This window comes from Cebidichthys violaceus, unplaced genomic scaffold (assembly GCF_023349555.1).
Source record: "Cebidichthys violaceus isolate CVI_PGR_0920_01 unplaced genomic scaffold, fCebVio1.0.p SCAF_149, whole genome shotgun sequence".
Classification (NCBI taxonomy): Eukaryota; Metazoa; Chordata; class Actinopteri; order Perciformes; family Stichaeidae; genus Cebidichthys; species Cebidichthys violaceus.
In genome coordinates this window covers 36,079-106,729 of record NW_027176317.1, presented here as the reverse complement: position 1 = coordinate 106,729, position 70,651 = coordinate 36,079, and the positions used below count along the sequence as shown (strand labels likewise).

Below are 70,651 nucleotides of genomic sequence, written 5' to 3'. Positions count from 1 at the left end.
ATTGTAAGTCATAAAAGTATAGTTTGTCATAAAATAGTCTAAAACAATTCATAGTATAGTATGCTATTAAAAAAGCCATAAAAATATCATACTATAGAATATCCCAATTTTGTCTTGGCAGCTACAATCTATAAACTATAAAAACTATAGAGCAGTACCTCGTAATGATGGGATACTCATGAAAATCTTCAGTTTTTATTTCCAGACACTTGATGTCCACAAACTAATTTCAAGTTAGGTGGACAAAAAATAAAATTCTTACAGTATTCAACAAGTGCCAGTAAAAAAAATGTAAACGCAACAGCAACCAGATTAAACCACTTAAGGGCTTTTTATAATAAAAACAATCAAAGGTTATTTATTTATTTAACAAGGTGGTCTAAGGTATTAATCTCAAGACTTATTGTTTTACACAGGCTAAATGATTTTATTATCACATCGTGTATTTTCCGATGGAATCGTGTTAAAACAGCACAGGAACACAACACAACATCAACTTTCTGAGGATTATTTTGTGATATTTTCCAAAAATAGCAGCAGACAATGCGACAGACAGAACTATATGTTTGATAATAAACCTATGGAAGCTCATTCCTGCATCCAAAACAAATCAAAACACAAATCGTTGAATTTCACTGTAACAATACATTTGATTTCAGGCATATTTCATGTAACCTAAGGACAGTTAACATACAGAAAATAGCAATACAAATAATTTAATATGTTTGGCTAAAATTTTAGATTGCACATAAATCATTCATGTGAGATACTAATGAAAATGTTACATTTTTAATCATATACAACCTTTTATAATGGGCTGCCATACATAATAAGCCCCAGACAACACAAATTGTTTTTGAGAATCATTTTTCAAAATTTTGTTCCTTTAGGCCACAATGTGAATGGAAACAATAACTATTGTTTTACTTGTTATAAAGCTTGGTTTTGAAAAAAAAAAAATACAAAATAAAATTGGTAAAGAACATGCTGATATTTTGGGAATTCTTCTTTTCTAATTTTATTTTATTCATTCAGTTAATTATACATATTTTTAGTCTCTTGTTTATCTTATTGGTTCGTTTTACAGAATTTTAGATGTTTGCTTCAGATATTTATACAACTTCTGTCACTCTTGAGACTTCATAAAGTACACACCAGGCTGTATGTAATGGCATTAAATGTCACCAAAATATCAGCGTGTCCCTCCACAGTAAAAGCACAGGTTAAGTTACAGTAGCACTGAGGTTACATGGTAGGTGGGCTATTGGGCACTGCTGATTGGCCGTTGCCAGGCAGTGATGGGATGGAGGGCGGGGCCATGTGTGGGTGTTCAGGCGGTGGTGGGGCTCTCCTTTTTGCCAATCTGGCAATAGAGAATCATGGAGAAGACCATACCAAAAATCTGCAGAGAGAGGAAACATATTAAAGACCACTGAAATGTAATATAGTTGCGTTTTGTCTTTAGTGAAAACACTCTCTATTTGTAATATAATTACAAATAGAGTATTTATATACAAATAGAGTAAAAGTCTGTCTATTACAAATAGACAGACTTTAAATGATCGCCTATCGTTGCTTGGCACGGTTCTATACAGGTTCAGGTCTTAGTTTGTTTCTTCTGGCGAGTTCTGTTCATTAAGAGTAATAAGAGTAAATATTAAATATGGAGTACCCCAGGGGTCGACCCTGGGCCCCCTGGTTTTCCGTAATTAGATTCTATTACCTTAAAATAAAAAGGATGTTTTACCTAAGTACAAACAGCAATAATACAATGTAAAAATACTATGCTGCAAGCATTACAAATGTCACTTCAGAAAAAGTATTAGCATCAAAAGTACTTGGCCCATTTCCGAAGACTATAACTTATATTGGATTAAAATTTTCTAAATGTTGCAGCCTTGTAAAGGTGGAGTTAATCTATAATAACACATCATACTTTATATTTATATTTATGTTTTTATTAATAATTTGAATCTGAAAATTAACTACAACTGTCAGATAAATACAATGAAGTAAAAAGCACAATATTCACATCCTGAGATGAAGTGGAGTAGAAGTATAAAATAGCACGAAAAGGAAATACTTATGTAAAGTACCTCAAAATTGTACATTACTTGAGCTAATGTTCTTTTCAAAGTGTTTCTTTACACAGAAAGTTTTAATATATTTCACCTCATCCACAAATGTAGTTATTTACTCGTTAAACGTGTATTTCTAATCTTTTGTGGAGTACTTTGTATTGCATCCTTTTATGTTATGGGTGTGGCTCCAGGAAATATTTGTACAATACTTTGAGCAGCAGTTTCTGGTGGCGAATTCAAGTAAGTGTGTGTGTGTGTGTGTGTGTGTATGTGTGTGTGTGTGTGTGCGTGTGTGCGTGCGTGCGTGCGTGCGTGCGTGCGTGCGTATGTGCTCACCAGCAGAATGGCGATGGCAAAGGCGATTCCCAGCACCACCTCCATGTTTTTCTCCATCAACTCGATGATTTTGGTGGCGCAGGGCTGCAGGAACGAAGCAGGAAATCATCATCACATGTTTCTATGTAACTGATGTACTCACACCAAAACTGTACCTATACATATGTTTTACTGTACTTTTAATTACACTTTGATTTTAAATATCTAAATCCTAAAAACTCTTTAGTGATGATGTCAAAAATTCAAAGAACACATGTACAGTTCCCAGTAGGTATAAATAAAGTTCTGGTCTCACCGTTTGGTAAATGGCGTTGGACTTGCAGTCCGGCTCGGTGGCGTTGCAGCGGCAGGAGTCGGGAACTTTAGTCCAGTCTGACGGTCCGTTCGCGAGACCACAACACTTCAGCTGGAGGGAAAACACAACGTGAGACTCACTGATCATCAGCAGCTCTTCTACATTTCCTCTGAACATGGAGCAGTTTATCCACAGCCAGATGGTTTTACTGAGTTTTCTCAACATGGAATAACAAGCAGAACAATCTAAAGCTTACCTCACTTTTATCTTTTGGGCAATTACATTTTTTGAATTTCATCCTATTTGTACTTTTAGGTGAATCATTTGCCTTAAAAAACAATTGCTTTATTTATTACAATAATTATTGTAATAAATAAATAATAATTACTTATTTGTGTTTCTTGGTTCCTATATTTGGTTGTTAATTTTTATTTTTATATTTGTATTATTATTATTATTATATAATTATAATAATATTATTATGATATTATTATTATATTACATTATTATTATATTATTATTATTATATTATTATTATTTTATCTATTATTATTATTATTATATTATTATTATTATTGATTCATTTATTAGTATTATTATTAAAATTGTGACATGCAGCGCCCTCTAGTGGGTCTCCATCAACAAAGCAGGCATCAAAACCAACCAAAATTGAATCATTCCTGCGTCAAGATTTGTATTTTCTACCTGCTCAGTTATTTATTAACTTAAGCCAGAAGCAACAAAGTATGATTTTGAGGAAATGTTTTAAAGTGTCCTCTGACATTAACTCTGTGTGTGTGTGTGTGTGTGTGTGTGTGTGTGTGTGTGTGTGTTACCTCCGTCTGTAGTTTCTCCAGGTCGGCCTTTACATCCTCAGGTTGTGTTGACAGCGGGGTGAACTTTTCCAGACGCTCCTTCACCCAGTCCTTCACCTGCACACAGACAAAACATTAATAAACAATAACCATAAAGTCTGATCCTCCTGACAAACCTACAGGAAACAGGAAACACAAGGAGCGCATCACTTCCTGTTTTACCTTCTTCTCCTCCACGGCTCCCAGGATGCCCAACGCCAGCAGGAGGATGAAGATGACGAGGAGGCTGATGAAGAACTGAGGATAAAGAAAAGCAGCGTTGATTCTCAAAGCGTGTTGTTACATGAAGATGATAATTACTTCTGCAAAAATGATTCCTAAAACTGAGCCGCATTTTAAAACATCATCAATTAAAGCAAAACTCTTGGCATTAATTTGAAAAAGTGGCTTTATTTACATCTTAACTCCATATCATGATAATCATGATACTTTACCAGGATTCTTTTGATTACATACTGTAACATTATTGTTGTAAATCACACTGTAGTATGTCAAAAAAATCATGAAATGTTCATAAATCTTTCATCAAATAATAGCAAAAAAAGTCATTAAAATAATATCAGGTCATAAAAAGCCATAATAGAGTTTGTTAAAAAAGTCATAAAAAAGTAATAATATATTTTGTCATAAAAGTCATAAAAAAGTCAGAAGTCATAGTATAGTATGTTAAAAAAAAATCATAAAAAAGGTAATACATTTTTCATAAAATAGTATGTCAAAAAAGTTATAAAAAAGCCAAAATATAGTATGTTAAAAATATATAGAAGCCATAAGAAGTCATAGTAAAGTATGTCAAAAATTATAGAGACGTTATAATAAAGTAATTAAAAGTCACAGTATAGTTTGTAAAAAAAAACACACAAAAGGGTCATAAAACTTTCATAAAATAATATGTTAAAAACATCATTAAAATTAATATTATAGTATTTCCAAAAGTTATAAAATGGTCATAAAAACTCAGAATATAGTTTGTCATAAAAAAGTCATAAAAGTCGTATGTAAACAAAATACATCAATCATAAGAAGTCATATTATAATATGTAAAAACAGTCATTAAAAAGTCATAGTATATAGTACGTCATACAAATAGAATATTTATCTATATCTATATCTATATCTATATCTATATATATATGGTTGAATAGATGAATAGACATAATTGTTACCATCAGCAGCATGCAGCGGTTCTCTCTGATGGCTCCACAGCAGCCCAGGAAGCCGAGCACCATGATGATCACCCCGATGGCGATCATGAAGTCGATGCCGGGAATCGCTTCATCGGTGATCTAGAGAGACACGATCAGCAATCAATCAGTAAATAATCAGTAAATAATCAGTGTTTTATCATCTAATTAATAACATTTGGAATGTGCGGTGGTGATGCTAATGCCAATAATGTCAGGAAGTTACAGTTACTGTATTTCTGTTTATTAGATGTATTTTCTATGTATTGTATTTCATCCTCATGTTTAAGCTTTAAGCTTCTGGACTGTCTCAGTGGTGACGTCAGAGTCTCACCAGGTTTCCATCTTTGTGGACTTTCAGGTAGATGGCGACGCCGAGGATGATGCAACCACTCAGCTGTAGAGAGAAAGAGATGAAACGTAAAAACAAAACGCTTATTGTGGAGAAAACCTTCAGCAACTCAAACTCCACGATGTCGACTTTACATATTCAACATGTATTTGTCTAGGAAGTACAACATGTAAAGCATCATTTTTAATCTTTCATTAAACTTTTATTCATTTTACAAAATGAACCAAAACACTGACAATGAGGTCTTTGGTCGACAATAATACAAAATAAATATGAAACAAAACTTGAGCTTCTCTTGTCACGTTGTATTTGATAGAAGGAGACACTGCTACGGAAGCCTTGAGAGACAAATAACTAATTGTGATGAAGCGTTTTCTAAGTCTGATCAAAACAGTTTTGTCTCCGGTGTTTACGAGGTTAAAACGTTTAGCCTGGATAATCTTAGATCATAAAACTTTTATTTTGTGAAGGTAAACAAAAAAAACATTTATTTTTTATTTAAAAATAATAATAAAAAAATAATATATATATATATTTATTATTATACAACAAACACTGGTAAAAAAAGACACATATGTATTTATTTTTTATTTTATATATATAAATGAAAAATTATATAAAAAGTATATATTTGATTTTGTTGATTTATATATATATATATAAAATTATATTATTATTATTTATTTTCATATATAAAATATAAAATAAATGTGTGTGTGTTTTCTTTCTACCAGTCTTTGTTGTTGTAATACTCATTGTGGCCACAAGAGGCTGCACCACTACCTCCTATTCTGGGACTAAAAGAATTCATGTTTTCTTCTGGGTGAGTTTTTATTCCTCCATGCACTCTAAAAACACCAGATACATATATTTATTTATTTATCTTTTGCAAGTTCTGCAAGTGAAGAACTCACCTGGAAGAAAACATGAATGTTTTTAATCAGAACATTAAGCTATCTCGTGTATTATATGTCCGTACTCGTCTCTGATCTGTTCTGTTGATCAATAAATCAAACCGGACCAGAGGCAGAACAAGCAGCTGACGCTCGGTATCGGGGATCTGGATCAGGACTCCCTGGGGACTACATGGTGGAGGCTTCGGTCCGGGTTCAGGACTGACGAGTACGACATGAATTATTCAACAACGACTCAACCGTCAATTAGCCGACACAAACACGCTGAGTGAATGAACAGCAGAGAAAAGACAGAGCCGGAACCACAGACCAGAGCAGACCGTCAGCAGAGACCAACACACATTAATGTTCATTAAATGTTCAGTAAACAAAGAGAAACGGTGACGTACAAAACCTCACAATGAATGTACACAGAATTCATTTGAAGTCTTTAGTGTCCTAAAGTTAAGCAAAACTTTATATTTAAATTAAGTAAAATCTATAAAATAATATTAGATTTTACAGTTTTTTAAACATTAACTTTACTCTGTTTACTCATTTAATTGTGTATTATTTCAATGTATTAACTTATTTTATGATGCTATAAAATAACAATTTATTATTAATATAATTACTTAAATAACTCTTGCCAAATGCTTTACAAAAGCCAACAATTTAACAAGAATTAAATCAAGTAAAAATGTATTAAAATTAGGAGAAACAACAACTAAAATACCAATATACATATACATATGTGTTTACGCGTATGTGTGAGAATATATATATATATATATATATATATAAACTGTGCATATACATGTACAAATATTTCCGATACTTTCTGTGAAGTTTAGAGCTGAAACAATTATTTGATTGACAGAAAATAGAACAGGAACTGTTTCCTTTATATATTATTTTAGTGAATAAAGATTCCACTTCTTGTAATTTGAATAAACATCTTGTTTAAATTCAACACTCTTCACAGTTTGTTGTAAAAAAATAGAAATATTTTTAACATATTTGGGAGTGTGATGTAGACAAAACAATTAATCAAGAAAATAATTTCCAGATAAAACATTAATGAAAACAAACAATTAGTTCATTAGCTTCTCTATTTGATTTAATTTAATGTCTATATTTTCTATTAACTTTACAATGTTAATGACCCTTTGTTTCATATTTCTGAATGATATTTATTTTAATGCTATAAATAAACACTAAAGTCTACAGTAAAGGAAACGTATGATGGATGATTCATTCAACTTCTCAATGAACGGAAACACACAAGAGTAGGTGACCTCTGTGCTCACAATAGTGGCGCGCGCAAACACACACACACACACACACACACACACACACACACACACACACACACACACACACTCACAAACACACCACACCCTAAGTTGTACTCAGGGTTGTACTGAAGGCTGAATAAATAACAGCGGGTGTGTCACACCCACACAGCACACACCTGACCAGTGAAACCAGTGAAACCGCTGTGATTTCTGCTCGTTTGACCAGCAACACTTCAGCAGTGAAGGAAGAAGGACTCTGGTGTTCAACTTAAAGGGGTTAGTCTAGTCTAAAATGACTCTACTTCTCTCTTGATTTATTCCCTCAGTAAACATTGTAAACATGAGTTTATGGTCTCAATCTCTAGTTTACAGTCTTCTTCAATACAGCATGATGTTCATTTAGTACATTATGCTCCATTTAGAGTCAAACAGACCATAAAGCAGGGGATGCTTTAGGGGCGGGGCTACATGCTGATTGACAGGTCTCTAATACAGCGTTGTGGTACTTTAACCCTTTTTAATGTGTTTTCACTTCATGACAAATTAATTGTAGCATTTTGATCACCTAAAAATGTCTTATTCACATTTTGTTGTACTTGGCTCCACCCTCACAAAAAAAAAACAAGATGGCGACGGCCAAAAATGCCAAATTTGAGGCTGTTAAACCGTAGTCGACAAACCGATGGGCGACGTCACGGTGACTACGCTCACGTCTTATAAAGAGTCTTCCACAAGCTGCTAGCTTGACATTTATCAACAGCAGCCGTGTTGGTCGTCAACCCGGTGTCACCAAATGGCAAATAAATGACACGACAGTCTGTCTGTCATTTAGTGTGCAATAACAACGTCATTCTGCTCAAAACTCATCTCCAGACACAACCAAACAGAGTTAGTAGTTGGTGTTCGTTGGACAGTTTCATGGCTGAAGTTCAGAGTGTTTGAATAACAAACACTGAGCCTGAGGGAAAACCCTCCATCATTCTGCCGACTCTGCAGGTTTGTTGTTGACACATCGGCCCTCATGAAATAAACCAAAACTGTTTAGGATCATACAACAGATCCTCTATATTCTTTGGTTGATTTGTCTTTCTTTCTTTTTCTTCTGTTCTTCCAGCCGTATATTGTTGTACACGGTGTTACTTTGAGTAATTATGACGACATTTCTCACTATTTTCACTGCTTTTACAAACAATCAATCGATTAATAGAGAAAATAATGAGCAGATTAATCCATGATGAAAATAATAATTAGTTCTCCAACTCAACCGTCTACAACAGTCAAATCCTGTTGTGATTAATGATAATCATACAACGACACACTTTAACTGAAGGAACATTTGACAGTAACAGAGTATTTCTACTGTGTGGTATTAGTACATTTAACTAAGTACAGGATCTAAATACTTCCTCCACCCTTGCCTCAATTACTGGATATGAGATTGTCCTGTTCAGGAGTGGTTCACCACTCTTCTGTTTCATCACCAGAACAAAACACCACCCAAGCAAAGCTGGTGTTTTCATGTAGAGGTGGTTGCCAACAGTCACAGGCCAAACAAACACTGGATGAAAAGCCTCCGTACATAGTCGTGGATCTGTGTTATCCCCTAAACATCTGCATAGTCAAAGCTGTGGGATTCAAACGTGCGTCACTGTAACAGCAACAGAGAGCGTGAACCTGCAGAGCAACATAGCAGCACAGCCCTCAGCAGGTCTGACAAACAAACACACCCTCTGAGCTCACATCAGAGGGATCCTCTGGACTAAAACATGATCAATATTACAGTCATTGAAACGTGAATCAGGATTACACTGACCAGGATTGACGTTAATTCAAACTACAGTTGATCATGATAACAGTTGATTAGGATTACATCTGATTGGGATTACAGTTGACGGGAATTACTGTAAAATGAGATTATAGTTGATGATTTTAGTTAATTGTGGATACAGCTGACAGGATTGAGATTAATTACAGTATCAGTTAATAAGGATTACATCCAATCAAGACTGTAGTAGGTTTGGATTACAGTTGATCAGGAATGTAGATAGTTGGGATTTTACTTGATTTGGAAACAGTCATTCAGGGTTTCAGCTAATTAGGAATCTGCAGGAGCAGGATTACAACTGCTGAGTCAACTGATTCAGGATACAAGATATTTAGGAATACAATTAATCCGGAATACCGTTGATCAGAATTACAGTTTGTCAGGACTCAATTAGATTTCGATTACCGTTCATTGGATTTGCAGATGATCTGGATTAAATTTAAATTTGATCAAGATAACGGTTGATAAGCATTAAAGTTAATTTGGATATTTATGAATCTCGATTACAGTTAATTACTTTAACAGTTCAGAAGGATTACCGCTCCCGTATCTTATTCCTGTCTCTTTAATTTGTCTCTTATTCTTTGTTTTTCTATAAATACATTTTACATGTTTGTGTCTCAATGTACAGATGTTCCCTGAGCCTTTATGTCCCTGCTGGGTTCCTGTAGATGCACTGTTGAGATCAGTGTTGTTCACCGCACACCAAGTGTTTCCCCTTCTTGGGTAATAACTAATAAACTTTGTGACAATAATAGTAATTACAAGGTGCTCGTTCTGTCCGTTGAGATAGACAGGGGGCGGCTCATTCCTCAGCAGTGACTCAGAGGCAGCGGGTAACGCGGTAGTAACGAGTCATTGTGTAACTGAGACGCAAACTGATCTGCTGGATTGGTTGTAAATCCATCGGACCAGCGAGCAGACGAGACGGTGTCATTACACAAAAACCACACACACAAAATTACAAAAGTGATGCAACCAATAACAGGCAGCTGTGTACAGTCATGAGCCCAGTGAGCCTGTGAAAGATAACCCTCTGGGTTTGGGCCCTTGTTGAGGTCTCTCTGGCTCAACAAGCATTACATTGAATTCAGACACTACTTTTAGAAGGTTGTACAACTGATGGTTGACATTTGGACATCAATGTGAACCAGACTGGAAACATAGACCGTATATAAGTGGACATAGCCACCATGGCGTCACCCATTAGTTTGTGGACTGACGTTTTGAAGCCACGAGTTCGGCATTTTGGCCATCGCCATCTTGGTTTTTGGGCCTTCACCATCTTGGTTTTTGGCTCTTACCATCTTGGTTTTTGGCTCCCACCATCTTGGTTTTTGGCCTTCATCATCTTGGTTTTTGGCCTTCACCATCTTGGTTTTTGGCCTTCACCATCTTGGTTTTTGGCTCTCACCATCTTGGTTTTTGGCTCCCACCATCTTGGTTTTTGGCCTTCATCATCTTGGTTTTTGGCCTTCACCATCTTGGTTTTTGGCTCTCGCCATCTTGGTTTTTGGCTCTTACCATCTTGGTTTTTGGCCGTCACCATCTTGGTTTTTGGCTCTTACCATCTTGGTTTTTGGCCGTCACCATCTTGGTTTTTGGCTCTTACCATCTTGGTTTTTGGCCTTCACCATCTTGGTTTTTGGCTCTTACCATTTTGGTTTTTGGCTCTTACCATCTTGGTTTTTGGCTCTTACCATCTTGGTTTTTGGCCGTCACTATCTTGGTTTTTGGGCACCTAATTACCACATTCAAAAAGGTATTTATTAGTGATAAGGCATCATTCTTTAGCAACTTTAAGGGGAATCTTGTCATGACAATACAAATATTTTGCTATATATATTTCAGCGAGAAGCATGCAACAGGCCTTATCAATACCATAATATTGATTTCAAACATGCACCCTGTATATTTAATGTTGTAGCTGGTTGTGTAGTTTATCCTTGTGTGTAAAATCAGAAGTTAAAGTGTAGTATTACCTTTGCAATATTGATTAGTAGAAGTACAAAATAGCATAAAGTGGAAATGCTGAAGTAAATTACCTGAGAATTGTACTTCTAATCGTCAATGTACATGTTGTCCTATCTGCTGATTGTTTTCATTTTTGAAAATCAATTTGCTTAATTGGTCATTTCTGCTCACATATTTTGCCTTTTTCACCTCTTGTAATTAAATCAAATAACCAGTTTAAATGTGTTTCTGAGAGTAAAATAAGCAGACCACAGCAGTACTTTGACTGAATACATTTAGTTTGTATGTATTTAGTCACGGTCCAGCTGTGTTTTGCTGCAGTTCTTAAGCATGTTTTCTCTCGGTTAAGATCATCTATTTCCTGCGCGGGAATGGTCCCTGAACGCAGCATCTATTATTCATGGAGTATATGAGCACTCTGCTGCAAGGCGTTAATGTGCAGAGACAGAGCTGCAGATAATTGGTCATTTCTTGACCATTAAAGGCCATAAAAGCACTGCTGTGTGACAAGATGTCCGCACGGTTAGAGCACTTTATCTGTGGAGAGTTCAGTCACAGAAACAACAGTGGATAAAGACTTAAAGATGCCAAGAGGAACAAGAAAAAGTCAACAGTTATGTTATATACCAGTTGATAGTCAGATGTCTGAGGACTACTCTTTATGTCCGAATGGTCTCTGCTGCTTTTATAGTGTAGAACGTCTCTACTAATAGATGGACAACAAAACGCTGCTCAATGGTTCAACTGAAAGAGACAAAGATCCTCTGAGCAACAGTTGAATGAATAGAGAAGAAATCAGCAGTCTTTGGTGAAATAAGCTGTAAGTGTAGATTTAAACAGGAACAGCTTCCTGTTTCACAATAAAAGCAGCCTAGAACAAGCTGGAATTAACTTTAGCAAAGCTCTTCTTCACAGTAGAAATAGGTTAGTCTAGAGTTGTTGGAATATCAACGTAAATAAACCATCTGGTGTTTGAATTATACTTATTTTAGAAGAGAAACAGAAGAGAAACATCAATATAACATCAACCAACAGCACCCATGTTTGTTCCTCTTTTTTGTTTCCTCAGGAAGCATCACTTAGCATCTAAAAGCTACAGCAGAGCCACTAGTTAAACACTTTAATAAGAGCCCTGCCCCACCCTCACCATCATCACCATCATCATTAGGTAAACACATCATGTCCACCATGTCCGCTGAGTGGGTAGAATCAAGTTAACATTGATTGAACATCATTTCTGGGAACACGGACTGAAATAAACTCAGCAGGCAGCCGGACTGACGCTCAAACAGCAGGAGGTTTATTTTAAACAGAGCTAAAGGCTAGATATTATTTCTGACCATTGACAGAAAAACGAGAATGATAAGATGATATTCGTTCCAAATAGTTTGATCGGTGGTCTCTATAAAAGCCGATCAGAAGAGTCGTTCAAATGGCGCAAAACAAAAACGTGCAAGACGAATTATTTATGCGCCGCTAAAATCTGTGTCTCTAAAGAGAGAGAGTGGAATATGTCGTAAATCTGTGATCCTCATCTCTTAAATCCAAAAGTTATCACACAATGTTGTTAAGAACAGTCGAATACATAATGCTACACACTAAAGAAGGCTTTAAATAGACACAGTGATCGGTGATCTATCGAAGATCAATGGTCAGCGATCAGCCCCACAAATCCTCATCGTAGCACCCGCACCGTTATTGTTCGTTATTAATCATAATTTAAGCATAAAGAGAGAGAGAGAGAGAGAGAGAGAGCTGGTCAAGTGGACCAACAACAAGGGATGTGATTGGCTGAGAGACTCAAGAAAACACATGTCCCCAAATATGCCTCTAAATCAAGACAACTAGCAGTAAAGACAAAAATAATGAAACATATGTCTTGAAAACGAAGAGGGTTTATGAGACGACGGAGGAAGCCGAAATTGTTCAAATGCTACTTTTAAATAGCATTGCTAGCTTGTCTTCTTGTAAGGTAATCATTGAGGAAGCGGGAAACAGAACTGTGCTTGAAAAAAGGAGTCTTTATATTTTATCAATTTAAACATTTTCAACTATTAAAGTGAAGACTATGTGTTAAAACGTGGAGCAAGCCAACCTCCCACCAAAATATGATAGGATACCTTTCATATTCATGCAAAACAAAGCTAGTTATTGCTGTTTTGGAAGCTTACTCTTTTTAACCTTGTAGCTTAGCATTTGGACTTGAAGTAAGGGGAAGCTGCTCGTCTACACTCACAAATATCATGCAACTAAATTCAAATCCAAAGTTGTCTGATTGATAATCTTTGTCTCTCTTACTGCCCCCCCCCCCCCCCACCACCTATAATAATGTGAATGATAACATGTGCATTTCTACAGCACTGTTACAACAAACCTTCAACAACAAGCGTTGTCAGGTTTGTGTTGAGCAAGAACTTCATCCAGCAGGAGTTTTTAGATTAACCGGCCGTTTGGTGTGGCAATGTTCGTGGGTTTGTAACGTGGGCCGAGGAGTAACATGAGGCTGCAGATGTCAGACGTGATGTGAGGCCGAGCGGCGAGTTCACGCCCTGAAACTGAGCAACCTGTATGTTCATGGGGGGGGGGGGGGGGGGGGGGCGCAGAGACATAATGGAGAGCCCACACAACCTGTTTGACTCTACTGAACGGTTGAATGGAGGAACAAAAAGAAGACAGAGGAACTGCTCTGAACAGAAACAACTGAAACATTTAAAGTTAATGAACAAAACTAAACACATAGATTGAAAATAGATGAAAACAGAGCGACAGACAGAGAGAGAGACAGACAGAGAGAGAGACAGACAGAGAGAGAGAGAGACAGAGAGACAGACAGACAGAGAGACAGAGAGACAGACAGATACTTAACATATAAAAGAAGAAGTAAAACCTCAAATATCTGCTCAACCTGAGTTGAGTAAAACATATAATATAAGTCTAACAGTACAACACATCCATGAAATGAATCCTGCGTCACAAAATCCAAACAATTTAAGTGAGAAAACTCCTCCAATGACGAGCCAAACAAACCCACAACTGACAAAGACTTAGAAAACTCTCGGAAACAATAATAATATGATTTAACCGTCTCCCAAAAAATATAAAAAAGACATTATTAAGATGTAATGATGTTAAAAACATTTCTTAAATGACTATGTTTTGTTTTCCAGACTCACCCAGAAAAGGAGGTTGAAGAAGAAGAGGAGGAACTTAATGCATTTATTCACAGCCATGGCTTTTTCGTTCTTTTCGTCCTCAGCTGCTTCTTATGTGACTCTCGACTCGCTGCCTTCAAACAAACACTAGCTTCCTTCAGAACGGAGAGACTCCCTTAGGCTGGTAAACAGAGCAGCCTGCTCTACCTGTTTACTCTTCACTGAGGGAGCGTCCCTTTTTTTGCCCTTCCTCCTTCCCTTTCCTGATCCCTCCTCTTCTTTCCTACACCTCATTCTCTCCTTTCCCCTTCCTGCTCCTTTCCTTCTTTCCTACCAAATAAAGCCTGTTGGGCTCGAAACCGACAGATTGCTAATCTGTCGTCAGGTGAAAATACAGAATATTTCTGTAATCTAATCCACCCCAAAATCATACAAGAACATGTTGGTGTTCTTATCCTCAGTGGTGGAGGAAGAGTTCAGATCCTTTACTCAAGTAGAAGTACTAACACCACGCTGTGAAAATACTTTGCTACAAGTGAAAGTCCACCACTGAAAATATTTCTTACCTAATGTAAGAATATTCAGAATTGATTTTGTTAAATACTAGAATGACTTGAGCATATTTTTAATAAATTACACACTGATAAAATAATCAGCTCGATCTACTTAAAATAAATGCATATTATCTCGTAGATCAAACTAGTTCATTTTTATGTCAAGTCAACTTAACTTTTTAATTTACATCAAGCCAAAGTATTTGACAGTGATTTTAAGCGATTGTTGCTTGAGAAGAGATATTTGTTTTAAACCTATTAGAAGTGTTCAACACTGAGACAAGGCTTAGAGTTCATAGTCTGTCAGTGGAAGAGGGGTTTTCCACAAACTGAACAATGATTATTATTCATCACATTCGCCTAAAGCCACATTCAACATCAGCCCTCAACCATTAACTTCAATGACTGTTGAATGAGGCTCCTCCCACTTTATGATGTCACAGGAACAGAGTAAATAGAACAGGATCATTGTTTGTTGTGTAGAAAACTATATATTTTCATGTAAAGATACCAACTTATTTGTATTTGTATTATTAATATCACAAATTAAATGTATTATTTACATGAGATATTTTTTTTCATGTCTTGGTTTGAACACTAGATGTCGCTGACATTAATACTTCCATCATTGATTACTACTCAATGAAAACATTTACCTCAGTTGATAAGTTAAACACGATGGAACAGAAACAGACTCAAAATTTTAAGAAATTTTATAAAAATATTTTTTTTTTCTAAACAACACTTCACTCTGTTTTGCTCCTTCAATAAATAAAATGTGCACATCATCATTATACTCCCTCGCTAAATAATTTACTTTAATTTAAAACAAAGAACTGCAACACATTTGCAGTAATGTCTAACGTGTACAGTATGTTATCTGATGTCTATATTTTAGGTGTTGTAGTTTTGTGTATCTATAGTGTATTCTAACATATTCTTTATATTGTGTAGTCTAGTATTGATATGTATATTTCTATCGTGTATTTACTGTCGCTGTGGATAACCTGTTTCTGTAAAACAATAATATCCCAATTTAGGATTAATACAAGTATCTATTCATCCATCACTGCAGTATAACTTGTTGAAAAGCTGCGACTCCGTATATTTTTATATATTTGACCTACAAACAAAAACAAATTGGCCACCCCTGACTTAAAGTTTCAAAAGTATAGAAAGTATAAAAATGTCCGACTGTTCTACTATTACATATTCTATCATTAGATTATCAATATTCATACATTGATGTTAAAGCAGGATTTTACTGTTGCAGTTGGTTGAGCTGGAGTTCATTTTTAACAATAAATAACGATTATTTTCATTATTGATTAATATGCTCATTATTTTCTCCATTAATCGATTGTTTGGTTTGTAAAAATAGTGAAAATAGTGAGAAATGTCGTCACAATTACTCAGAGCCCAAAGTGACACCTTCACAATGTCTGTTTAGTCCAAACCTCGACATTATTACTGATACTTTAATATTATTCTAAAGTTAATCTTGATTAATTGATGAAATTCACACATTGTTGTATAAACTGGTGGGAAGTTTAAATCATAAGAAATCATAATTTATAAACGTTAATGTTTTGTGTTATCACAGTATAAAGTAATAAACCATAAACTGGCTGGATGGTGTTTCCTCAGTAAAAAGATCTCATGTTGGAAAATCAGCTCGAATGAATAGTAACAAAAAGTAAAGAACAGAGAATTCTTCACATAAAAACAACAGCAGTGACACAACCACATGGTCCTCAAAGGTACAGTCAGTGAAATATGACTGTACTACCATCTAGTAGCAGCTGTATGAAACTACAACCAGCAAACACTTTTTTACAAACTTACAAATGTTCCTGCTCACCAGTCAGCTCACAGACGGCTGCAGTGAGATTAGACCTGAGACTAAATGAGTCCAGCTGGTTAATAATTAACTTAAAAATTCAAATAATTGTTTGTCAAGCTGGTGATTGTAAAAAGTGGTCTGACAGGCAGTTCTTTGTGTGCTTGTCTCTGCTGGTGTGTTGATTTAGAAACAGCAGGTGTTTAACTGCTTCATAGAAAAGAAGAATACATAGGGTGGGACTAGATGGTGAAGTCTGGATGTAGAATATGTTCTGAGGAGATCAGAGGTGTGGATTGGTCATGCAGAGCTTTACAAACTAATAAAAGAATCTTAAAATACATTCTATATTTTACTGGAAACCAGTGGAGCTGTACATAAAGAGTGGTATAAAGGTAATAAAAGCCAATTTAAGACAAATTACAAATATCCAAAAGAAAGAAAATGTTATATTTTTTTATTTTAAAAAAGATACTGGTAATGAGAGTATTAATTTGTTTGTCCAATTTCAAAGCAGAATGAAGAATGACATTTATGAGATGTGTACAGAGATTTGAAGGCTAAATAGGACAAAGAAAATTAAACCGATAATAAAAAGGCTCCGTCTTACTCTCAGTTAGCTGTAGAACATATTTTCCCGTCCAGTATTTCATTACGTCTTCTGAACAGAGACCCGAGTGCAATTTCTGTTTAATGAAAATCAAACGGGACCTAAGATAGATCTTTGAGGTAGACCACGGGAAACGTTAGCAGAAGAAGATGGAAAATTAACAATCTTAATGCCAACCAGTCACATGGTTTCCATCACTTCGTTTTTATCCTGTTAGATATTGGTGTGAAATTGTCATGATTAGCATGTGAGTTCTTGAGTTATGGATAAAAGAAAAAAGTGTTTTGTGAGAAACTTTTAACAAATTCCTTCTGGGCGTTCCCGTTATTGTATTTACAAGAATGTACTGTAACTTTAAGAGAGAAAGAGAGAAAGAGAGAAAGAGGAGGGATAAAGAGCATGCATGTGTCTACGTGGCAGAGAGTGAAGCCAGGGTTTGAGTGTTTCTTTAAAGCAGATGGGGGATGTGGAGGTCTAGAAGAACCAGCTAAGGGTTAACGTCCTTATCTGCTGAACAACAGCCTGTATATGTATATATATATATCGGCTTTTTTTTCCTTCCTCCGTCAGCTGTTTTTCAGAGTTGTACCTCTTTGTAGGATACTGGTAATTGAGCGGTGCCTTTGTCTAGTTCTCTGTGTTTGTAGAGCTCAAATTTCACCGCGGTTCTGTCGTTGTGAACATGTGACAACATCACTCTGCAGGTAGAGTGAGCTCTTTCCTTGGCTGATTTTTTGAGTTTGTCTGGGTTTTGTTTGGGGAAAAAACCTATTCGTCTCTCATGTCGGCTGCTTGCAAGTCCAGAATTGTGTCTTTCGCGGGGTTGTTTTAGAGAGCTAACAGAGTGGGATTTGTTGAACCTCAGTGAGAGTCTCTATGTGGTTCTGACTGAATTCAAGACTTTGGCTCAGTGCCTGGAATTCCATGTGCTGTGCGATGGTAAGTTTATTGTTTATGGAAACGAGTGAGTGGCTCACCTCCTGTGCAGCATGGTGGCTTCTGAGATGTGGATGGTGTTGTATCCGTGTTTGAGCTTTGCCATTCTTTGTTGGTTGTTTCTTTGAACGTCTGTTTTGTCTTTGTTCGTGACGGGAAGCTTGTTGAAGCGCTCGCTGATGTCTTGTTTTCCGAGTGGTCCAGGTCGTGTGAGGTCACAATCTGGTTTTGAAATGGAGAAAATAAAAAAATAATATTTTTTTCTTGGATTAGCAGTCTAACTGGAGGCCACCACTTCTGCAGTTGCTCTCAGCTCTACAGAACATTTTAGCGTCTTTAAGTGTCTTTAAGCTCCCTGTTGTTGTTTTTTTGTTTTTTTTACGGCCCACTACGGTTTTGGTTGAGTCTCATCCTCTCTCATCAGCGTCATCGGTTTTAGCCAAAAATCTCTGATAAACAAACTGTACACTTCCTGCAAAGTAAGAAACTCCATAAAATAGAATTTGTTTAGATATATGGAGTTACCAAAAGATATTAAGGTTGTGTTCAAAGGCTTTTAAGTTTGTTTCATTGTTACATTACTTTGAATAATGTTTTCTTTCTTCTGGAACAGAACCTCGAAGTTTCAGTTTCACTTTGAATCTCTAATTAAAGTTTTTTTAAAACAATACTCATACACCTATATGTACAGAAAATGATTGAAATCCCATCTTAAAGAGCTTTCAATGTAAAAAATATGTTTATTTGAAGATAATTACTTTTTTATTTTACCCTAGTCTCTATATTTCAACCTGCTCTGCCTACACATGTCTGAGCTGTGGTTCTGTTGTCTTTTCTACTTGAATTGTGACAAATGAATTTAATATAATTATCTGACTATTCACTCTGTCAATAATGTTATGAACCTCAAAAGCCCAACAACAGTTGACTCAAAACCAAGCATTTCTATCCATGTTGTATTCAAACTTGAATGTCTCTTTGTAGCATTGAAGCACAGCTGATTCGTTGATAAGATGTGATGTCACACTAACATTGTTTTATTAGGTTGGGAAGGTTTGAGGATTTGGCTGCAGTCAGACAACGAACCAACGACTATCAGAAGAAGAAAGAAAGTCGCTGTAATCTCATCTGGAGGAGTTTAACAGGTAAGATCACCTTCTGGAAACACGTGTGATTAATGAATTATTGTCCGTCATAAATTATCATCGTGTAACAGTGTAGAACGTACTCGTATAGTAAAACTATGAATTTTGTATATTCATTTATTAAAAAAGTATTTGAAGTAAAGATATGATCTGAAATGTTCCTCGATTTCATCACTACTATTTATCCTGGGTGAGGTTCGACATGTCACAACTGGCCTCACATAGCTTCAAAAGAAGAGACTTTTTTCTTTTCCTTTTTACAAAACTTCATCCAGTTTTTTTTTCAGTAGAAAATTGCCTGAACATTGGAGATTCAAAACAACTAATGCAGTTGTTATTCCTCTAGAGGTGTATTTTTAACAAAATTACCATTTGTCATTTATAGATGTCGGACCTGAGGCTGTGTAGTACTGGGTAACTAACGTCAGAACGGGAGATAAGTTTCTACTAAACACATACAGTTTGCAGTTTGCCCATGGACTGTGTATAAGAAATTAACGTATAGACACCATGACATCACCCATTAGTTTGTGGACTGACATTTTGGGCGTCGGCATTTTGTTTTTTTGCAACCAGAAGTGACACGAGAGGGAGGAGCTAAGTACAACCAAACGCTGAATCATTTTTAGACGACCAAAACATTTATGGTGACTCTAAATGGAGCATAATGTACTAAATGAACATCATGCTGTATTGAAGAAGACTGTAAACTAGAGATTGAGACCATAAACTCATGTTTACAATGTTTACTGAGGGAATAAATCAAGAGAGAAGTAGAGTCATTTTAGACTAGACTCCTATACACCCAGACTTCTTTTTTCAACCAGAGGAGTCTCCTCCTGCTGACAGAAAAAGTTCCTCAGGTCCAAAAACGCCTAGCTTGTCGAACTATTTGGTCAAAGAGGGGCTTTTGATCATCCAATTAGAAAACCTGCAAATATTAGCATTCTTTGATTTACTAGGGAACCACGATGACAGCACACGATCTTTTGAAAACTCTGGCGAACCTGTCAAAAGAACAGTTCAAGGAGTTCAAGTGGTTCCTGAAGCAGGAAGACATCCCTAAGGGCTTCTCGGCCATCTCAGCGGCCCGGCTGGAGAACGCGGACAGGCAAGACACGGTCGATCTGATGGTGGAAAAATATGGCTGCCCTAGAGCTATGGAGATAACCATGAGCATTTTAGAGGAGATCAGCAGGAATGATCTGAAGCAGTGTTTGTTGAACACTGTTAGCTCCAGACAAAAAGGTAAGTTCAGGGAAGGTGAAAATCTAATGATGAAAAACTAAGAACTTTCTCATGCATCGCATAAATTATTATACCATTATGGAATATGTATAGTCTTCAAACAGTAATAACATTTTATTTAAATCATAGTCGTCCCGAGTTGGTCCTAAGCACCTCTGGTTCTTTTTCTCACAGCTATAATTTAAATGTTTTAGATACATATTTAATACACATTTAGGTAAATAGAAGTATTGGATCAGACTCAGTATCGTCAGATACCCAATATTAAAGGACTTGGATCCGGATCAGGAAAAAAAACAACTTGAGATTTATGATTGACCAGATGTGTTTGTGTTCTGCTTTGTTTTAGACCTGAAGAATCATGACTCTCCTCCTCTCAATTGTGATTATGGAAGAATTAAGTCCAAGCTTGTGGAGACAACGGCTGAAATTAAGCTGATGATCCAGAAGAGAGAGATGAAGATCTTGGAAATCAACCGCTCAGCAGAGATCAGCAGTAAATCTGCAGACACACATATCGCAGACAGTGAGCAGGTCTTTACTGTTTTGCAGCAGTCTGTCAAGAGAATTCTGGGTAATCTCATTGAGGCAATCAAAGAAAAGCGGGAAACGACAAAGAAACAGGCCAAAGGATTCATCCAAGAGCTGGAGCAGGAAATCTCTGAGCTGAGAAAGAAAGGCGTTGAGGTGGAGCAGCTCTTGCACAGCGCAGACCACCCTGACTTTCTGCAAAGATTCTCGTCCCTTAATGCTATTCCACCCACCAAGAACTGGACAGAAGTCAGCGTCCCTCCGCCGTCATATGGGGCAAGTGTGGGGGCTGCCGTGAATCAGCTGGAGGGAACAGTCAATAAAGAGAAGGAGAAATTGATTGCTAAAACCAAGCTGAAAAGGGTCCAGCAGTTTGCAAAGGATGTGACTTTGGATCCCGATACAGCAAATGCCTATCTCGTTTTGTCTGACGATGGGAAAAAAGTTTACTGTGGTGACGCAACACAAAACCTCCCAGACAACCCAGAAAGATTTAATCCTGCTTTAAATGTCTTAGGAAAGCAGCGTTTCTCTTCGGGGAGGTTTTACTACGAGGTTCAGGTTAAAGGGAAGACTTCCTGGGATTTAGGTGTCGTCAAAGAGTCCATCAACAGGAAGGGGTCGATCACAGCAAGCCCCGAGAATGGCTTCTGGACGATCTGTTTAAGGAAAGGAGATAAGCACAAAGCTTCTGCTGTCAATCTCAGTGTAAAAACTCGGCCGGAGAAGGTGGGCGTGTTTGTGGATTATGAGAAGGGTTCAGTGTCCTTTTATGATGTAGACTCTGCAGACCTTATCCACAGCTTTACTGACTGCTCCTTCACTGAGAAACTCTACCCATTCTTCAGTACCGGTTGTCATTACGACGGTAAAAACATCACCCCTCTGATCATCTCTGCTGTCAATTACAACAATTAGATTTGATAAATCCTCTACTTCTGCAACTGATTCTGCAATTTAAGAAACATTGCAAATTATAGCAACTGTGAAGTTTGTGATTAAACAACTCAATGATCTACAACAGTGTAGGAGATGAGTGAAATGCTTTGAAACTGTCTCAAAGTGTATCAGGATTTGGTTTTAGTACCCGGATGTAGCACTAGATGGTGCCACGTCCTCTTTGTTGAAATGGAGTTGAAGATGTGTGTCTTTGAATAAATGTCTTTGATGTAATCGTGTGGAAATCCCTTCCTTGTATTTGTCTGTTGGCTTTCCCAGTTAGCTAGTGTTGAAGAACTCATGCAAAGTCCTGTTCACCTGTTTACTGTAGTACAATGTTTTAATGGTATACTGGTACACGGTGAGCTTTCAGATACAGAGCGTTGGTCTGAGAAACTAAGCCAACCAGCAAGGGACTCAGAACTGATCTACAGTGTATAATACTCTGTTACAATAAAAGCTGGTGAAGGTGGATCTCATTTTATTGCTTTATATACTACTGGGTAGTTTAATCTATAATAATACATTATCATTTATTAGTTGATTTGTTTTAATATTATTCTGAATCTGCAAAGTAACCAAAGATATTAAATAAATGTAGAGCAGCAAAAAAGTACAACTTTAACATGAGATGATGTGGGGTAGAGGAAATAACTAGTTCAAGTACTTCAAAATTGCACTTTAGTACATTACTTGAGTAAATTTACTTTGTTACATTACAACATATTTAATAACTAATAACTAATGCTAATTACTAACAACTACTAATATGTTTAACATCACAATTCATAATAAATCTGGAAAGTAAACAACAGTTTTTGAGGTACAAAATTAAAAATGTTTAAGTATTAAGACGACTTCCTTTAAGTTTGAGCAACACGTCCCTGCAGTGGAGGAAGTAAGGAAACTGTGACGAAGTCTACACTCTGAATCATAAAAGGGAGGAAAAGTCATAAAGACTTTATTGCCAGGTATTATGTTGATAAATGGAATTTGCCCCAGCACAAAGTAAAACAAAAAAACATCTGAGTATTCACGACTGCATTATGATCTCTTTCCATAGAGGCGGGTAGTTGGAGAGAGAGGTTGTTACATTAAGAGCGCAATGTGTTGAGGAGGTTACTCGGTCCAAAAAGTGACCGTTAATAAGCCCAGTTAGCAGTAAACAGAAGTTTTCGGATTGAAAAATGTTTTGCTTGTACAGTGAAAATAAATTCCTGACGAGTGAAACACAAAACAACTCCTGAAGCCGAAATCTGCAGAAACTGACCGAGGACAATAATTACTGGCGTCATAAAATATTATGTTAGGAAATGGCTAGCCGTAGCGCCTCAACGTATCCTCATACATCTTACGAAAACTTACTCCTCTTTTTTGGGGTCAATTTCCATTTGTTACCGGCATACATAGTCTTTTCACAATAAAAGTCTGTCTTCTCAGGAAAACAACTTATTTAGGTTTGGGCAACAAAACTACTTCATTAAGTTTAGGAAAAGATCGACATTTGGGTTAGAATAACTACGGAAATGCCGTTACTGAAGTACGCAAGGTATGTGACAAATAAATCACACGAGGAATTATTTTAAGGGGCACTCGTTGGCTTCATACCAGGGTATTATGGGAGTTGTGCCCGTTGTTATAGCATCACAGTTAATAGATAACAGCATTACAGTTTCATTTTAAATTTTTTGACAAACACAATCAAATATTTTATTGCCAGATATGGTGGTTTATAGACAGGTTTGTATGTCCAGGCAATGTAGTTTGATGTCAAATATTAACATGTTCTTGCAGGTTATACAACAAACTATTGAAGATAAGCAGAAGGGAAGTGAAGACAGACGAGTGATTCTGCATCACAGCTCTCAGATTTTACCCAAAGCTGAAGCTACGGTCCAGACGTTTGGGTTTCTGTCTGAAGACAATTTAAACTAAATTTCTTGTCTCTTTCTAAATAACACGCAGGCGAGTACTTTTGGTTACACTTCTGATTACACCCAAGGCAAGTTAAGGATAATATATGTCAAGATGTGGAAACAGCAGACGTTTATACCTTAATTTACATTTGTAGTAAACGGAGAATATTTTAATAAATGGACCTTTATATAAAATTGATTTGATAGATTTATCATAAAGGTCAGGAATTATTTAAAAAGACTTTACTCCCTACTGCAATGTCTTGATGTGTCCATTGATATTAATGGTTTTTATTTTGAGTAATCAATACTTGTATGTTAGAATGAGCATTGGGTTTACTTGATGGTATGGATGAGATAAATATGCTAGATGGAGAGTTGCTACATGCTACCTAGTGTATTCTCTCCATTTTTTGCAGCTGGTCTGAAGCTGTGAACATGTGGCTTCCTGTGTATCTGATGTGAAACCAGCTCTTTAAGGGGGAGGCGACACGCTCCAACAGGAAGTAGAAACTTTTAAGACCAAGACGGTAGCACCGACTGATAACCCTGTATGGTGTTATAATAGCTCACAACTATTGGACGGAATATTCAAGATGTGTTGTTCATCATAATAAAGCTGACGGACTCAAAGGAGGTGGTGAATCTTGCAAGGTGAGTTATTTTCTGTGCTAAATGGTGCATTATTTGAATGTATATTACATGTCTAGTTTCTTTTTTTAAGGTGTATGCCTGCTCATTGTCTCTGCTGTCTACTTTGTATTTTGGAGAGGTGACTGTTAAATCAACCCAGCCTCTAAAATGATCAATACTATACTATAGTGTGACTTTTATATGGTTCTCAGCAAAAAGACGTGCTACAGAATAACAATTAAAGTGTAAATACACAATGATTCAGCATAAGCTGCTGGTTTTTGGAGATTAGAGCAGGGTGTGGTTTTAGTTGACTGCTGTCACTTCTGAAGACGCTCAGTAAAGTGTGATTAAAGTTGGGTGAGCGCTCCTATGGAAGCCCAGCATCCATGTTAAATATTGTTTAGGTCCATCATTAAGCCCTGCAGTGGGTATCCAGCTGTGCAATCACACCTCTGAGATGTAACATCATTCTCCAGCCATGACCTAATTTCCTTCTGGGGATAAATAAAAGTCGTCGTAGCTTCCAGATGCATTTAAATCCTCTCACCCAAGCAAGGAGCAGACACTCAGCAGCTTGGCCCGGTCTTAAATATACATTTCATCTGCACAGGCTAAACTACAGTGATTGGCCCATATGGCTTGAATGCCAACAATGTGAATTAAACTTAAACTATAGGAAACATCACGACAACCTCTGACACGAAGGCTACATTCATATGGAGTCAAATCCAGGACAACAGTTTTTGATAATTTGGAGAAAGAAAAAAAATGTCTTGAACTTTGAAAAATACAGCCATGTATTCAAACAAAAATCATGAGCGTGTACTCATGAGTGACAGTGTAAACAAAGAAGGCTGAGGAGCTTCCTCAACCACGTTGCCTTCAGGAAGCGTAGGTTATGATCATTTCAATGTTTTTTTCAAATGATCAAAACTATTGGCCTGGATTCGGCTCTATACATTTACCTTTGATACGTTCTAGAGACCCGTAAACAGATGTAGCCCTGTTGCAATAAGTTAAGTTTTGAAGAAAACAGCTTAAAACAATATTAACGGCAAACCATGGGTTAAACCAGAGTAAACAAACAGAAAAAGCTCTGCTAGTTTCAGTTTAAGTGTGCAGAGGGCGAGTTAAGAGAAAGGAACGAGGAGGAAGCAGGAAGGAAAGGAAGGAAGAGAGAACGCGATATGGATAAAGAACGGGAGACATGCGCGATAGTTTTGTTTGAAACTGTTTAGACAGTACGCTACCTCGCTTGTTAATCTCAGTAAAGTTTGTAAAACTTTTGCAGTGTAAAGTAGAAGTTGCTGAGCCACTGGACCGGAGGACGCCATCGCGGACCGAGACGGACTGTCGGTGTGTTCCTGGTGAGGACTTCACCTCCGCTGTCGGCGAGGGTTTTTTGGACGACATACTGTGTTTTCTCAAGGACTGACATCGAATTGTGATTTTTGGATTTGCTGTGGACGAGGATTCGGGAGGCAGCACCGCACCGGGCCTGCAACATGTTCTTATTTTAATGTGAGTGAGAGTGTGTGTGTGTGTGTGTGTGTGTGTGTGTGTGGGGGGGGGGGGGGGGGGGGGGGGGGGCATGAGTGTTTTACATTACATTACATTACAGTCATTTAGCAGACGCTTTTATCCAAAGCGACTTAAGATGTAGCTACGGGAACAGTTTTGGGGTTAAGTGTCTTGCTCAAGGACACATTGACATGAGAGCAGGAGGCGGGGTTCGAACCACCGACCCCCCTGCTCTCCACTTAGCCACGGCCACCCGTTTAAAGTCAATTTGAGTATTTTGTCATACCCTTAGTATGCTGTAAGGAGCGGAGGACCTATTGTTATTCTAATGTTTATTATTATTTGACCAGTTTCATGCAAAAAGGAGGTGCTTGGGATACTAGTAAGATTTAGAAATCTGGCACGCAAGGCAGTCTTGGTGAAAATTGCAGTCTGATTGTGGAGTCCAGCTGCGGGATGAAATATTGGCTCGATAGCGCCCCCTATTGAGTAGCCCCAACATTGGGTTTCACCTAGCTGTATGACATTTGGGAGGTATGTGTAACAAGATGGGACGTACAAAAAATCCTCTTGGAGTTATCGGTACATCCCAAGTCTCTTAATTGCATCCCGTTTCCCTCACTTGTGTCCTTTCCTTGCGTCTTAGTCCCGCCCACCAGGGATGCATGGAGAGATGCAAGGAAACCATGCGAGGAGAGAGGAAACGAGGAAATATTTTTTAAGAGACATCCTTTCCTCAGTAGCGTCACGTGAAGCGACGTCTGTTTGTGATAAGCGGATCAATCGGCTTTAACAGCCGGAGAGACTTTTGAGAAGTTTGTGTCTGTTCACATGATCACTGTACTTAATAATAGTAACTAATAAAGACACAGTAATGATCACTGTACTTAATAATAGTAACTAATAAAGACACAGTAATGATCACTGTACTTAATAATAGTAACTAATAAAGACACAGTAATGATCACTGTACTTAATAATAGTAACTAATAAAGACACACAGTAATGATCACTGTACTTAATAATAGTAACTAATAAAGACACAGTAATCATCACTGTACTTAATAATAGTAACTAATAAAGACACACAGTAATGATCACTGTACTTAATAATGGTAACTAATAAAGACACACAGTAATCATCACTGTACTTAATAATAGTAACTAATAAAGACACACAGTAATCATCACTGTACTTAATAATAGTAACTAATAAAGACACAGTAATGATCACTGTACTTAATAATAGTAACTAATAAAGACACACAGTAATCATCACTGTACTTAATAATAGTAACTAATAAAGACACACAGTAATGATCACTGTACTTAATAATAGTAACTAATAAAGACACAGTAATCATCACTGTACTTAATAATGGTAACTAATAAAGACACACAGTAATGATCACTGTACTTAATAATAGTAACTAATAAAGACACACAGTAATCATCACTGTACTTAATAATGGTAACTAATAAAGACACACAGTAATGATCACTGTACTTAATAATAGTAACTAATAAAGACACACAGTAATGATCACTGTACTTAATAATGGTAACTAATAAAGACACACAGTAATCATCACTGTACTTAATAATAGTAACTAATAAAGACACACAGTAATGATCACTGTACTTAATAATAGTAACTAATAAAGACACACAGTAATCATCACTGTACTTAATAATGGTAACTAATAAAGACACACAGTAATCATCACTGTACTTAATAATAGTAACTAATAAAGACACACAGTAATCATCACTGTACTTAATAATGGTAACTAATAAAGACACACAGTAATGATCACTGTACTTAATAATAGTAACTAATAAAGACACACAGTAATGATCACTGTACTTAATAATAGTAACTAATAAAGACACACAGTAATGATCACTGTACTTAATAATGGTAACTAATAAAGACACACAGTAATCATCACTGTACTTAATAATAGTAACTAATAAAGACACACAGTAATGATCACTGTACTTAATAATAGTAACTAATAAAGACACACAGTAATCATCACTGTACTTAATAATGGTAACTAATAAAGACACACAGTAATCATCACTGTACTTAATAATAGTAACTAATAAAGACACACAGTAATCATCACTGTACTTAATAATGGTAACTAATAAAGACACACAGTAATCATCACTGTACTTAATAATAGTAACTAATAAAGACACACAGTAATGATCACTGTACTTAATAATAGTAACTAATAAAGACACACAGTAATCATCACTGTACTTAATAATAGTAACTAATAAAGACACACAGTAATGATCACTGTACTTAATAATAGTAACTAATAAAGACACACAGTAATCATCACTGTACTTAATAATGGTAACTAATAAAGACACAGTAATCATCACTGTACTTAATAATAGTAACTAATAAAGACACACAGTAATGATCACTGTACTTAATAATGGTAACTAATAAAGACACACAGTAATCATCACTGTACTTAATAATAGTAACTAATAAAGACACACAGTAATGATCACTGTACTTAATAATAGTAACTAATAAAGACACACAGTAATCATCACTGTACTTAATAATAGTAACTAATAAAGACACACAGTAATGATCACTGTACTTAATAATAGTAACTAATAAAGACACACAGTAATCATCACTGTACTTAATAATAGTAACTAATAAAGACACACAGTAATGATCACTGTACTTAATAATAGTAACTAATAAAGACACACAGTAATCATCACTGTACTTAATAATGGTAAAATAATAGTAACTAATAAAGACAGTAATCATCACTGTAGAGGTGTTTATCTGTCACCTCTTTAATAAACTGTGTTCTGTTTATAAGCATAGGACCGATTTCTACGACAGAATGCGTTTGTCTTATTTGTGACTTATTTGCATCTGTACGTTTTGAAATTCAGATTGTGACGTCATTATTAAATAACCCAGAATATGATTATGGTTTCTCTTAAATGATAAAACTCAAACACTCAGGAATGATCAGCTTCACGTGACTGAATGAAATGATGATACATTATGTAAAAAGCTCTCTGACTTTAATTGTTTACATAATAAAAGTTATTGAGGGAAATATCAGATCATGAAAAGACAAATCTTTCTAACAAATGAAGAAAGAGGGCTGCTCTTCCATTTTTTGATGACATCAAGATCTTGTTCCTTTGGAGTTTGAATCCAATAATTGTACGTCATTTTGGACAAAAGCGTCTGACAAATGAATGTAATATAATGTATTCGGCTTGAATTTATGCGTGGTAAGAAAAAAAACGGTAAAAATAAGACTGAAACTATAAAATAAAACTTGGGTCCAAACAACATGGTTTGTCAAGTGATATGTATTTTTATTATTTATGATTCACATTTACAACAGTTGTGAAGTTGCAGGGGAGGAGATTCATATTTTTAATTTTTTTCTCAGAAAAAAAAAAAACTGATTCAAAATGTTCCTTTATTTTTAGCAGGCAGCCATAATGGTGGAACTTAAAGAGGCGCTCTTGAAAACTCTGGAGAAGTTAAAAGAAGAGGAGTTTGGTAAATTTAAGTGGTACTTGGAGAATGGCGTCCTGGAAGGCCTTTCAGGCATCCCAGTGGCTCAGCTGGAGAAAGCAATACGGGAGACCACGGTTGATCTAATGGTCCAGAAATATCAGGGTCCTGGAGCTACGAAGGCAACCATGAAGATTTTTGAAAAGATCGGCAGGAATGATCTGGTGCAGGATTTACAAAATTTCAACAATGGTAAGTTGGGGGTATGTAAAAATAGAAACATCTGAAAAATAGTGTCACACTCATAAATTACTACATGAGTTATGAACAATCTATTGATAGAAACGTGCAAACAAAAAAATGTAAAGATAAATTCATCATTTATTATGGTACGCCACCATATGGTCATGATCATAGGTAAGGTGAGATGGTGATCAGCTTTCACAACATATATGGTAGCAGATATGACGAAACAATTCATTCTCAATCATCAATCTTTGGTTTGAGGTGCACTGATACCACGTAGACTTATGAACTGGCCTTCTGCCCGATCGTGGTTTTTGTTATGGACTAGTCTGAGGTTTGCACATAATTCCAATAACAAGGCAACACCTCTGGGTCCAGGTCCTTCCCCACCAGAGAGGTTAAGTTCCGCATTGCAAAATTTACAAAGTAGGGGGTCTGCATGCCAAGGGCTTTACTTTCGCCAATCGACTAGCAATGCACCAAAACCTTACACCCGTTTCGTAGGCCGTTAGCATGCATGGTCATGGCCACGTGGTTTTTTTTCGAGCTGAGTCTGACCAAGACCAGGCCACGTGGGTGGGTGCAGGCCTAGTTTCCAGACCTCTCCCAGGCCTTGTTCCAGGAAGGGGGCCCCGGTTTTAAATTATTGTTCTGTTCCTTATTGGCCAATCAATAAAGTCTCTTTTATAACTCAGGGTTTGGCCCATGGAAGACCTTACCCTAACAACATAGCTCCCAGGGTCACAGAGATATACAAAACCTACCATGATGTTAAGGTGGTGATTCTCGGAGGACGTCCGTGGTCACTCTGTCAACTTTCCAATACATCTGATCCATCTAATAGATGATCAGCTGACAGCTCTGCTAATCAAGTGGAACTGCCGAATCCACAGGTAAAGATCTCTTTAAGACCTCTCAAAGACAGATGGGTAACAGTTTGATGAGTACGACTTTTTCACGTTCTTCTTCGAGCTTGCACTACATATAAAAGGGAACCTGAACATACCGAGTTGATATCTCTCAAAATCCACCACAAGACGTGAGGTGACTGTTTTGCTTTTTTAACTACTCGAGTGCCCCCTTTTCCTGAATTTGCTTTGTGAGAACAAAACTGCATTGCAGTTCTATTTTTTGAGGCAGGCCAACTAACTGAAATTCAATCTGTTTCCTCTTTTGAGCTCTGTGGTACACTGGTATGATGAGGTCAAACCTTTGTTTCTTAAATTTTGAATTCTATGATTAAAGTCTGTGTGTTCTCTATCTTGTTTTAGATGTTTCCCAAAGAGAAAATATTAAAAGAAAGAACCCCAAACTAACGTGGGTTAAGCAATTCGCAGTTGATGTGACTCTGGATCCTGATACAGCTCATTCTCATCTCATCCTGTCTGGTGATGGGAAACAAGTACATCACTGTGATGTGAGGAAGAAACTACCGATGAACTCTAAGAGATTTACCAGAACTTTGGACGTCTTAGGAAAGCAGGGTTTCTCATCAGGAAAATCTTACTTTGAGGTTCAGGTTAAAGGGAAGACTACTTGGACTGTAGGCGTGGTCAAAGAGTCGATCAACAGAGGGAAAAACATCCCACTGTGTCCTGAAAATGGTTTCTGGACGCTGTGGTTGAGGAATGAAGATGAGTATGAGGCTAATGCTGGCCCGGCAGTGGATCTCTCACTGAGTCACCATCCTCAGAAGGTGGGCGTGTTTGTAGATTATGAGGAGGGTGAGGTCTCCTTTTATGATGTAGATGCTGCAGATCTTCTCTACTCCTTTACCGGCTGCTCCTTCACTGAGAAAATCTACCCATACGTCAGTCCCGAAACTAACGATGGCGGCATAAACTCTGCCCCACTGATTATCTCTCCTGTCAGTCCTGGTGGTCAAAAAGAAGAATATGAAAGAAAGAAGGCTGAATTGATGAGCGTCCAGCAATTTGCAGTTAAGGTGACTCTGGATCCTGATACAGCTCATCCGAATCTCATCCTGTCTCGTAATGGGAAGCAAGTACATCACGGTGATGTGAGGAAGCCACTACCGGAGAACCCTCAGAGATTTGACAGATGTGTGAACGTCTTAGGGGAGCAGGGTTTCTCATCAGGAAAATCTTACTTTGAGGTTCAGGTTAAACACAAAACTGCCTGGACTGTAGGCGTGGCCAAAGAGTCGATTGAAAGGAAGGGAGATATCACACTTCATCCTTGTTATGGCTTCTGGACTATTGGTTTGGAGAATGATGATGAGTACAAGGCATTTGATAACCCTTTAGTTCAGCTCTCTCTGAATCACCCTCCTCAGAAGCTGGGGGTGTTTGTAGATTACGAGAAGGGTCTGGTCTCCTTTTATGATGTAGATACTGCAGATCTTCTCTACTCCTTTACCGGCTGCACCTTCACTGAGAAAATCTACCCATTCTTCAGTCCCTGTACTAACGGCAGTGGTATAAACTCTGCCCCTCTGATTATCTCTCCTGTCAATCGTCCACTGAACCTTAAGAAGCATGAATTTGGTGACCAGAAAGAATATGAAAGAAAGAAGGCTGAGCTGATGAGGGTCCAGCAGTTTGCAGTGAAGGTGACTCTGGATCCTGACACAGCTCATCCTGCTCTCATCCTGCGGGATGATGGAAAGCAAGTAAGTTGTGGGGATGTATACAAGATCCTCCCAGACAACGCTAAGAGGTTTAGGAACTGCCTTAATATTTTAGGAAAGCAGAGTTTCTCTTCAGGAAAATCTTACTTTGAGGTTCAGGTTAAAGGAAAGACTGCCTGGACTGTAGGCGTGGCCAAAGAGTCGATCAACAGAGGGAAAAACATCACACTAGGTCCTGAAAATGGCTACTGGACGCTGGGGTTGAGGAATGCAGATGAGTATGTGGCTACTGATGACCCGGCAGTGGATCTCTCTTTGAGTCACCATCCTCAGAAGGTGGGCGTGTTTGTAGATTATGAGAAGGGTCTGGTCTCCTTTTGTGATGTAGATACTGCAGATCTTCTCTACTCCTTTACTGGTTGCTCCTTCACTGAGAAGATCTACCCATTCTTTAGTCCCGAACCTAACAAGAGTGGTAGAAACTCTGCCCCTCTGATTATCTCTCCTGTCAATCGCCCACTGGACCTTAAGAAGCATGAATTTGGTGACCAGAAAGAATATGAAAGAAAGAAGGCTGAGCTGATGAGGGTCCAGCAGTTTGCAGAGGAGGTGACTCTGGATCCTGATACAGCTCATCCTGCTCTTATCCTGTGGGATGATAGAAAGCAAGTAAGTGGTGGGGATGTAAATAAGATCCTCCCAGACAACGCAAAGAGGTTTAGGAACTGCCTTAATATATTAGGGGAGAAGGGTTTCTCATCAGGAAGGTTGTACTTTGAGGTTCAGGTTAAAGGAAAGACTGCCTGGACTGTAGGCATGGCCAAAGAGTCGATCAACAGAGGGAAACACATCACACTGTGTCCTGAAAATGGTTTCTGGACGCTGGGGTTGAGGAATGAAGATGAGTATATGGCTATTGATGACCCGGCAGTGGATCTCTCACTGAAGTTGTATCCTCAGAAGGTGGGCGTGTTTGTAGATTATGAGGAGGGTGAGGTCTCCTTTTATGACGTAGATGCTGCAGATCTTCTCTACTCCTTTACCAGCTGCTCCTTCACTGAGAAAATCTACCCGTTCTTCAGTCCCGAAACTAATGACGGCGGTATAAACTCTGCCCCACTGATTATCTCTCCTGTCAGTCCTGGTGGTCAAAAAGAAGAATATGAAAGAAAGAAGGCTGAGCTGATGAGCGTCCAGCAATTTGCAGTTAAGGTGACTCTGGATCCTGATACAGCTCATCCGAATCTCATCCTGTCTCATAATGGGAAGCAAGTACATCACGGTGATGTGAGGAAGCCACTACCGGAGAACCCTCAGAGATTCGACAGATGTGTGAACGTCTTAGGGGAGCAGGGTTTCTCATCAGGAAAATCTTACTTTGAGGTTCAGGTTAAACACAAAACTGCCTGGACTGTAGGCGTGGCCAAAGAGTCGATTGAAAGGAAGGGAGATATCACACTTCATCCTTGTTATGGCTTCTGGACTATTGGTTTGGAGAATGATGATGAGTACAAGGCATTTGATAACCCTTTAGTTCAGCTCTCTCTGAATCACCCTCCTCAGAAGCTGGGGGTGTTTGTAGATTACGAGAAGGGTCTGGTCTCCTTTTATGATGTAGATACTGCAGATCTTGTCTACTCCTTTACCGGCTGCACCTTCACTGAGAAAATCTACCCATTCTTCGGTCCCTGTACTAACGGCGGTGGTATAAACTCTGCCCCTCTGATTATCTCTCCTGTCAATCGCCCACTGAACCTTAAGAAGCATGAATTTGGTGACCAGAAAGAATATGAAAGAAAGAAGGCTGAGCTGATGAGGGTCCAGCAGTTTGCAGTGAAGGTGACTCTGGATCCTGACACAGCTCATCCTGCTCTCATCCTGCGGGATGATGGAAAGCAAGTAAGTTGTGGGAATGTATACAAGGAACTCCCAGACAATGCTAAAAGGTTTATGAACTGCCTTAATATTTTAGGCAAGCAGAGTTTCTCTTCAGGAAGGTTGTACTTTGAGGTTCAGGTTAAAGGAAAGACTTCCTGGACTGTAGGCGTGGCCAAAGAGTCAATCAACAGAAAGAATAAAATCACACTAGGTCCTGAAAATGGTTTCTGGACGCTGTGGTTGAGGAATGAAGATGAGTATATGGCTAATGATGACCCGGCAGTGCATCTCTCTTTGAGTCACCATCCTCAGAAGGTGGGCGTGTTTGTGAATTATGAGGAGGGTCTGGTCTCCTTTTATGATGTAGATACTGCAGATCTTCTCTACTCCTTTACCGGTTGCTCCTTCACTGAGAAGATCTACCCATTCTTCAGTCCCGAACCTAACAAGAGTGGTAGAAACTCTGCCCCTCTGATTATCTCTCCTGTCAATCGCCCACTGGACCTTAAGAAGCATGAATTTGGTGACCAGAAAGAATATGAAAGAAAGAAGGCTGAGCTGATGAGGGTCCAACAGTTTGCAGTGGAGGTGACTCTGGATCCTGATACAGCTCATCCTGCCCTCATCCTGTGGGATGATAGAAAGCAAGTAAGTTGTGGGGATGTATACAAGATCCTCCCAGACAACGCTAAGAGGTTTAGGAACTGCCCTAATATTTTAGGGGAGCAGGGTTTCTCATCAGGAAAATCTTACTTTGAGGTTCAGGTTAAAGGAAAGACTGCCTGGACTGTAGGCATGGCCAAAGAGTCGATCAACAGAGGGAAACGCATCCCACTGTGTCCTGAAAATGGCTACTGGACGCTGTGGTTGAGGAATGAAGATGAGTATGTGGCTATTGATGACCCGGCAGTCCATCTCTCTTTGAGTCACTATCCTCAGAAGGTGGGCGTGTTTGTGGATTATGAGGAGGGTCTGGTCTCCTTTTATGATGTAGATACTGCAGATCTTCTCTACTCCTTCACCGGCTGCTCCTTCACTGAGAAACTCCTTCCATACTTTAGTCCCTGTACTAACGACAATGGTAGAAACTCTGCCCCCTTGATCATTTGTCCTGTCAATCAAAACGATTAATCATTCTAGTTGATTAGAGTTCTGATAAGCTTGGCCAGAGTTGTGCTGTGCATGCAGTACCTATTACAATTGTCTATATTGTCTTACTTAATGTCACCAGTGGAGTTATTAACCACTTGCAGTGAAATGTTTGGATGAGCAGGTTTGACTTTTGTATGTATCTTGTACTCCATCAACACAAATGCAGTCTTTGTTGGCAAGAAAACTCCTTTTAGAGGAGTTAAAGGTCTAATAACTAAAAATGTGAAATCAAAAACATATCTTTGAATGTCCAGTTGGTATGAAATTTGTTTTAACAGAATTTGTGGTATTTATCCGATTGTATATACTTTATTTCAAATTCTGGTGAATTTTGTAACTGCTTCATTTGTTTATTTTTGCTTTATTGATTTATGTCTTTTGATTTTGTTAAACAAGTCCAAAATATGCTCCAAATGTACTGTAAACCAGTGTTGTCTGGCCACTAATAAATAGAACAATAATAAAATGCAAAATTGAAAGTGGCTACAAATGACTGAAAAATGTCATATTTATGTTATCTTTGAGACTTGTATATGGACGTAAATGGGTATTTGATCAAATAAAATGTACGGATGTTTGATTGATTTTTGATTTAAGTTGTGTTGAGAAACAACGAAATTCATCTTTTGAAAGTCTATTTCATTTATGTGGGTAAACTTATTTTATTACAATGTAATGCTATCAGATGTAATCAATATAATCTATTTTTTTTTTACATTTCCTATTTTTTTCTTATTCAAGTAAAAGAAATGTTGGACTTTTATGAAATACATACATTTTTGCTTGTTTTTTATTTTATTGAAACTAAAGTGCTTCATTGGAATCAATATTATGTTAATAATACAAATATTGCTACACAGACTGGCTACATTATGAACAAATAACAAATAAAGATTAATACAAAATAATTCCAAAATGAAATTTGTGATACTTTCTTGTGAAAAGTTTGTTATATATTTTTGTTTCATTCTTACAGAGTATGACTATATGGTTAATGTATCACAAATATTGTACAAAAATTAACATCATATAATTCAAGAGTTATAAATTAACTGATCATTTCATCTTAGTTTACAAAAAATTATTTCTAATGGTTTAATTAAGTGAGGTGACAAACTTTTTCCAAAGAATTTCCAGAAGAAAATCTATGTGATTGGTAAGATTTTTAGATGGTTTATTTAATTACATGAAGACTAGTTCACTTTAATATCTGAAATACAGATGTGTTGTAAATGGAGACTTTGAAACAGTCTGCATTAGACTTCAATGAATTGCAGGGAAAGGGAAGTTTGGGGTCCCCTGCTGGAGCTGTTGCCCCCGCGACCCGATCCCGGATAAGCGGTTGAAGATCAGATGAGATGAGAATTGCAGTATATAACTGATTCAATATGAATGTCAGATAAGCTTTAGTACAGATGATGTGTGCAAAAGTAAGAGTTTTTAAAGTGGAAATGTTAGAGGCCCATGTTATAAATAGAATGGGACTAGATGTCTCCTTAGATTTCAATGAAATATGTAGCTGACCAATTTGAAATTTAAATGTAGATTGTTTGATATAAACAACGGCTGGGACATAAATACAGTGGTTCACTGTAAGATTAGTATAAAAATACAACAGTTGTCAATAAGAAAATCAATGCAAGTTTACAACAATCACACTAATCAATATGCTTATTGAAATTCTTTATTCACATGAAATTCTTCCATTTGTTTGTGAAATTAATAAATGAGTAAATCCTGAAATTTTAAATAAACGTAATATCTAGTCTGTTTTATCTCCTCATCAATGATGTTATTTACAAATTACATTTTGCAATTTTTTATGTTTATTCAACAAGTGTAAAAGAAAGAACAGCAACACACTTCCTGTATCGGTAACACATTAAGAATAAACCCATTTCAGAGGCTTTTCTTCAATAAAATGTGTATTTTTCTACTGAAAAACAGTCCAAACAGACTAAGAAATAAATCCTCTTCAATTCCATTCTCACAGAATGAGACTTGCTTTTTGTACAACAAACTTAAACTATGTTACAGAAATTCAAAATTAAATGTGGCACTAACTTTTTTTGGGATCCAGCCACTGATACATTTACATATTACATTTTGTACTTTTATTCTACAAGTAGTAATAGAAACAAAAACAGTGACACACGACCTGCAATGTGAACAAAATGAATGCAACTTCAACAGCATAAGCTTGACATGAATCATCTTTTTTTCTTCCCATTCTTACAGAATACTTCTGAATAATAAATAACAAAAACTACGATGGGATTTGTCGCTGCATCACAACTGTAAAAACATCCCGACTTCAGTATGCTCTGCTGAAGCGCTTGTTGACTTTGACGACAGGAACGTAGACGACAAGGCCGACGACGAAGAACTGCTTCTTCTCCTCCAACCAGACCAGCTTCATCTTCACGCGACCCTCGGGGTTGTGGAAATTCATCAGGAAGTGCTCGTCGCCGTAGTCCACGGCCAGCGGCCACTTGGTCCTGACGGTGAAAATGGACGAGCTGACGCACCAGAAGGGTTTCTGGAACTCGTCCAGCAGAGTCAGAGTCATGATGCAGCAGTTCTATGGTAGAAACGTCACAGCTGAAACAAGAAGGGAGGGGACCCCTCCCCCCACCGAACAGCTGAGCTAGAAAACAAAACTAAAACAGACGTCGACGACCGCAGTGTGTTCAGGTTAGCTAGTTCACACTAAATCCATATTTCCATGACTTTTCTAACACGTTCCGTTTATTCTCCAGGCTTGGAAAATGTTATTTTCAAATTCCATGATTTCTACAGGTCTTTGAAGAACATCTGAACCCTTTTTATCACACACTTTATGAAAGTGAACCTGGTTTTAGTCTGTTTGTTAATTAAAACAGAAGTTATTTCACTTTTTGGAGAGATTGAGAGTGTTCAACTGAAAGTAGTATAAATACTACTACTACTACTACTACTACTACTGGTGGACAGTGTTATAACTGTCATTCACACCATCTATCATGGTACTCTTAACAGGTCTGAACCACCATCTTCCAAAATAAGTGAAGTCGCGACCATGGGCTAGCTGGTGAAGTGTGTGTTCTTCTTCAGGTTCTTGAAACGTCTTTACTAATAGACGTACCTCCACTGAGCCCTTCAGGGTCTTTAGTTTACTACTTTACTAATAGACGTACCTCTACTGAACCCTTCAGGGTCTTTAGTTTACTACTTTACTAATAGACGTACCTCCACTGAACCCTCCAGGGTCTTTAGTTTACTACTTTACTAATAGACGTACCTCCACTGAACCCTCCAGGGTCTTTAGTTTACTACTTTACTAATAGACGTACCTCCACTGAGCCCTTCAGGGTCTTTAGTTTACTACTTTACTAATAGACGTACCTCTACTGAACCCTTCAGGGTCTTTAGTTTACTACTTTACTAATAGACGTACCTCCACTGAACCCTCCAGGGTCTTTAGTTTACTACTTTACTAATAGACGTACCTCCACTGAACCCTCCAGGGTCTTTAGTTTACTACTTTACTAATAGACGTACCTCCACTGATCCCTTCAGGGTCTTTAGTTTACTACTTTACTAATAGACGTACCTCCACTGATCCCTTCAGGGTCTTTAGTTTACTACTTTACTAATAGACGTACCTCCACTGAACCCCTCAGGGTCTTTAGTTTACTACTTTACTAATAGACGTACCTCCACTGATCCCTTCAGGGTCTTTAGTTTACTACTTCACTAATAGACGTACCTCCACTGATCCCTTCAGGGTCTTTAGTTTACTACTTTACTAATAGATGTACCTCCACTGATCCCTTCAGGGTCTTTAGTTTACTACTTTACTAATAGACGTACCTCCACTGATCCCTTCAGGGTCTTTAGTTTACTACTTTACTAATAGACGTACCTCCACTGATCCCTTCAGGGACTTTAGTTTACTACTTTACTAATAGACGTACCTCCACTGATCCCTTCAGGGTCTTTAGTTTACTACTTTACTAATAGACGTACCTCCACTGATCCCTTCAGGGTCTTTAGTTTACTACTTTACTAATAGACGTACCTCCACTGAACCCCTCAGGGTCTTTAGTTTACTACTTTACTAATAGACGTACCTCCACTGAACCCTCCAGGGTCTTTAGTTTACTACTTTACTAATAGATGTACCTCCACTGAACCCTTCAGGGTCTTTGGTTTACTACTTTACTAATAGACGTACCTCCACTGATCCCTTCAGGGTCTTTGGTTTACTACTTTACTAATAGACGTACCTCCACTGAACCCTTCAGGTTCTTTGGTTTACTACTTCACTAATAGACGTACCTCCACTGAACCCTTCAGGGTCTTTAGTTTACTACTTTACTAATAGACGTACCTCCACTGATCCCTTCAGGGTCTTTGGTTTACTACTTTACTAATAGACGTACCTCCACTGATCCCTTCAGGGTCTTTGGTTTACTACTTTACTAATAGACGTACCTCCACTGATCCCTTCAGGGTCTTTAGTTTACTACTTTACTAATAGACGTACCTCTACTGAACCCTTCAGGGAGTTGCTCTTCCAGGGCAGCTTGATGTTCCCAGACAGTGGTCTGTGCTGAGAGAAGTTGTTCAAGTTGATGGCCCTCAGAACCACCAGACCGTCCTGGATCTGAACTGATGGCAGCAACACATCAGGTGTTAGAGATTTAAACTTTCCGTCAGGACTGTTCCAGGTATTTATTTAATCTGAGGTTAAAGTCAGATTAAAAATGTATGTGAATATTGAAAATAGCGATTAGATTACTTATTTTAAATCTCAAAAGCTACAACCCTCTAATTGATGTCATTTCCACAATTTAACGTCGTAAAAACTTTAAACCAGCCAGATGACATGTTACTCAGATTAAATTACATTAGCAGGGAATCAGATTACCTGTTAATCAGGTTACATTATGTAATCAGATTACCTGTGCGACAGCAGAGCTGGCGGAAGTTTCCCGACATGATCTCGGTGCCGGTGTTGTGCAGGACAAAGTGCAGCGAGTAGCCGTGCAGACCAAGCTCAGGGTCCGAGTTATCCACGGGAGGAAGGTCGACAGGCTCGGAGTACGGGCTGCAGGAAGGGACAAAAAGGACAGAAGCAGCAAAGCCCCTCAGAGACGATCATAACCAGGAACGCAACAAAAATAAGACTAAAACACAGCTTAAAGTGCAACTGAACTGATTCTTTGAAATGTATTCATTTGAGAATCAATAGATTTACTAAAATTGAAGGTTTGTCATAATAAATAATAAACAAAAATACAAAAACAACATATACAACAAAGTAAGAAGAATTTAAGTTTTAAATGTATCAATTAATTAAAGGTAAGGCAGGACTAAAACATCTCTTGAATTTTATTTAAAGTGCTCAATTTATTATTTTTATAATTAAAAGTTGCACTTAAATAATTTAAAATAGAGCATTTTTATTTGATAAAAAAAACATTATTGAACTAATCCCCACCAATAATCACAGAACAACATGTAACACTTTAATGGATATAATTATTATTACAATTATTGACATTGCAATAAAAGAAATTGTGTTAATAAAGCTGCATTGATGTGTTGTGACCAGCAGAGGGAGCTCTCACACGTCACTGATCATAAACGTGTGACCTCACCAGACCGGAGACCCCAGCAGACATTTCTCCACCAGCTTGTGGAAGTGAAGGGTGACCATGATGAAGGCGACGGTGTCGTCACCCTAAACACAAACATAAATTGATCATAAATTTTTTTAATATACAGTATATTTAATAAAAAAAAAAAGAGTGTGGAATACTTTACCCTCCAGGTGCCGATGGTGACGCCGGGCTGAAGATGCCTCAATCTGATCAGGCTGTCGCTACCAAAGCACCAACAGACACAAGTCCTCGGCTCCAGCTTTAAGATCAGAGAACGCCAGCCAGGCCTGATGAAGAGGAGGAGGAAGAAGAGTAAGACATGGAGGAAGAAGAGTAAGGAGGAGGAAGAAGAAGAGGAAGAAGACGAGAAAAAGGAAGACAACGAGGAGGAGGAAGACGATGAAGAAAAGGAGGAGGTAAAGGCGGAAGAGGAAAAAAGAGGAGGAAGGGGAGGAAAGAGAGGAGGAAGAATAGTAAGAGGAGAAGGAAGAGAAAGAGGAAGAAGAAGAGGAGGAGGAAGTGGAAGAGGAGGAAAAGGAAGGAGATGTGGAGGTAGGAAGAGGACAAGGAGGAGGAAGAGGATGAAGAAGAAGAAGAGGTAGAGGAGGAGGACGAGGAAGTGGAGGAAGAGGAGGAAAAGGAAGACGACGACGAGGAGGAAGAGGATGAAGAAAAGAGAGGAGGAAGAGGTGGAAAGAGAGGAGGAGAAGATGTGGTGGTGGTGGTCGGATCAGAACAAACCGTGGAGCAAATAGAACTTTTAATGATCAAGTTTACAAAGTAACATTATGAGAGATCAGAGATCGATGATCCTGATCACATGTTTTACTGAATATTGGAGGAGAACGATCGTCAGTAAAACTTTATTGACGCTGTGAGGGTTAACGTTAACGGTCGTGTCTCACCTCCTGGCTTTGGGGCTCTTCAGCGTCTCCTTCCTGACTCCGTACAGCTGGATGTTTCTGATCTGATGGTATTCAAGGAAGCGTTCTCCACTGAAGTTGACGATGGCGGAGGATTTGAAGAATAACGCTCCGCTCGGCTCCATCGTGATCTCCTGCCCCGAAGAACCACACACTGTCAGCTCCCAGCTCACGTTCAGGTTCCTGGAGAGAAGAACACCAGATACCTCTGATGTTTAGGGTTCTTAATCTGATCTATTTTAAATAAGGAGCTATTTTCATTCAGAGCCTTGAAAAGCTCATTTCAGATGTGATAATCTAACTCAGGATCAAAAGAACATGGTTTGTCTGGTTCTGGTTGCTCTGGTTCTACATGGTTTGTCTGGTTCTGGTTTCACATGTTTTTTCTGGTTCTGGTTGCTCTGGTTCTACATGTTTTTTCTGGTTCTGGTTGCTCTGCTTCTACATGGTTTTTCTGGTTCTGGTTGCTCTGGTTCTACATGGTTCCTCGGGGTCTGGTTGCTCTGGTTCTACATGTTTTTTCTGGTTCTGGTTGCTCTGGTTCTACATGGTTTATCTGGTTCTGGTTGCTCTGGTTCTACATGGTTTCTCGGGGTCTGGTTGCTCTGGTTCTACATGTTTTTTCTGGTTCTGGTTGCTCTGGTTCTACATGGTTTATCTGGTTCTGGTTGCTCTGGTTCTACATGGTTTATCTGGTTCTAGTTTCTCTGGTTCTACATGGTTTATCTGGTTCTGGTTGCTCTGGTTCTACATGGTTTCTCTGGGTCTGGTTGCTCTGGTTGTACATGTTTTATCTGGTTCTAGTTTCTCTGGTTCTACATGGTTTCTCTGATTCTGGTTGCTCTGGTTCTACATGGTTTATCTGGTTCTAGTTTCTCTGGTTCTACATGTTTTTTTTCTGGTTCAGTTTTTTCTGGTTTCTGGACCCGGAACCATCAACACTTTTAGCTTTCTTCCAAAAGTCCATGTTGGCTCGTATGGCTGCAACTAACAATTATTAAAATCCATTAATCACCTGGTAGATGCAAACTCAGAAAACAGTTTCAAGTTATCGGCGAGATTCATGAATTAATGCTGGTAGATGTTTCCCTTTGGTTAACGTAGAGATATACGACACGGCCTTGGTCTAAAATCTAAAAAGGTTAAATGCTCTTTAAAGCGTTACTTCCTGTCGTACCTGAGGACCCACTCCGTCCTCCGGGGTAAACCGGTGTTCGGGCAGACGTCCCTCAGCTCTCTCCTCCACTTGTTCACATCCTGTCCGGTGACGACCCTGAAGTACATCTTCTTCCAGTGACCCGCCGACCAACGTTCCACCGGCACCGAGTCGACCTCCAGCGCGGCGTCACCCGCCGCCGGCTTTGTCCTCCACGTTGGATTCCCAAAATCTGACATGTAAATCTCATGCCATATGACACTACAGGGAAAAAATTAAGAAATTGGTAAGTAACTCTTACAGTGTAATCAAGTTTGTGAACACGTTTATAATTATTGTTGTATTGTATCAAAGCTCCTCCACAGTAAAAGCCATCAAACTCCTTCACAGTAAAAGCCCTCCAGCTCCTTCACAGTAAAAACCATCAAACTCCTTCACAGTAAAAGTCCTCAAGCTCGTTCACAGTAAAAGTCCTCAAGCTCCTCCACAGTAAAAGCCCTCAAGCTCCTTCACAGTAAAAACCAAACTCCTTCACAGTAAAAGTCCTCCAGCTCCTTCACAGTGAAAGCTCTCAAGCTCCTTCACAGTAAAAACCATCAAACTCCTTCACAGTAAAAGTCCTACAGCTCCTTCACAGTGAAAGCTCTCAAGCTCCTTCACAGTAAAAACCATCAAACTCCTTCACAGTAAAAGTCCTCCAGCTCCTTCACAGTAAAAGCTCTCAAGCTCCATCACAGTAAAAGCTCTCAAGCTCCTTCACAGTAAAAACCATCAAACTCCTTCACAGTAAAAACCATCAAACTCCTTCACAGTAAAAGTCCTCCAGCTCCTTCACAGTAAAAGTCCTCCAGCTCTTTCACAGTAAAAGCTCTCAAGCTCCTTCACAGTAAAAGCCATCAAACTCCTTCACAGTAAAAGCCATCAAACTCCTTCACAGTAAAAGCCATCAAACTCCTTCACAGTAAAAACCATCAAACTCCTTCACAGTAAAAACCATCAAACTCCTTCACAGTAAAAGCCATCAAACTCCTTCACAGTAAAAGTCCTCCAGCTCCTTCACAGTAAAAGTCCATATGACACCATATGATCTGAACTATGTCAGACTTACTTATCGTCGGCGAGCTGGTGGAAGATCTTGCAGACGTGGCTGATGCAGGACAGCGAGGAGGCGTCCAGGTATGAAAGAATCTTTAGTAGAATCTCAGGTGGCAGCCTGGAGAGAAAGTAATCTCATTAATTCAACGTATTGAAGGACATTGAAAAACCGGTCGCTACAGGTGAGTGTTGAAGCTCGTGCTTAAGTAGTTTACTGTATGCGTCGGCAGTGAGAAAGTACAGGTAGACACATCCCTAGACAGGTAGCCATCATGCTACAGGTGAGCAGAGCTAGTCCTCATCTTTATACAGTTTTACTGAACAAAGTCATTATTTCTGGTCAATTCAGTCAACTTCGCACAAAATAGACCTGTGATTAAAATTAATAGACCTAGAAAAGGAGGAAGAAATGAAGGAGGAAGGAAGGAAGGAAGGAAGGAAGGAGGATGACGTTATAATGTACTCATGTTCACTGAGCAGAGCCTGAAGGCATCATGATGTAAGTGAAGTGTTAGTTAGCCGTTAGCGGTGCTGCTAACGTTACTAGCTCTCCTCCTGTTGGTTTAAACACTGATTGGTTGTTTACAGTGAAACATGATCAGAGACTAGAAACACGTGTTCTACTGAATACTGGAGGAGAACCATCGTCAGGAAAACTTCACATTCAGTCTATAAATCTTGAAAAGGTTATCTTACCTTTCCATTACGTTTTCTTCAGATTGAGAAATTACCATTTGGGGAAAATCTGCATTATATTCCTGTATTCTCGTTTCTGGCCATCTGGATTACAAATACAAAAAAAATATGTAAAGGATTAAGGAGAAATTAAAAATTAAAAATAATTCAAAGATATGAAAATTAGTTCTTAATTGGTTGCTGTCACCTGCGACCGTTCCCGCTAAACGAACATGGCGCTGCCGTTGGCTGGTTCTTCCTCCCCTTTCCGTCCGTTTGTCCGTTACTACCCGGCCCGGACGCTCTTCTGTCCGGACCCGGTTTACGAAACGTGTGTGGTCTCGCCGGAGCCGTGTGGCCGCAGTTCACGTTGGAGTTCCTCCTCAAACCCTCCAGGTAACTCGTTAAAAACGCCCCTCGTCCCGCCGCCATCTTGGAACTTCTTGAAAAACTTACCGACTTTCGGTCTTCTTCTTCTTCTTCTTCTTCTGTGGTGTTTAACGGCAGCTTGCATCCGTTTTGTTGCATTACTGCCATGACCGACTTTCGGTCAGCTTTGTTTTCACAATAAAATAAACGAAATGGCTTAGCGCATCCAAACCGCTAGATGGCAGTCTAGTTTTGTCTAAATTGTAGTATTTTATCACTTCTTAATTTATCCATTAACTTAACATTAATCATTCATCTAAAATACCACAGCTTAAAAAGTCCCTATTTGTCTGCCTCTTTTATTTTTAAAAGCTCCAGTGACTAAAGGATTTTAATGCTCTTTGTTTATCATTTACAGGATCGTTAATTGCTGAATAAAAAAGACTTATGCATTCAATATCAGTCATGAAATAAAATAAATTCATACATGTGAGGGGTTGGTCGCCTATCGTTCAGTGGTTTCCAACCTTTTATTTGATTAAGAAACCAGTTTTCTATCATTTAGTAAACAACGGAGATGACAAATATTATTGGAAACCATCCAAGCAAGCGTGTAATGCAAGACCCTTAGACCCTTCATTGGGTCCCTGTGCCTAATTAGTCAATTTTTGGTGGTCCATGCATTGTTTTCTGGGCAACTTTGCAGAGTAAAACCATCTCAAATCTATCAGTAAACCATCCTTTTTGTTTAACCTAAAAAAAAAAAGCATTTAAAAAGAAGGTGAGGTCATGTTCTGTGCTTCATTCTGTATGTATTTCTGCTGTGCTGAATGTGTACGTGTTGCATAAGTCTCTTTGTAATTTAACTAAAAGCTGTGAAACCTGAGACCACACACACACACACACTCTTTACACCGAGACCGCTCTCTTGTGACTCTGATGTAAACACACTGTTGGTCTCCAAGCAGCCAAATAAACAATCACACACACTTTGTGTAAGTGATGATGTCCTCATACGGGAAACACTGGAGATGAAGAACACCTTGAGCATCATTGTCTCTGTGGTTCAGACGGCACAAGGTGGTTCGTATCCCTGGTGTTATTGGTAATGTAGTGAGCAGAACCAGTGTTGTTGACAAGGTGTCCTGCAGTTTGATTCATGGTAACAGTTTGACGAAGCCTTTGACTTGCCTTTCTTGTTGAGAAATCTTAAAGTCTGGTGAGTTTGTTTTCTTCTTCTCAAACTGCTTTTTTTTTCAGTGCTACAGATGCTAATAGCGCAAATACGTTACTGTTGCTGAAAATGGCTTTAATGAGTGCAATGTGTACGATCTGGGCAGAATTGTAGTTTAAAACATTAAGTAAAAATTTGCACCAGGCGGCAACCTCCGCTTCTGCAGAATGAAGCTGATAGTGTTAAAGCTGCATTCTCTCTAGTGACCACCAGGGGGCGACTCCTCTGATTGTATAGAAGTCTAGTCTAAGATGACTCTACTTCTCTCCACTCTATACAATACAACAGTACTATATTATACTGTATACTATACTATACTAACTATATTATATTATAGTGTACAACAGTACTATACTATACTGTATACTATACTATACTAACTATATTATACTATAGTGTACAACAGTACTATACTATACTGTATACTATACTATACTAACTATATTATACTATAGTGTACAACAGTACTATACTATACTGTATACTATACTATACTAACTATATTATACTATAGTATACAACAGTACAATATTATACTGTATACTATACTACACTATATTATAATTGCACACAATAGTACTATACAATACTATACTAACTATACTGTACTATACAACAATACTATATTATACTGTTTACTATACTACTATATTAAACTATACTATATTATACTATATACTATATTATACAATAGTACTATACTATAGTATTCTATACTTTATCATATACTATACTATACTTGTACTGTTAGCAATATTAGAAGAAGAAAAAATCAGAATTTGGAGAAAGAGAAGAAGTAGAAGAAGAAGAAGAAGAAGAAGAAGAAGATGAAGATGAAAAAGAAGCTCATGTTGGAATACAGGGAAATGAGGTTGCAGATAAACTTACCAAAAGAGCATTAAACAAAAATGATATTTTAGACATTTGTGAAGTGAAGTAAAAGTAGAAAAGAAGATGGTACTTTCAGTAGATTAAGGTTTGGACAGACAGGACTCAAAGACACATAAATAACATTAGTATTGTGTTTAAATGTCATAAAGGCACGTTACACATTCCGGTCCAGTAGGTGGCGGTATGTACCTTAAACGTTGGTTTGTAGTCTGCCAAATAAACTAAAAGAAGAAGAAGAGGAGAACGAGTAGGGAGGAGGAAGAGGAGGAGTAGGGAGGAGGAAGAGGAGGAAAAGGAGGAGCTGAAGAGGAGGCGTCCCGTCCCCGTCCGTCTGTGTCCAGAGGAGAGGAGCGGCCGCCATGTTAACCAAGAAGCCCGGAACCTCGGTCCTCCCAGCGGGTGAGCACAGCCTCTGTAACCGGCCCGAGGGCGTCTGAGCCCGGCCAGTGTGGCGAGGACACACCGCTGATCTCCTCCTCCGGTCCTCATTCAATTTAGCGTTAATTTAAACGTAATAACTCAAGGCGGATTAAAACAAAACACTAGCTAACTGAATAGAAAACAGCCTTTCTTCATCTGCTCATTAAATTGCATTTAATCAGTTCTTCTAGTGTTTAATGGCAGACTAAGAGGAGAAGCTGTTAACGATCTTGTGGAAGTAGCTCCTAACGTCTGTCGGGTTTATTTATAGAAGTGACAGCTACAACAGTAGAAACAGGTTTTACACCGTGTGTGTGTGTGTGTGTTTATTATTTTCGGTTTATAACGCCTTAATAACTGTATTACAACTGTGTTTGGTGGCTGTAGAATAGCCATCGATGTTTTCTACGTGTTTTTGTGCGTAAAGAGACGGTTTTGGTGATATTTGGTAGTTTTTCAGCGTGTGTTGTTGGTTTCTGGCCTCCAGCTTCAGTTCAGTTCAGTCAGTTGTTTTTCTGTTTGTTTTTTGTTTTTTTAAAGTCAGCATATGCTTTTATTATATTTATATAATATATTATATTATAATATATATACTAATTTATTATTTATATTATTTATATTGTAATATATATATTATTTATATTATATATTATATAACATTTACATTATACTATTATATAATATATTATATTATATAATATATTTATATATTATCATGTTTTTTATATATATATATATATATAATTATATATATTATATTATATATGTATTATATATGTTATATTATTATATATTATATTATTATATATTTATTATTGTAGTAGCTTGACAAACGTGCTAATGCTGTTAGGGAGCTTATTATTAGGCTGTACATTAGTATTCATGCTGATGATAGTTTAAATATACATATATAATGTTTATTTGGTTACAGACAGTCAATAGCAATTAGAGCCGGATCGATATAAATAAATATAAAAACTAGCCAATGTCACTGACAATGCGAATAGCATTGTCAGTGACATTGGCTAGTTTTTAGTTTATCTGTATTGCCATATGTATCGAGTTATAAAGTGTAAGAAACTGTAGTATAAAGATACTTTGTACTACAGTTTGTCCAAATTTAAGGCCGGGTGAAGCCAAAGCTTCATGTGTTAAAGCTGCATTCTCTCTAGTGTCCAGCAGGGGGCGACTCCTCTGGTTGTATAGAAGTCTAGTCTAAAATGACTCTAATTCTCTCTTGATTTATTCCCTCAGTAAACATTGTAAACATGAGTTTATGGTCTCAATCTCTAGTTTACAGTCTTCTTCAATACAGCATGATGTTCATTTAGTACATTATGGTCCATTTAGAGTCAAACAGACCATAAAGCAGGGGGTGCTTTAGGGGCGGGGCTACACAGTGATTGACAGGTCTCTACCAGAGACGTATATACGGTCGTCTCTTTATGTCACTCCTCCTCAGTCCAGATATGGTCACTTCCTGTTCACTGGTTGCGAAAAAAACAACATGGCGATGACTGTAATCCAAGATGGCGGTGGCGAAATCACTGAATTTTGTGGCAGTCCACAAACGCAGCAGAGATTCTTTGCATTGTGGACGTCACGGTAACGTGTTATTTAAACTGCATGGCCACCATGACGCCCCAACGTTTAACGCCGCGGTTAAACTTTGCAATCGCACGTTACATCTGCCGTAAATGTCTGAGTACGTAAACAACCGACTCTTCCAAATGGCAAAAATTCATATCTCATATTCATAAACTACTTAATTACCTTTATACAAACCATCTAAAGAAACAAGTCAAGTATTATAAAGAAACAAAGGTTGAATGTCCTGTAATCCTGGTGGTCGACTGTACTTTTAATCATTAGTATTCTTACAGTATTTCAGACACTAATGTATATTTTTACTCCACATCATTAAGTAGCCATGTTGTCACTTCCACCCCATTGTTTTTACCCTGAAGTATAATGTAAATGTATTTTATTATACTGCAAACACTACTACCAGAGGTTACCATGTGACCACCACCAGTCCACTGCGTAGTATTATGTGTGTGTGTCGTTGTAGACAAACGTAGTATTTATTGAAACACAGACGACATCATTCACCGGCTGTCGAGTGATGTTTGTAAACACATCTCTGTGTATTCATTTATGCCTTATTGTAGCTCAGAGATGAGTCGTTCTAATATTTGCAGATATTAGAACGATTAGTTCTTTGTTGGCTTGCTGGGTATTATTAACATTACAGCTTATTTCACCTTGTACCGTAGTGATTGTACAGTATTATCTATATTTATGGATTAAGTAGTAGTTACTAGTCTTAATGTAATGTTTGGGTGTTTTGCAGGATTCTCATACAACTCTCTGTGTCTCATCCTTCTACTTTACCACATGTATTCACCATATTAGTGGTTCTATAACCGGTTCATTCGTGGTTTCAATCTGCAGCCGGTGTTTCTGTTTCTCTGGTGACAGTTTCTGCTGCTTTTGTGTCCCAGTTTTATACGACATCAAACACTATAACACTTAGATTTGATGTACTAATGTTGACAATACATAGTGAATATATCAACCAAACACACCCAAAATGATTTGATCACAAAATAAATATTGAGCAAAAGATATTGAGTATATTTAGTTATTTAGTTAGCATGTCCTGCTAACATAACTAGCATGCTTTCTACAGTTTGAATAGATGTGGTTGGTGGACTACAGTTTTGAAGCCTGAAGTTTGGTGTTTTGGCCGTGGCCATGTTGTTTTTTTTGCAACCAGTGAACAGGAAGTGACCATATTCTGGTAGAGACCTGTCGATCAATTAGTGACACGAGAGGGCGGAGCTTAGTACAACCGAACGCTGAATGAAGACGTTTTTTAAGCAACCAAAATGTTACAATTAACTTTGAAAACAGGGACAACGCCGTGGTAGAGACCTGTCAATCACTGTGTAGCCCCGTCCCCTAAAGCATCCCCTGCTTCATGGTCTGTGTGACTCTAAATGGAGCATAATGTACTAAATGAACATCATGCTGTATTGAAGAAGACTGTAAACTAGAGATTGAGACCATAAACTCATGTTTACAATGTTTACTGAGGGAATAAATCAAGAGAGAAGTAGAGTCATTTTAGACTAGACTTCTATACAACCAGAGGAGTCGCCCCCTGGTGGACACTAGAGAGAATGCAGCTTTAACACATGAAGCTTTCTAGATTTTGTAGTTGAGTTTTTTCTGCTGCATGTGTCACGTTGCTGCAGATTTTTTCATTCTTTTTAAACCCCACACGTCCTGTCGAGCAGCATGCCGGGCGAGCTCTCCGGGCGCTCTGGCATTCCCAGCTCGGTCTCGAGTTCACATTCAGCACGTCGCGTTTCCACTCTGCTGGCGTGCATCTGTCGGGGGGGGGGGGGGGGGGGGGGGAATACTGCAACGTGCTCTCTGCAGCAGGGATTCCTGGTACTTTATCAGCATGTACTGTACAGAGTACAGGAGTACAGAGTACAGTCTCGTTAAAATACTGCACAGCCGGTTTGAAACCAGCAATACTGGAAGTTTTTCAGGCTGATCTCATCTGTACTTTATTATAATAACTACAATATAAGTTCACCGTCTGTGGCGATGCCAAATTATTATTAGAAATAACTATTATAATGATTATACAAATAAAATAGGAATATTTTCAGTAGGTCAAATATACATAACAATGGAGAGTATACAACTGTGTTATCTGCAAACACATCAGCTGATTGTTTGTGATCTGATAACAGCAGTTTAAATGTTTCCGTGTCACTTTTAGAGCTAAAAAACACGACATTGAGATTGTACCGCTGTTGTACAACGGTTAATTATCAAATATTGAATTAATCCCCAACTGTTTTGAGTAATTCTTTAAGGAAAAAATAAGTAAAAATCATCTAATTCCAGCTTCTTTGTTGTGAATATTTGTAACTGTATAGACGTATTGATAACAAGTATTTTATATATATATATATATATACATATATATATATATATATATATACTGTATAGACGTATTGATCGTCGGTCATTATCAGATTACAGCGAGCGTGTTGTTTTTGTGCTGATGCTGCAGTTTGATGCGTCACGGTGTTACAGCTCGTTAGCGGGATTAATGTGAGATTAGAGAGCAGAGAGCGTCCAGCTGGACGGTGGCCTGTGAGGGTTTGACTTTCATTCAGGTTCAGGTGTGTTGTGTTGTGCAGGTGAAGACGGTTCTGTAGTCGTCAGAGGTCTTAATAAAGCTTCATCCGCCCACCAGCTTCAACATTTGTTTAATAATGAATCAATTAAATCAGTTTTGAAGAGAGAAATCCAAACCACGGCTCTCAAATGTCAACATTTTCTGACTTTTTGTCATTTTTATATCGGAGTAATTTTGATAATTGATTACTAACTTTTAGATGGTTTTTTTCTATTTCTTTATTTTGGTACAGTAGCTTAAATTACAAAATATCAGCCCTAGGGCAATTTTATCTTATCTTATTTATTTTAGTAACATTTTTTATCTATTTTTAATCTATTTTTTTTACATATTTTTTAATCTCTTTTCTGAAGACAAAGAGAACAAGTAATCCTTTGCAGAACATAAATGTTATTAATATTCGCTTTTTTTACAAGCGGATATTAAAATGTCAAACATGTTTTCATCGGGACGTCTTACCTGACTCTTTTAAGATTAAAAAAATCTCTTTATCCATCTTTTTAAGCATTTCTGGTTCCCATAGAGTTTTATGAAAGTGAACTGAATATCGTTGTGTTTTGGACAGCTATTTGAAGACGCCATTCTGTTGTTTTATCGACTAATAATTTATAATAATAATAAGGGGTGCTGCATGACGTTTTTTGTTTGTTTCTGGTCGCCGAGTGTTGAACACTTTGATGTTAAAACGCTGAGCTCGTCACTGTCACATTTTACCCAGCCGTCCAATCACAGTGGAGGAGGGGCGGGACAAATATCCAACCACAAAGACGTGATGGAACGTGTTTTATTATTAGTTTGTTGTGGTCTGATTGTGTATTTTGTCTTTTTTTATTTATGGCTGATGTTTCTGTGTCTCAATATGCATTTAAGATTTAATATTTTACATTTTAAAGGCCCAGTTTAACGTTGGTTAGACCAACTTTAGCTTCGTTCATGCAGTGTGGGTATTTCCTGAGTCAAACTTAAGAATTTTAACATTCAAAAGAAAGAAAAAAGAGTGTGATTTGATGCATAAATACTTCAAAATATTATAGCTTATATGGTAATAAATATGTACCTGATGATGAGGAGCCAAATTGTGCTTGAAATTAATTTTAAATTCAGTTAAATATAATTTTTAGAGGCAGTGTTCAAAAGTGTTGAGAGTCCTTTGGAGGAGGAAATAATTACCAAATATTTTAATAATATTTTCATTTAGAAATAGTGAAAAAATGCACCTCAGATGTGAGGATTTGCTGCCTCTCGGTCATATTTAATAGTAAACTGATTAAGTCACTTTCTGCTCTGAACAAATGAACGGATATTTAAGTGTTAATTGCAGCAGAAATCTCATATTTAATATGTATCAACGCAACAGTTAACATTGGAACGCAGGTTAAGAACTGAGAGTGAAGTCATTTTTCTTTGAAGTGGTGTTGTTTTGTGTCGAGTTGTGATTGTGAGGCAGAACCCGATAAGAACGGTGTCAAAGTACAACACCCATCGTCACTAATAAGATGTTTAACCCTTCGGTGTCGTGTCGTGTTGTGGTCGAAGGACAAAGGAAGCGAGGTGCGAGGAGATAACGAGGATTATCGGGCTGTGTTAGAACCTTCGTCCTCCGTAGACCGGGTCAGTCTGGTCCATCAGGGGGTCTGAGGCCGGTCCAGTTCATGTCAGTTAAGATAAACAGCCGGTGGCCACTTTATTAGGTACACCTGTTAAACCTAATTCTACCTTTTTAAAAAGATAATGTCTGAGAGGTTTTAATTCATCTACATGTTTGTTTTAGAAGTTGTGATTGTCAGCGATGTGGAACTGGACTGCATCATATTTAAAGGTGCCGTGATCTCTGTAGTAATTACTTTAATATAACTGGCAGATATAATCACAATCAGTGTTATTGACTAAGTATGAGACATAGAAATAACAAGGACAACAAATCTGGACATTTAAAGGTAAAGAAAAGACACGAGTAGTGAAGAATAGGTGCAATTCTAAATGTTATATATAAAGAACCGATAAACAATAAAATATAAATAAAAAATGTTTACATACAAGTCAAGTGTTCTGTAAGTTGTAAAGAATATACTGAATAGATGGACTGGATGATTATGTAAAGATGTCTATATCCAGTGTGTAGGGTTTATATTGACAGTGACATTTATCTACTTTAATAAAGTAACTGTGCAGAAAAAAAGCAGTATATTGTGTAGTTAACTGGATATTTAGGGTTAACAACAAATGCATTGCTAAAGGTAGAAAAGGTGACAATGTGATGCTGGTTGAAGTGAATATATAATAGACGAAATAGAACAATTTTAATTTATTACCGCGCAAAACATCTCTTGCTCAAAGCCACAGGACTCCGTTGACAGAACTAGTGCTGATAATCGAGACGTACTTCATTTAAACTACACAGAAATTAAAAGTACTGTCTTTGGTTTGTCTCTCCACTGTTTCCAACAATCACCAGGTTTAGTCGATATAAACCGTCAATTCTCAGAGTTAGACGTGAAAAGAACCGGTTCGTTATGACTGAACATCAAAGCCACCGGACTCCAATGACAAAAACTGCAACTTCATCTTGCTTGCTTCAAACTTCAAACATTCAAATTGGATAGAAACCAAAATAAACTCATCAAAACCGTCTTTGTTCGTCTCTCCACTGTTCCAACAACCACCTGGTTTGAAGAACGACTGAATAAGTAAAAATAAATAGTAACCACCGTAACATTTTCACTGTTCAAGAACCCTATTTTCTTCATAAAAACATAAAGACACACTCGTCTGCTGGCAACATGAAAGACGTCTATAGCCTTCAGGTTTCCCAGTGTTCAAACAACCTGCTTCTGCGCACTCATTTTAGTAGAAATAGAGTTCCAGAGGCCACATTATGCCGACACATTTCTAACATAACGGTCTAAATGTGGTCCAACGTCTCTCTATGAAAACACAGCCGTCTGTCGCAGGATTCCAGCCACTTTCCAGTATTTTGGGAGCTTGACGAGCCCGTTCCTGATACGCCTGTTACGAAACACTAACCTCTTTAGGTGGTGTTCATGTCATGTGGTATTTGGTATGTTGAGGGGGGGGGGGCATCGACGGATACATCATGTCCTCTGCTGGTCGGAGCTCTTTTTAGATCTCTCTTCTGTTCGATATATACAAGAAATGTATCGGCGTCTAATCACAAACACGCTAGCAGTTTCCCCCCACTTCCAGTCTTTGTGCTAAGCTACGCTAAACGCCGGGTTTGAGTTGGCAGTTAAGATGCTGAAAAATATACCAGAAGAAGTACACACACTTTAGTAACAGTACCACGCTGTGAAAATACTCTGTTACTAAGTCCTTCATTCACTATTCTACTAGAGTAAAAGTTTTATTAGTAAGATGTACTTAAAGTAGCAAAAGTACTCGCTATTCAGGGACGTTTTTATCTGTAACAACGCATCATATTTAATAAGCTGATCGTATGTTTTGTTTGTAAAAACAAAAGGAACTAAAGCTGTAAAATAAATGTGTTCCAGTAAAAAGTACTGTGAGTTGTAGTGGAGTAGAAGTATAACATATTATGGAAGTACAAGTACCTCAAAATTGCATTTAAGTACACTTGAGTAGATGTACTTAGTTACTTTCTACCACTGAAAAACACACAACAGTACAAGTATGATTATATTTTGATTAACGTTTAATTGTTTCAGTCATTTATGGCTCCAGTTTGTTGCTGTTTCTCTGTTTTCTACAAATGTTCATCGACCTTATCTTAAGTACGTTGAACCCCGGGCTGCTGGTTCCCTTCTCCTCTGAATGGTTTCTTCTGTTTTGTTTCCAGGCAAAGCGGGCGAGCCGGTCTTCTCTCCGGGTCACGGTGGCTCTCAGACGACGTCGCCCGTCGCTCTGCCGCGACTTCGTAACAACAACCACAACGTCCTGACGGTACGAACGCGTCTCACTCTGTCGGCCTCAATAACCGACCGAGTCCCCAAACTACAAAGGATCTAAAGAGACAATGTAGCTTCAAATTACGACAAAGTACTTTCATGTAGTGGTGACTCTGTCGCCCCCTGTGGACTAAAGCGATAGTGTCTCTGAGCACCAGAGTCCCTTTAGAAAACCTGTCATTCTACTGCAGCAGGTTCCGACAGTCTGACCCTCTCGGTCCTGGTTCTGGTTCTCCCGTTGCCTCCCTTCCCTCCAGCGGGTCCAGCAGTACGTTCTGGGTCTCACAGGTGTCGGCTCCCATAATATGCTGTTAACATGAGCCCTATCAAATCTAAAACGTTGTCATATTCATAATAATAGTTAAATATTAGCACGTAAAAGCAGTCAGACAGGAAGTGCAACAATACAGACTCATTTCTGGGTTTTAGGACTCTAAATATACACGTATAAATACACGTATAAATACACGTATAAATACACGTATAACACGTATAAATACAGCTTTCAGGGAAGCTGAGCTCCACGTAGCTCCTTCATATTTCACACTCAGCATCTGTAGACACTTCGCTGCCGTCTGGTCCGCTGATTTAAGGCCGTTTTGTTTTTCTTTGTTCTGCCGTTAGCGTGTTAGCATGCCGTTAGCGCCGTGAAACTACTGTATATGAGCCTGAGCAGCAGGAAGAGTCGACTGTAGCCAAGTGGCTAATAATAGCCCTCTGCTCCGGGAGGCTTTAAACAGCTGATTGGTTTATAGGGTGGCGTGAAGGACGGACACACACAAACACACACACACACACACACACACACACACACACACACACACACACACACACACACACACACACACACACACACGGACTAATGGTTTAAAGGAACTGATACAGCATTTGTTTACTCCATTAGTGACTGTTAGCATTAGCAGGTTTTTTTCCCGTAAGATGTTATTTATTTATTCTTTGTCAATCAATCGTCTTATTTTTAACGGGCGAGGCGGCAAATTTATTGCACCGAGCAGATTGTAGAACCTCTGATGACCCTGAAATGTCAGAAGTTTTAACAGCAGTGGTCGTAGTTGTAGAGGTATAAGTATTAACAGTAGTACTATTTATTGTAGTGGTAATATTTTAATATAAACTGGGACGTTTTCCTGTTGGGAAATAAGTTATTTTATGATGAATTACTGTAAAGAGAAAGCACAATGTGACCAATGCATCAAATCAAATATTTAATTATGTTTAATACATTTAGTACTGTTTGTAATAAATTGATTATAAAAGGACTGTCAGTTAAGTTTTGATGGGAATTTTTATGATTTTTTTTAAACATTTGTATGTATTAATTCATATTATTTGTTACTACACAATATCTATTTATATTTTTGATATTATTCTATATTATTTTTTTATTCAAATATTTTATTTTAGTGTAGATAATTATTGGTAGATTAATCAATAATTATCAAAAATAATACGTTGCAGACATTTTTTCGTACGGTGAGACAAAAACATGTTGAGAGAGAGAGAGTGTGTGTGTGTGTGTGTGTGTGTGTGTGTGTGTGTGTGTGTTTGTGTTTGAATTTTATCTCTTGACTCACTTCCTTGTTTTGACACATTAATCCTCACTGACCAGATTACACACACACACACACACACACACACACACACACACACACACACACACACACACACACAGTGCCGCCCAGTTCAAAGAAATGCTGTGTGTGTGTGTGTGTGTGTGTGTGTGTGTGTACCCCTCTTGTTATCTGAAAGGACCCAGGTGTGCTGGTCACCACAGCGACAGGGAGTGACTCGCTGAGTGAGATGAGACACAATGAGACAGAGAGAGACAGAGAGAGAGAGAGAGAGAGAGAGAGAGACAGCTGTCTCTCTGTCTCATTGTCTCTCTGTTATTGTTGATTAGAGTGAACCAGGTGACACATTATTAATTATCCACAACCAGTGGAGAGGCTCTGGTGTTGTGTTCAAGAACATCGTTCACCAAACCGTTCATAGTTTGTTCTTCTTCAGGTTTGAATTTCACATATCTTTGCCTCATGTGTCTCCTTCCTCCTCCTCTTCTGATCATCCTCCTCCTCTCCTGTCTTCTTCTGTTGGTCCTCCTCCTCTCCTGTCTTCTTTTGTTGGTCCTCCTCCTCCTCCTCCTCCTCCTCCTTTCCTGTCTTCTTCTGTTGGTCCTCCTCCTCTCCTGTCTTCTTCTGTTGGTCCTCCTCCTCCTTTCCTGTCTTCTTCTGTTGGTCCTCATCCTCCTCCTCTCCTGTTTTCTTCTGTTGGTCCTCCTCCTCTCCTGTCTTCTTCTGTTGGTCCTCCTCCTCCTTTCCTGTCTTCTTCTGTTGGTCCTCCTCCTCTCCTGTCTTCTTCTGTTGGTCCTCATCCTCCTCCTCTCCTGTCTTCTTCTGTTGGTCCTCCTTCTCCTCCTCTCCTGTCTTCTTCTGTTGGTCCTCATCCTCCTCCTCTCCTGTCTTCTTCTGTTGGTCCTCTCTTCCTCCTCCCTTCCTCTCTTTTCTTGGTCTACCTGTGTTCCTCCTCCCCCTCTCCTCCTATTCTGTTGATCCTTCTTTTGTCTCCTCTCCTGTCAATCCTCGTCCTTCATCCTCCTTTTCTCCTCCTCCTTCTCATACTCTGTGTCTTTGTGTTTCTTCTCCTCTGAAGTCTCTTGTTCTCCTCCTCCTCTTATGCTCCTCCTCTTGATGTCTCCTCCTCCTCCTCTAACCACTCTCCTCTCCTCCTCAGGGAGGCTCTAAAGCCACCATGTCTGAGTCCGTCCAGTCGGCCTCTCATCTGTACGAGGAGAACACCAACAAGCGTCCCGTTCTGACCTCCCAGCCCAACGGTCTGGCTCCTCTGGGCTCCACCAGGCCGGGCCTCCCTCTGCCGGACAGACAGACAGACAGGCAGCAGCCCCCCCCGGCCCCGGAGCCCCCCCACCACTGCCGGCAGGGCAGCGCCTCCTCCACCAAGTCGACGGAGGTGAAGCCGAAGCCGTCCTTCCTGTCCCCGGAGCAGGCCATGAAGCAGTTCATGTCCAAGATGTCGTCTCTGGAGCACCACGAGGTGTTCAGCTACCCAGAAGGTGAGCGGCTCTGAACTTCCCAACAGATAGCCAATCAGTAATGTGATCGGTGAGTCATCGCTCTCTTCTTCTTCTTCTTCCTCTCCTTCTTCTTCTCCTCTTCAGTGTATTTCGTGGGTCCGAATGCTAAGAAGAGGTCGGGGGTTATGGGCGGAGCCAACAATGGCGGCTACGACGACGACCAGGGATCCTACATCCACGTTCCTCACGACCACATCTCCTACCGCTATGAAGTCCTTAAAGTCATCGGCAAGGGCAGCTTCGGACAGGTAGTAACAGTACTACTGCTGGTGTACTGCTAGTAGTACTACTACTGGTGTACTACTAGTAGTACTACTACTCTCCTCTGATGGTCCTCTTCTTCTGTCTTCTCTTGATTTTCCTCTCCTCTTTTTTACTGATTATCCTCCTCCTCCTTCTCTCCTCTCTTCTTTTGGTCCTCCTCTCCTCCCCCTCCTGCTCTTCTCCTCCTCTAATGGTCCTCCTCTCCTCTCCTGCCAATCCTCCTCCTCCACTCCTCTCCTGTTGTTCCTCCTCTCCACTCTTCTCTTGGTACTCCTCTGCTCCTCCTCTCCTATCTTCCTCCGGTCCTCCCCTCCTCCTCTCTTCTCGGTCCTCCTCTCCTCTCCTCTTCCTCTCTTCTCCTGTCAGTCCTCCTCCTCCTCTCCTCCTCCTCTCTTCTCCTGTCGGTCCTCCTCCTCCTCTTCTCCACTCCTGTCCTGTTGTTCCTCCTTTCCTCTCTTCTCTTGGTACTACTCTGCTTTTCCTCTCCTATCTTCCTCCTCTCCTCTCCTGTCGGTCCTCCTCCTCTCCTCTCCTCCTCTCCAGTTGGTCCTCCACCTCCTTTCCTCTTCTTCTCCTCTCCTCCTCCTCTCCTCTCCTCCTCCTCTATTATCTTCTTCCTCTCTTCTCCTGTTTGTCCTCCTCCTCCTCCTTTCCTGTCGGTCCTCCTCCTCCTGTCCTCTCCTCCTCTCTTCTCTGTCGGTCCTCCTCCTCCTCTCTTCTCCTGTTGGTCCACCTCCTCCTCTCCTCCTCCTCTTTTCTCCTGTCCTGTTGTTCCTCCTTTCTTCTCTTCTCTTGGTACTACTCTGCTGTTCCTCTCCTATCTTCCTCCTCTCTTCTCCTGTCGGTCCTCCTCCTCTCCTCTCTTCCTCCTCTCCTCCTCCTCTCCACTCTTCCTCCTCTCCTCCTCCTCCTCTCCTCTGAATACCATCATCTGTAGAATTGACCACATTAGAGTAACAGTTTATTCTGTACCATGTGTTCCTCGTCCCCAGGTGGTGAAGGCCTTCGACCACCGGTCTCAGACCCACGTGGCCCTGAAGATGGTCCGCAACGAGAAGCGCTTCCACCGGCAGGCGGCGGAGGAGATCCGCATCCTGGAGCACCTGAGGAAGCAGGACAAGGACTCCAGCATGAACGTGATCCACATGCTGGAGAACTTCACCTTCCGCAACCACATCTGCATGACCTTCGAGCTGCTCAGCATGAACCTGTACGAGCTCATCAAGAAGAACAAGTTCCAGGGCTTCAGCCTCCCGCTGGTCAGGAAGTTCGCCCACTCCATCCTGCAGTGTCTGGACTCGCTGCACAAGAACCGCATCATCCACTGCGACCTGAAGCCGGAGAACATCCTGCTGAAGCAGCAGGGACGCAGCGGCATCAAGGTGGGACAGAGAATGGTGTTTTTTACCTCTTTGTGTCTATTATAATCCATCTGTTAAAACCATCCTTTCTGTCTCCAGGTCATAGATTTTGGTTCCAGCTGTTATGAACATCAGAGAGTTTACACCTACATCCAGTCCAGGTTCTACAGAGCACCAGAGGTCATTCTAGGTAAGTTAACCAGGATGTTCTCATCAACTAAAACAACGAAAGATAATATTCTAATCCGTCGATATTCCACTAAATTATTTTGTGTCATCCACTTAAAAAACAGTAACTAAGTATTTCACTTCAACCTAACTAAGTATTTCACCTCAACCTAACTATGTATTTTACTCTAATCTAACTAAGTATTTCAGCATATTTTCTAAACCTAACGAAATATTTCATGATCTTTTCCTAAACCTAACTAAGTCTTTCACAGTGACTTAGTTAAAACTGATTGAGAAATGATCGGTGGGAATATTAAGTATGAATTAGCATAATTTTGTATGAATCCAGATCTTAACTGTTCAATCGTTGCCCTCCAGGCTCCAGGTACGGGATGCCCATCGATATGTGGTCCCTGGGCTGCATCCTGGCCGAGCTGCTGACCGGCTACCCGCTGTTGCCGGGCGAAGACGAAGCCGACCAGCTGGCGTGCATCATCGAGCTGCTGGGCATGCCCGGCCAGAAGCTCCTGGACGGCTCCAAGAGAGCCAAGAACTTTGTGTCGTCTAAAGGCTACCCGCGGTACTGCACCGTCACCACGCTGCCCGACGGCACCACCGTGCTGAACGCCGGCCGCTCGCGGCGCGGGAAGGTACGTGGCGCGCCGGGCAGCAAGGACTGGAGCGCAGCGCTGAAGGGCGGCGACGACCCGCTGTTCTTGGACTTCCTCAAGCAGTGTCTGGAGTGGGACCCGACGCTCAGGATGACGCCCAGCCAGGCGCTGCGCCACCCGTGGCTGAGGAGGCGACTCCCCAAGCCGCCGACGGGCACCACCGCAATGGAAAAGACCTCGTCCTCCTCCTCCAAGCGCACCACCACCGACGGCGCCGTCACCTCCATATCCAAGCTCGCCACCTCCTCCTCAACCACCATGTCCTCCTCCTCCTCCAAAACCAGGACTAACTTGGCAGCGATCACCGACGCCAACGGAAACATCCAGCCCAGGACGGTGCTGCCCAAACTGGTCAGCTGAGAGTGACCGCACCCCCCCCCCCCCCCCACCACCACCACCACGCTTGCTGTGGTGGGAGTTGGTGAAAGCTGTGAGCAAACCAGCCGGAATGAAACCTGGTTCGTCCAGTTTTGAAGGAAGCACTTTGTTCGTTTCACGCTGGTCTTAGCGGCGACGTCGTTGTTGTTGGGGGGGTGCGTTCAGGACACGAACGCAGAGTCGTGGAAAACTTAGCGTCGGGGTGTTCCAGGGCTGGGATGTAGAGCCGAGCTGAAGGAAAACCTTATTGACAAAGTGGGACGTGTTCAGCCTCCTCAAATTCTCAGAAAAAACAAGACACACATTGTGAGCAGCGAGACAGGAAGTGACCACACAGGTTTTTAAATGATTGTGAGGCTGCTCAGACAATCAGCTCACTCCACTCTGTAGCTCCAAACACTCAAAAACACGTCAACAAACATGGTGCTGACGGAGGGAACAAAGCTTCTTTTTTATGTTTTTACCACAGAATTTTTTTGTAAGCTGACAAATCGACACCAAAAACAACTTTCTTATAATCTTAGTCTTACAAGGTTTTATCTGCTGACAAACAAGTCGGATACAGCCTCGTAATACTTACGTAACAGCTGCAAAAAACGCAAAGATTAGCATGCTAATCTTTCGTCGTATCACTATGAAATCATTTTTGTTACGTTTCAGTTTAGGAGAACATAGGTGGGGCACTTGTCATTACTTAAATGACAGTTAATCAATCCTAACTGAACCATCAACCTGTTAGCTGGCTAACTTTCTTAGCTAGCTGTTGTTTTTACAGTGTGTAGCTAGCCTTTGCTACCATGCTAGCTTAGTGCCTGTCAGCTGGCTAACTGTTAGCTGGCTAATAACCACTGGTTAGTTGTTAGACAGTTTATTTGTTTGTGTTAAGGTGTCCCTTTGCTACCAATTTACAAACTTTTTAAATCAGTCAGCTAGCCATAGCTGGCTAACTATTTGCCTTTTTTTGGCAGTCTGGTGGCTAGCCTTAGCCTTTTTTTTAGCCATAGCCTGTTAGCACTGCCCAGCCTTACGAAGCACAGATTTAGAGTTTTTAAGCTTTTTTAGTTTTCAGAAGGTTCGCAGGAAGAGAAGGGAGCTTAAAAAAGTATGTTTGGGTTACATCACACCATTTTGTTCCCTATTTAATTAAACAAATCTGATTATTAGGGATGCAAAATGGCTGTGAAGATAGAGACGAGCAAAGGGCAGTTTTATGGACAAGTTATAAGTCATGTTAAAATGTAAAGGACTCTGATGTGAAAAGAAATGGAAATGTAAGCAACCAAAGTCTAAAAATAATTAATAAGTAGCTGCAGTTTGACCGCTAGTATTTAATTAGCTAAACCAAGATTCAGAAAATGATTCTGATATATTTGACCGGTCATAACTGCAAAAACAAGATTATAAAAAGCTAAAATAACAATATGATGGTTGTCTGTGTAATTGACAGACTACTTCTGGCCATTCAGGACCATTTAAAGACAATATTTTAATATTTATAGCCATTGTTAAATGATTACTTTCATGAATTCTTGTTAAATGAAAAGAAAAGAATGAAGTAAGAGGAGGAGGAGGAAAAAGGCGACGTAGCATCCAGAGCTGAATGTCTTTTTTCAAATAAGCAGAGCAAAGATTTGATTATTTAGACTTGAAGTAAAGGTGAAGATATTGTAGTTTTATTTGGGACTAAAGCCTCGTGAGCAGCACATTCACAATATCTACGGTCACAAAGAGGTAGAACCTCTGTAGCTAACGCTACGTTAGCATGTGACTGATAGTCGACGGTGCTTCAGTTTCAATTCAGGGTTTCTCTCAACGTAATAAACACTTCTGAGAGAATTAAAGACACTAAACACATTCACTAAAACTAACAAATAATAACATTTAAAAAGGGGTCCAGTCACATCAGTATGTGTTGCGGTTAGTTAGTGACAACAGACTGAATAGAAGAAGTGGACGTAGTCACCGTGACATCACCCGTTCTCAAGTCTGAGTCGGCCATCTTGGTTATTTGCAACCATTAGTGACACGAGAGGGCGGAGCTTAGTACAACCGAACGCTGAATGAAGACGTTTTTTAAGCGACCAAAATGTTACAATTAACTTTGATGAAGTAAAAAAACACTGTGAAAGAGTTAAGACGAAAACAGGGACAACGCCGTGGTAGAGACCTGTCAATCAACCGTGTAGCCCCGCCCCTAAAGCATCCCCTGCTTTATGGTCTGTTTGACTCTAAATGGAGCATAATGTACTAAATGAACATCATGCTGTATTGAAGAAGACTGTAAACTAGAGATTGAGACCATAAACTCATGTTTACAATGTTTACTGAGGGAATAAATCAAGAGAGAAGTAGAGTCATTTTAGACTAGACTTCTATACGACCAGAGGAGTCGCCCCCTGGTGGACACTAGAGAGAATGCAGCTTTAACACATGAAGCATTGACTTCACTTTTCAGACCTGGAGGTTGTCTCCTGGTTGTGATACAGGTGTGCTTAAATTATATCCACTACCGATATGCGGATATTAGTACCAGTTAATGTCGCTAATGCTCCAGTCAGCTGCCATTAAACAATTGTAAGGTGTTTATCTTACTTATTAATACTCACCAACCATCTAGAGGAAACGCTAAAGTGAGTAAACAAAAACACATTGTTGTTGTACCCTGTCTTAGCCTGGGTCTTGTGCAATGCATGCTGGGATACCGCTCCCGCCTCCTTCAAAAAACCCTGAACCGGAGGAGCCAGTATTCCTAGCGTTGTCGCTAACATCAACATGAAGGAGTCGCTCTGCCACTTCCTGGTGTGACTGGGTCCTGATGCTATCAAACATACAATTTACAAACAATAAGTACTAGTAGTACAAGTACACAGAGTTTGTGTGTACGACAGAGATACAGATACAAATAAAACAACACAGTTACAATAATGTTTAGATGAGCTATCAATGTGATCTGGGAGAGGGTGGGGAGTTATTTATTTACAACAATTTTAATATTTATTACTCTAATTACATATTTACTATGATGTGCAGTTCATGCTGTATACTTGAATGTGTGTGCGTGTTGTATGTAGCAGTGTGTGTGTGTGTGTGTGTGTGTGTGTGTCGACGTAACGAGAGGGTTTTCTTAAAGCTTGTTCCCTCACACTCACACAAACCTATATCGACATTAAAAAACAACTGTACCTGAACGCACCCACAGGAAGTCGAGTCATACTAGGAGGAGGAGGAGGAGGAGGAGCTGTGGGACAACAGTGACGTGCTGCACAGGAGGACCTGATGATGTAAAAACACTACCTGCTGGTCCTTTTCTGATGTTTGTTTTCTAAGGATTTTGATTGGTTGATTGTGTTTTTTTTAACATTTTTTTTTTTTTAAAAGAGAGTGCTGAGAGTCGTAACTTTGTGCCTTCAGTATCTCGTCGCCATGACACAACCCGCCCAACACACACACACACACACACACACACACACACAGCAACATTTACAGTGAAGTCAGTTAGTGTCGTTTCACGATGATGTCATTGAGACTCGTGTCAAAAGAGAGTTTTCGGCGGCCAAAGGCGGCTTCCTAGATTTGTTTTCAGCAAAAAGCCCAAAGACACCATGTGAACCTCTGACCTCACTAACACCCCCCCCCCCCCCCCCCCCCCCAAAAGAAGTGTGACCATGAAGCTAATCTTTGATTTTTAAGTGATTTTTGTTGCCTCACGGCTCATTTAAAGCTGCCACATCAGCAAAAAAATATTTAAATAATTATTTAACAAGTGTTTAAAAATTGCACTAAATCTAGTTCTGTTTTAAACAATTGAACACAAACCAATAAAAATTGAGGAATTTAATTATTGAGAATCTGAAGGTTTGTTTCTGTTGATGTAATATGAATAAAAATACATAAAAACAATACAGGCCAAGAGGCTGGAGACTTGATTTTCCCAGCTGTCTTGAATGCAGCATATATAGCGGCTGCTGAACGGGGGTGTTGTATGGAAGCCCATTACCAACAGGAAAAGAGGTATATGTATGAAGTTAGGAAGGATAAAAGATACTCCAGGTTAATCAAAATTATGACGCAATATTACAATGTTTTCAACACAGGGCTGCACGATTAGATGTGAGTTATAGCCTCTTTATGCTAAACGCACACAAAACATTGAACAAATATTTAAATTATAAAATAATTAAATTAAATATATTTAGATTTTTAAAAAAATGTTCAGTCCTCGTCTGATATTACACATTACAATTTTGACTCATTAAATAATTGTGTTTTAACTTAAAGTCATCACTATAAATTACTAAATCATCATTTTGATCCACTATCTTATAGGTTAGTCAGAAATTTATTGACATTTATACTTAAAAAGAAGAATATTCACTTAGTTTTCCATCATTTTGATTTATCATTATTTGTTATTGTCCTTTATAACAATTAGTGTTGTATTTTCCTGGTTGAAATGTGCTTCCATATTGTTTACAGAACCAGGCCAATGCACCAACCACATGTTGTAGCTTTAAACTGATTAACACTGACATAAAGTGTGTGCGTGTGTGTGTTGGGGGGGGGGGGGGGTTGAAAAACATGGCTGCACAATGTACAGACACATATCAGCCAACTGTCGCCTCGGGGCCTGCTGACGACAGGCCTAAGCTAACACTAGCCGATCGACCGCTAGCGTCCAGCCGCTAGCTGCTGCACTGACGTTTGTTTTCTCTACAGTGAAGCTAACAGTAGCCTACTGCTAACTGACCGTTAGTAGCATGTTACAAGTTTAAACCTGCTAGCCGTTAGCATTAATGTGTTGGTTTTTTTTAAAGCAAAGGGATGCACCGATTGTACAAATCTGTGTTTTGTTGATGTTGTTTCTTTTGTTTTTGTTGTTATTTGTTTTCCCCTTATTGTGCCAGGGAAACAAAGAAATCATTGTAAAAAAACAACAACAGTTTTAAAGTCATTCAGTCGTTCATTACACTATCTTTGAGTGAGCACAAATTTATAAAAACAACCTTTAATATAACCTTTCACATGCTACACAACTTTTAATGACAAGAATGTTTCCGTACTTGCATAGCCCAACACAAACACTCTTATTGTGTCACATAAATGTAATTAAATGTAAAAGCGATTACAAATATAAATAGGGCTAACTTTCACCTGTTGTGTTTTTCATAAAGAATACAACGTTGTATTCATCGTTGCGACATTTTCTCTCACTTTTATATACAAACAAATCTCAATCGGTGCATCCCTACTTCTTTCTTTTCTCATGTTGGTACCTCAGACTGCTCAGTTATCATTGTTTTTATGATTATTACTGTTGTCATTGTTGTGACTAACACCCTGGGCATTTGGTTTGAATCTACCAAAGTGCATTCCTTTACAAAGCTAGCTAAGAGCTAGCTGCTCAAACAGACAGACGGGTCAGAAGGTGAGACAGAAAGCAGAAAGCAAGTGAACAGAAGGGCAACAAGAGAAGCTAACTTCCACACAATAAGTACGGAAGGAGATAGTGTTTTTATTTGTTTTTTAAAAGTTTATTATAACAGGCTGCAGTCACACAGGAACATGAAGTCTGGTTTTAACTGACCTCTTGGTAGCATTCAGAAACGTGTGAAAGCACCTGTAGCCTAACTAGCCTGCTAGCTCGTTACCAATGCTAGCCAGGTAGCCTACTAGCTCATTTCTCCGCGCTTCTACCGGGAGGTCGCTGTTAGCCGCTGTTAGCGTGAAGCTGCGCTGTATTTCTGTGACGTTTGCCAGCTGGGTTTTATTGTGGATTTTAATTGTAAATAATGTGGAAAAATGTTTGAATAATATTGGGGGGGGTTGAATGCGCTGCTGTGCCACGCCGCGGCCAGTTTTACAATGTACTGTATCTACTGTACAGAACACAGAAGTCAACACTTTTCTAGTGAGCCTTTGTTAAATTTTATTGTGGTGGAAAAATTATTATTATTATTAATAAAACAATTTTATTGTTCATCTTTGCGTATTGTTCTTTCAAGGAGTCAGTGCTTAAAATATACACATAAAGCACAAGTTTTTAAATTTCATCTAAATCAATTACATTTTATATTTTGAATTTTATTATAATACTTTTTTTATTTTTAACTTATTCAGGGGTCATGGTTTTCAGCTACCGGAGAATGGGAGCAGCCGGGGTGGTATTGCAGTCGCTCTACCGCACCGTTGTGACGAAAAGAGAGCTGAGCCGCAAGGCAAAGCTCTCTATCTACCGGGCAATCTTGGTTCCTACCCTCACCTGTGGTCATGTGGACTGGGTCATGACCCAAAGAATTAGATCGCGGGTACAAGTGGCCGAAACGGGTTTCCTTAGGAGGGTGGCTGGCATCTCCCTTAGAGATAGGGTGAGAAGTTCGGTCATCCGTGAGGGACTCTGAGTAGAGCCGCTGCTCCTTTGAGTGGAACGGAGCCGGTTGAGGTGGTTCAGCATCTGGTGAGGATGCCACCTGGGCGCCTCCCTAGGGAGGTGTTCCAGGCACGACCGGCTGGGAGGAGACCCCGAGGGAGGCCCAGGACCAGGTGGAGGGACTATATTTCCAAACTGGTCCTGGGAGCGCCTTGGGATCCCCCCAGTCAGAGCTGGCTGATGTGGCACCGGGGAAGGGAAGTTTGGGGGGCAGCTCCCCTGCTGGAGCTGTTGCCCCCGCGACCCGATCCCGGATAAATGATGAAGATGAGATGAGATGAGGTTTCAGCTAGCAAGCTAATGTTACAATGTTTACAGCTAACAAGCTAAGATTACAGCTAGCAAGCTAGCGTTAAAATGTTTTTGGCCACCAAGAGAAGGTTACGTTTTTAGCTAGTAAATTAATATACAACATTTACAGCTAACAAGCAAAGGTTACAATGTTTACAGCTAACAAGCTATGGTTACAATGTTTACAGATAACAAGCTAAGGTTACAATGTTTACAGCTAACAAGCTATGGTTACAATGTTTACAGCTAACAAGCTAAGGTTACAATGTTTACAGCTAACTAGCTACTACAGTTTCAATGTGACATAAAACAGAAAAGCAACAAACATGTTGTTAAACGATTCAAACGATTAATCAATAATCAAAATAGCTGCAGATTAATTTTAAGTTGGTTAACTAATCAACTATTAACTGACCAACCAACATAAACTATGTTTGTTCTGGTTAAAGCATTAAATGTCAGCCATGCTCCGTACTAGGCTGGGGGGGGGGGGGGGATTTGCAGGAAGGACACGGCTGCTAATTATAGAAGCTAGCATGAAGCTAATAGGCTAACTTGTTTAGGAGCAGCTCTGCAGGAGCAGCCGCTGCCTGGCTCAAGGGCGGCTGGTTTGGCGGGTTCGACCCACAATGCAGCAGTCCTGCAGTGTGGGGTGATTGACAGCTGGTCGTTCATAGAAAGCCTGAACTTAGAGCTCATTTAACTATTTAATGGGCGATACGTATTTTAGCCTTCTAAAAAAGGCCCACCTACAAATATATATATATATTGCGGGTACAATATATATATATATATATATATAAATATATATATCTTTATATATATCACTTTAAGTGTACCACCAGACTCCATTCACAAAATCATTTGTGAATGGAGTCTGGTGTCTTTAGATAAAGGTCTGTAAGCAAGGTAAAGAGGTAGAAATATTCTAAATATAGCGTAAACTTAGACTGATATTAATTCTTTTAGATGTCTTAAATATGTCCACACCAGTACATCTACTGTAGTAATACACAATGTAGAAGTACCTCATAAAATCACACTTTAAAACATCAGAACTTAAAGTGAAAGTAGCAACACCACAGTATATAAATACTCCATCACAAGTACATGTCAGATAGATAAGAGGTTTTGTTCTGTATCCATGATGCAGTTTAAAAACACCTGCTGACTCACCTGTGCCTCCGCTGGTTCTCTCGCGCTCTGATTGGCTGACCGGAGACGGAGTGGGCGGAGCTGTGTAAACAACGAGGAATGTTTATTTTGGAGATTAATCCGATAAGATGAGTGACTTCTTCCTCCTCGTTTCCAAAACAACTGTGGACCCAAACAGAGAAACGATAAAGATGACAAATGTTTCACACTTTGTTCCTTTGCTTTTGATAGCTACCAAAAACAAATGTTTCCATTAAACCCACCAAGAATTACAGAAGGAGCACATACAATATAATGCAGTGTATGAAATAAAATTAAAATAAATCAAGAAATCTAAAAATGGCGATCAATACATAATAATAATAATAATAATAATAATAATAATAATAAAAAATCTAATTTAAAAATAAAAAAGATGGATAAATTGAAAATAGACGAGATCAAATTACAACAAAAATTGTAATAGTCTCTAATCCATGTTGCAAAATTAGGAGACCCCTGTTCCTTCCAGGAGAGCAGAATGAGGTAAATACTACGACTGCAGCAGCTTTGCCTTTGAAGCACATATGGAACTGGGAGTAATGTGTTTTTGAAACATTTTAGTAGAGGCAAAAAAACGTATGGCCCAAAATGTGACCAGGACACGTGTGTGTGTGTGTGTGTGTGTGTGTGTTTGTGTGTGTGTGTGTGTGTGTGTGTGTGTGTGTGTGTGTGTGTGTGTATGTGTGTGTT

General features: G+C 39.0%; 5 protein-coding genes across 14 annotated transcripts; 3 read left to right on the top strand and 2 right to left on the bottom strand.

The window, feature by feature from the left end:
* Window positions 1–179: 179 nt before the first annotated feature.
* On the bottom strand, window positions 180–14,477 carry LOC137871573 (tetraspanin-8-like). Its single transcript, XM_068709434.1, has 8 exons — window positions 14,287–14,477; window positions 5,106–5,168; window positions 4,754–4,873; window positions 3,750–3,824; window positions 3,549–3,644; window positions 2,713–2,823; window positions 2,418–2,501; window positions 180–1,402 (listed from the first exon to the last, which is right to left on the bottom strand). Exons 1-8 carry the CDS (start codon window positions 14,341–14,343, stop codon window positions 1,331–1,333), a joined length of 678 nt encoding a protein of 225 aa, XP_068565535.1. The 5' UTR covers window positions 14,344–14,477; the 3' UTR covers window positions 180–1,330.
* A 3,228-nt stretch (window positions 14,478–17,705) lies between these two features.
* LOC137871579 (nuclear factor 7, brain-like) lies at window positions 17,706–22,307 on the top strand. 5 transcript variants are annotated; one of them, XM_068709449.1, is made up of 4 exons: window positions 17,706–17,973; window positions 19,250–19,350; window positions 20,313–20,598; window positions 20,948–22,307. In XM_068709449.1, exons 3-4 carry the CDS (start codon window positions 20,322–20,324, stop codon window positions 22,045–22,047), a joined length of 1,377 nt encoding a protein of 458 aa, XP_068565550.1. In that variant the 5' UTR covers window positions 17,706–17,973; window positions 19,250–19,350; window positions 20,313–20,321; the 3' UTR covers window positions 22,048–22,307. The 5 variants fall into 5 exon arrangements, with proteins under 5 accessions (XP_068565550.1, XP_068565549.1, XP_068565547.1 ...); XM_068709448.1 differs by having other exon boundaries at window positions 17,706–18,208; XM_068709446.1 differs by having other exon boundaries at window positions 17,706–18,684.
* A 2,220-nt stretch (window positions 22,308–24,527) lies between these two features.
* On the top strand, window positions 24,528–36,411 carry LOC137871575 (uncharacterized). Of its 2 annotated transcripts, XM_068709438.1 has the most exons (4): window positions 24,528–24,638; window positions 25,912–26,141; window positions 29,640–29,916; window positions 31,182–36,411. In XM_068709438.1, exons 3-4 carry the CDS (start codon window positions 29,649–29,651, stop codon window positions 35,507–35,509), a joined length of 4,596 nt encoding a protein of 1,531 aa, XP_068565539.1. In that variant the 5' UTR covers window positions 24,528–24,638; window positions 25,912–26,141; window positions 29,640–29,648; the 3' UTR covers window positions 35,510–36,411. The 2 variants fall into 2 exon arrangements, with proteins under 2 accessions (XP_068565539.1, XP_068565538.1); XM_068709437.1 differs by lacking the exon at window positions 24,528–24,638 and having other exon boundaries at window positions 25,748–26,141; window positions 29,637–29,916.
* Window positions 36,412–37,198: 787 nt separating this feature from the next.
* LOC137871577 (F-box only protein 15-like) lies at window positions 37,199–45,487 on the bottom strand. Of its 3 annotated transcripts, none has more exons than XM_068709442.1 (10): window positions 45,236–45,487; window positions 45,049–45,132; window positions 44,366–44,470; window positions 43,279–43,518; window positions 42,084–42,284; window positions 41,342–41,465; window positions 41,176–41,258; window positions 40,477–40,622; window positions 40,059–40,183; window positions 37,199–38,111 (listed from the first exon to the last, which is right to left on the bottom strand). In XM_068709442.1, the coding sequence occupies exons 1-10, from the start codon at window positions 45,457–45,459 to the stop codon at window positions 37,845–37,847; spliced, it is 1,599 nt and encodes a 532-aa protein (XP_068565543.1). In that variant the 5' UTR covers window positions 45,460–45,487; the 3' UTR covers window positions 37,199–37,844. The 3 variants fall into 3 exon arrangements, with proteins under 3 accessions (XP_068565543.1, XP_068565544.1, XP_068565545.1); XM_068709443.1 differs by having other exon boundaries at window positions 37,199–38,069; XM_068709444.1 differs by having other exon boundaries at window positions 38,089–38,131.
* dyrk2 (dual-specificity tyrosine-(Y)-phosphorylation regulated kinase 2) lies at window positions 43,307–68,025 on the top strand. Of its 3 annotated transcripts, none has more exons than XM_068709441.1 (7): window positions 43,307–43,543; window positions 55,981–56,084; window positions 58,841–59,180; window positions 59,286–59,449; window positions 60,458–60,847; window positions 60,926–61,016; window positions 61,376–68,025. In XM_068709441.1, the coding sequence occupies exons 3-7, from the start codon at window positions 58,859–58,861 to the stop codon at window positions 62,026–62,028; spliced, it is 1,620 nt and encodes a 539-aa protein (XP_068565542.1). In that variant the 5' UTR covers window positions 43,307–43,543; window positions 55,981–56,084; window positions 58,841–58,858; the 3' UTR covers window positions 62,029–68,025. The 3 variants fall into 3 exon arrangements, with proteins under 3 accessions (XP_068565542.1, XP_068565540.1, XP_068565541.1); XM_068709439.1 differs by lacking the exon at window positions 43,307–43,543 and adding an exon at window positions 47,774–47,920; XM_068709440.1 differs by lacking the exon at window positions 43,307–43,543 and adding an exon at window positions 53,371–53,857.
* Window positions 68,026–70,651: the final 2,626 nt, after the last annotated feature.

What these genes read in the sequence shown, in the direction of transcription:
- LOC137871575 (XM_068709438.1), top strand. Translation starts at nt 29,649, where the DNA reads ATGGTGGAACTTAAAGAGGCGCTCTTGAAAACTCTGGAGAAGTTAAAA. An exon ending in TTTACAAAATTTCAACAATG is followed by an intron (nt 29,917 to 31,181) that starts GTAAGTTGGGGG and finishes ATCTTGTTTTAG; the next exon opens with ATGTTTCCCAAAGAGAAAAT.
- LOC137871573 (XM_068709434.1), bottom strand. Translation starts at nt 14,343, where the DNA reads ATGGCTGTGAATAAATGCATTAAGTTCCTCCTCTTCTTCTTCAACCTC. An exon ending in TCTTCAACCTCCTTTTCTGG is followed by an intron (nt 5,169 to 14,286) that starts GTGAGTCTGGAA and finishes TTCTCTCTACAG; the next exon opens with CTGAGTGGTTGCATCATCCT. An exon ending in CCAACGCCATTTACCAAACG is followed by an intron (nt 2,502 to 2,712) that starts GTGAGACCAGAA and finishes TCGTTCCTGCAG; the next exon opens with CCCTGCGCCACCAAAATCAT.
- LOC137871579 (XM_068709450.1), top strand. Translation starts at nt 17,798, where the DNA reads ATGTATATATATATATCGGCTTTTTTTTCCTTCCTCCGTCAGCTGTTT. An exon ending in GTGACAACATCACTCTGCAG is followed by an intron (nt 17,974 to 19,249) that starts GTAGAGTGAGCT and finishes TTGTTTTATTAG; the next exon opens with GTTGGGAAGGTTTGAGGATT. An exon ending in CATCTGGAGGAGTTTAACAG is followed by an intron (nt 19,351 to 20,947) that starts GTAAGATCACCT and finishes GCTTTGTTTTAG; the next exon opens with ACCTGAAGAATCATGACTCT.
- LOC137871577 (XM_068709442.1), bottom strand. Translation starts at nt 45,459, where the DNA reads ATGGCGGCGGGACGAGGGGCGTTTTTAACGAGTTACCTGGAGGGTTTG. An exon ending in TTTAGCGGGAACGGTCGCAG is followed by an intron (nt 45,133 to 45,235) that starts GTGACAGCAACC and finishes TTTGTAATCCAG; the next exon opens with ATGGCCAGAAACGAGAATAC. An exon ending in AGGACGGAGTGGGTCCTCAG is followed by an intron (nt 42,285 to 43,278) that starts GTACGACAGGAA and finishes TCTTCTCTCCAG; the next exon opens with GAACCTGAACGTGAGCTGGG.
- dyrk2 (XM_068709439.1), top strand. Translation starts at nt 47,881, where the DNA reads ATGTTAACCAAGAAGCCCGGAACCTCGGTCCTCCCAGCGG. An exon ending in AACCTCGGTCCTCCCAGCGG is followed by an intron (nt 47,921 to 55,980) that starts GTGAGCACAGCC and finishes TTTTGTTTCCAG; the next exon opens with GCAAAGCGGGCGAGCCGGTC. An exon ending in GGTGTTCAGCTACCCAGAAG is followed by an intron (nt 59,181 to 59,285) that starts GTGAGCGGCTCT and finishes TCTCCTCTTCAG; the next exon opens with TGTATTTCGTGGGTCCGAAT.